The 72,089-nt window shown below is 39.4% G+C and overlaps 2 protein-coding genes across 6 annotated transcripts in view; both read right to left on the bottom strand.

Moving 5' to 3' along the window:
• Positions 1-14,848: 14,848 nt before the first annotated feature.
• Positions 14,849-43,648, bottom strand: Arl5a (ADP ribosylation factor like GTPase 5A). Of its 2 annotated transcripts, none has more exons than XM_008837953.3 (6): positions 43,358-43,648; positions 33,791-33,851; positions 33,185-33,332; positions 31,110-31,193; positions 20,177-20,328; positions 14,849-18,774 (listed from the first exon to the last, which is right to left on the bottom strand). In XM_008837953.3, exons 1-6 carry the CDS (start codon positions 43,401-43,403, stop codon positions 18,726-18,728), a joined length of 540 nt encoding a protein of 179 aa, XP_008836175.1. In that variant the 5' UTR covers positions 43,404-43,648; the 3' UTR covers positions 14,849-18,725. The 2 variants fall into 2 exon arrangements, with proteins under 2 accessions (XP_008836175.1, XP_017654831.1); XM_017799342.2 differs by lacking the exon at positions 43,358-43,648 and adding an exon at positions 41,739-42,543.
• A 9,457-nt stretch (positions 43,649-53,105) lies between these two features.
• The window catches only part of Cacnb4 (calcium voltage-gated channel auxiliary subunit beta 4), a 283,798-nt gene continuing 264,814 nt past the window's right edge, over positions 53,106-72,089 (bottom strand). For all 4 annotated transcript variants that reach the window (XM_008837948.3, XM_008837949.3, XM_008837950.1 and 1 more), the window contains 4 exons: positions 70,233-70,384; positions 67,995-68,090; positions 57,038-57,223; positions 53,106-54,206 (listed from right to left, as the gene is read on the bottom strand). In XM_008837948.3, the coding sequence (XP_008836170.1) occupies positions 53,946-54,206; positions 57,038-57,223; positions 67,995-68,090; positions 70,233-70,384 (695 nt within the window). In that variant the 3' untranslated portion in view covers positions 53,106-53,945. The remainder of the gene's footprint in view (positions 54,207-57,037; positions 57,224-67,994; positions 68,091-70,232; positions 70,385-72,089) is intronic.

The following is a 72,089-nucleotide window of genomic DNA, read 5'->3' as shown; positions in this document are numbered from 1 at the left end:
AGAGAGGCTACAGTGTAGAGATAGAAACACTTCAGCAGACACACAGGCTGAGCTCCTAACCAAGAGCAAAGAAATTACTAAGGCACCCTATGAAGTCTTTACTAAATCTATACATAGTTATGAGGCAATTCTAGACACACTGTACTTTTACCACTTTATAATAACTGCATGTTGAGCAACACTTACACTGGCCAGACTCTGCAATCTCATATTCACTGACAGCTCTGGAGGATGTCATGCTGGCTGTGTTGATTTGAAGCAGAAAAGAATAGAACCATAGTCCTCAGAGGGTTGCTGTCTGTGGCAACCTGCTGAAGTGAATAAGAATCCTGCTGGGCACGGTGGTACATACCTGTAATCCCTGCATTTCAGAGGTAGAGGCAGGGGGATTTTATCCTTGCATCAAACTGGCTTACATTATGATTTTCAGGCCATCTTGGGCTACATAGCCAGAGCCTGTGAAAAGAAGGAAGGAGGGAGGGAAGGAAGGAAGAAGGAAGGAAGGAGGAAGGAAGGAAGGAATGAAAAGAAAGAAAAAGAATCTTGCAATACAGTGAGAAGGGTATACTGAATGGTCTGTCCAGTGTGTCTGTCAAACTCAGTGTTCAAGGATATAGCAAAGGCTGCCATGTACAACAAGGAGGAAAGTCATTCTAGGTGGAGAGAACAGCCTCACATAGAAGTCTAATCCATTGAGAGTTTTATTCTTCTTCATACAGTACTTCTGCGTCGTTTATTGAAGGGACTGCCTCCCCAGTGCTTGCTTGAAGCTTGGTTGAAGATCAGTTAGTCGTGGACAATGTGGGTTTCTGGCTAAGCTCAGTTCTGTTTCTCTGTCTGTGTAATCTGCATTTCCACCAATACCAAGCTGTCCTCGACTGCTCGGTAGCACATTTGGAATCAGGTAGCAGAATGCCTCCTCTTTTGTTCTTTTTGCTTAATATTGGTTTGTCTATCTTGATGTGAGTTTTACTAACTTTGGTATAAAAGTCATTCGTACCATTAAAAAGTCCATGTGATGGTTGGTCAGTAGGAAAAGTTCCATTACTCATAAATGATGGTCCACTTTCTAACATCTCATTTTATGATGCTGTAACTACCAAGGGCCTGTTGAGCTGGCAACAACTTTCCACTGGCATCACTGACATGCACCTGTCTGGACAGAGGAGCTAATTGAGTGGCGTTTCTGGATAACTTTGAGCTGATTTTTGGATCACTTCATAATTAACAACCTAACTTATTTCCCACCATCCTGACATGTCATTTCTCTGTTATTATTTTGTGTCCCGTCACCATTCTTCCAGTCAGCAAGCTCAAAACTGTTTTCAGTATCTGTTTAGCACAATAGGTCTCCCCAGACCTGTCCTGGAGCAATGTTTTAGATGACCAACATGATAGTTAGTGTTGATTGTCAACCTGACAGTTTCTGCAGTTACCTAGGAGACAAACCTCCAGAGACACCTGTGAGGGAGTATGTTGAGTAGATTAGTTGAAGTGGGAAGACCCACACGAAAAGTGGACAGCACCGTTCCCTGGGTTTGTGTCCTAGACTGCACAAAAAGGAGAACATTGGCTGAGCACTAACATTCATCACTTTCTGCTTCTGTGATGTGGGAATTATAGCCACTTCCCCATGTCTCCCCAACTGTGTTTTGCTCTTTAAAATAACCTTCTGAATGGAGATACTTGTACTCAAGAATCCTTCGAAAAGCAGTAAAACGCCAGGCAATAAGCTAAACAGGTAATCTCTTAATAAATGCAGTAATTGGCAAGAATTCTGTCAAAATCATTCAAACTTCAAGCTAACCCTGCAGCATGCAAATAGCATTGTGCCAGTGAATTCATGTTTATTAGTCATTCCAGTCTCTAAACTGAGAGGACATCTCATTCACCTACAAATTAAAATGTAACCTTTTCTGTATTTCTCTCATTCCTATTAATATTTCTTTTCTTTCTTTTCTTTTTTAAAAGACAAGATCTTGTGTAGCCCAAGCTGGTCTTAAACTCATTATGTAGCCAAGGATGACCTTAAACTTCTAATCCCCTTGCCTCTACTTCACAAGTGCTGGGATTATAGGTGTATACCACTGTGCCTATTTTATGCAGTGCTGGGTTGGAGCCCAGGGCTTCCTGAATGCCAGGCAAGCACTCTACTAACTGAGCCCTAACCAGATTCTTTTAAAAGCAGCAAAATATTGCTTTCTAATTTCAGTATAACATGTTCAATATGGAATAGTCAGTATATACAAAAGTACAGCTTCAGAAAAATAACCATAATGCTGCTGCTTACAATAAATTCTAATAGTGTTGTTCTTCTTTTCTGATTTTTGAGACAGGGTCTCCCTGTGGCCCTAGCTGGCCTCTATCTCACAGAGATCCCCTGTTTTTGCCTCATAAGTTTCTGGGACTAAAGGCATGCACCACCACGCCCAACTTTATCTCAAAAATTCTGAACAGAGGCATACTGACACAACTAAAACAACATTTTTCTGAGAATTTAAATGATACATTTAGTAAAAACACTTAAAAGCAATGACGCACGACAAATTTAATATTATTTAAATTTCATAAAGCAAGTAACAAAAAGTACAAAGAAAGAAAAAATTGTACAAGCAATGAAAACGAGTAAAATTTATGATGCTCTAACTCAAATAGTAACGAAAGAAATCTAATACAACAGGAGGTATCGTTTTTCACCCCAAATCGGCTAAGATTTAAAACAATGAAACAAAGATGTAACCCTGTCACTTACTGGCTTATCACACACAACTTTCTTGGAAGATATATCAGTGAAATAGGAATTTCAGTCTCACTCGGGAAAACATACAATTCATGCTGTTAAAATCAGTGAACTTCCTCTCCACATCCCGATCACATTCCCCTTCATTTGTGGGAAGCAGTGAGGGTGGACAGTGCGTCCCCTGCAGTGACTTCAACTTCTTTGGCACAATCCCCACTGGCTTATTGAATTTCTCACTGTACTATATGTGTTGTCAAGTGTGAAACAATAATGTATAGATTATGAAAAATGGAAGGTTGCGGATCATTTTACATGAATAATGTCCACTAGGGCTAATGAAACTGATATGTTTTTAACTATTTTTTGGTAAATGAAAATTACAATGGCAAACTGTCTCATCATTTACTAGCTTTGTGCAATATTATAAAGACAGAAGCAAAACACTAGTTCACCGTCCTTGGCTTTAAGGATGGCTCTCCTACCATTACATCAAATGGACATAGTGCACAGTGTACTGTAATAATATGTAATGGTACTCAAATATACTCAATTAACATTCTAAAGTATTAAACTCCCTTGAAACTGGAGTTACAAACAGTTGTTAGCTGCCATGTGGGTGCTGGAAATCAAACCTGGGTCCTCTGCAATAGCAGCCAGTGCTCTTAGCTGCTGAGCCATCTCTCCAGGCTTACACTTCGTTCTTAGTCATTGCCCTCTCACACGCTTCCCCACAGCCCCTGCCCCTCTCTTGCTGGTCCCTTCCTCCTCACAAATAGTCCTCCTTTCTGCTTTCAGGTCACATGGATCCCATTACTCTTTTTTCCTCTCTAAAGATCCTTTTCTCATTTCTACTTTCTATTTTGTGGAGAGAGAGAGAGAGAGAGAGAGAGAGAGAGAGAGAGAGAGAGAGATCTAGTCTGCATATAAGGAAGAACATGAAGTATTTGTCTTTCTGAATCAGGTTTAGTTTAACATAATGATCTCCAGCTGGATCCATTTTCCTGAAAGTGTCATGACTTCACTTTTGTCTGTGTATATGTGCAGATATATGTGCATATGCGTGTGTGTGTATACACCACATCTTTATCCAGTTATCTGTTAGACATTTAAGTTGGTTCCATTCATTAGCTATTGTGAACAGTGTAATAATAGACATGGGTAAGCAAATGTCTCTGTGCTATGTTGACTCAGAGGCCTTCAGGTTTACACCCAGAAATAACTGGATCGTGTGGTAGTACTATTTTCAGTTGTTTGAGGAACATTCACATTGACTTCCCTACTGGCTTTACCAGTATGGCTATTCCACAGGCATCATCCACACTTGTTTTAAGACAGAGTCTCTCACTGGCCCAGAATTCATCAAATAGGCTAGGCTGGCTGGCCAGTAAGTCCCAGGGATCCACCTCTCTGTGCCTCCCCAGCATTGGGATTATAAGCAGGAACCATCATGCCTGGCCATCATTTTTTACATGGCTGCTGAAGATCAAACTCAGGTCCTCATGCTCATAAGGCAAACACTTTAACTAGCTGAACCATCTCTCAAGACCTGGTATTTTTTTTCTTTTTGATATATTTTTATTTTATGTGTATGAGTGTTTTGCCTGAATGTATGTAAGTGTAACCAAGCATACAATGCCCCCAGAGATCAGAATCCTGGTCCCCTGCAAGAGCAGTCAGGGCTCTTCACCACTGAGTCATATGTTCCTTCTAGAATTTTTTGAGGAAGGGATACTGAAAGTTGCTAATGGCCTTTTCTGTGTGTATTGTGATGATCACATGATTTCTATTTTTAAGTCTAATTATGAATTGTATTACATTTATTTATTCGTGTATGTTCAAACAACCTTGGTTGAAACCAGCTTGGTTGTGAGGGCAGCTATATGCCAACACAAAATCAACTTGGTGTATACTTTTTATTTTTCATGTGTATGAACGTTTTGCTTGCATGTAGTTAAGTGTGCCCATGTCGTGCAATGCCCGTGGAGGCCAGAAAGCAGTGTCTGATCCTCTGGACCTGGAGTTATGGACAGTTGTAAGCAGCTATGTGGGTACTAGAAATGGAACCTGGATCTTCTGCAAGAGTAGCCAGTGCTCTTACTGCTGAGCCATCTCTCCAGCCCAGTGTACACAGTATATGATGTTCTTAATGTGTTCTTAAACATGGCTTGCAAGAATTTTTTAAATTTTTTTTTAGTCTTTTTGAGACAGGGTCTACGTAGACCAAACTGGTCTTGATCTCACAGATCTGCCTGTCTCTACCTCCTGAATGCTGGGACAAAAGGAATGCATTATCATGCCCAGCATCTTCTAGAATTTGAGACTTTTTGCATCTTTGTTTAGCAGAGAAACAGGCTTATAGGTTTCTCTTTTTTGTTGTGTGGTAATACTCAGTTTTAATGCCAGGATAATACGAGGCTTCATAAAACAAGTTTGTAGTGTTCCTTCCCTCTCTAGTTTGGGCTTCCTTAAAGGCTTGGCAGGATTTGGCAGTGAATCTTTTTGGTTTGGGGCTTTCCTTTATAGACAATTTAATAATTGCCTCAATCTTGTAAGTTGTTCTAGATATGTTCATAGACCTCTTGTAATTTGGTAGGTCATACATGTATAGGACTTTACTGATGTCTAGATTTTCCAGTGTTTTGGAGTCTAAGTTTTCCAAGCTGCTTCCTTCTTCCCTTTTACTTTCTCTTTTTCCTCCTCCCCCTTTTAGATAAGGTCTCTAGCCCAGGCTGAATTCAAATTCCCTTTGAATCTGAGGATGCTCTTGAAAGCTTGAACTGCTGATCCTCCTGCCTATTCCTTCTGAACGTTGGGATCACATACATGTGCTATCAAGCCCAGCTTATGTGGTGCTGGGGATCAATCCTACTGCTTTATGCACAGTAGGCAATAACTCTACCAGCTAAGCTACATCCCCAGTCCAGATTGTCCAGATTTTTCTTTTGGTTACTTTGGTTAGGGGTTGATCAAAATTCTTTATCTTTTGTTTGATTCTATATATCGTTCTCTTTGTCTCATAGTGTGTATGCCCTCCACCTTATGTTTCAAGACAAGGTCTCTCACTCAATGTGGAACTAAGTTTCAGTTAAACTGGCTGATCTACCTGTCTCTGCTCCCTCAATGCTGGAGTTACAGGTGCTTGCAGCCACACCCAGCTTTAACGTGGGTGTTGGGGATCTGAACTCTGGTCCTCGTGCTTGTGCAGCAAGCACTTTGCCCACGGAGTCATCTAGTATAGACTCCATATCTTAAAATATCTCAGCTCCAGTCTCCATTTCTTAATGTTCTGCCCTGATCTTTGTTTTTTGCCACCTTCTACTTTTGAGCTTAGCTTATTCTTGTTTTACTAAGGCCCTAAGTTGCATCATTAGGTTATTTGCATCTATTTCCTTAAAAAGAAACAAAAAAAAAACCTGTTTTTCGAATTGCTTTAGTTTTGTCCCAAAGGTTCTGGTAAGTTGTGCTTTCATTTCCATTAAACCCTAGGAACTTAAAAATTTCCTCAATTTCATAAATGACCCACTTGCCATTCATGAATATACTGTTCAGTGTCCAAGTATTTGTGTAGTTTCTATAGTTTTCCTTGCTATGTTTCTAGTTTTATTCCACTGTGATCTGACAAAATAGAGACATTTTTGTGTTATCTGTTAAGACCTGCTTTGTGACCTAGAATTTGTTTTACAGAAGGTTCTATGGCCTGCAGAGAAGAGGATGTACTTCTCCTTTTGAATGTACTATGCAGATATTGAATGTAACTCTATAGCTATGTTAGGTCCATTTGACCTATGCTATAGTTTAACACTGAAGTTTTGTTGATTTTAGTTTGGGTGACTTATCTAAAGATGTGAGGTACTGAAGACACTATTATTTTATAAAATCAACCAGACTTTTTATGCCCACAGGTGTTCATGAAATAGGAGCACTAATATTTGATGTATGTATGTATACATACACTTGCAACTGTTCTTCTTTTTGGTAAAAATTTTATTATTTTTATTTTATGTGTATCCATGTATTGCCTGCATGTAGGTAAGTGCACCCGTGTTGTGCAATGCCCATGGAAGACAGAAGAGGCTGTCAGATCCCCTGGAACTTGGAACTGTAGTTACAGACAGCTGCCATGTGGGTGCTGGGATTCAAACCCAGGTCTTCTGCAAGAACAGTCAGTATTCTTAACTGCTGAGCCATCTCTCCAGCCCATTCTATCTTCTTAAAGAATGTTTCCTTTAATATGTAATCTTCCTTATCTCTTCTCATTTTTGACATTTTTTACAGATATCAGAATCGCTGGACTCACTTGTGATTGGCTTCTATTTACTAGATACATTTATTTCCATTCCTTAACTCTCAATTTGTGGGTTTCTTTGCCAGTTTGGTGTGTTTCTTGGAGACATGGGACAACTGGACCTAATTTTTTACTCTTGTTAGCCAATCTGCATCTTTTTTGGTGAGTTGAGACCATTAACATCTGAAGTCATTACTGAAGGAAATTTCCCAATTCCTGTGATTTTTTGTTAGTCTGATTGACTGACTGGATTACTGTTTGTTCTTTCTACTCTACTGTATTAGGGGTTTACAAATTTGCATTGAAATTGATTAACTCTTTAAATCTCCTTTGTTCATTTATTCCTTTTGTGAATTTATTCATTCCTATGCTCTTGTGATTGCAAGTTTTCTTCTTCTATGTGTAGTATTCGAGTATCTTTTGCAATGTTGCTTGGTGGTCATTAACTGCCTTAATTTGTGGTTGTCTGGAAAGTCCTTATTTCTCTGTCAGTTTAGAAAGATAACCTGCTATGGGCCAGCAAAGTGGCTCAATGCATAGAGGCACTTGCTGCCAACCCTGACAACTGGAGTTCTATCTCTGGGACCCACATGGTGGAGAGAATTGACTCATGCAAGTTGTTCTCTGACCTCCACACCCATGTGTGAGTCCATACACATACATAAACACAAAGCAGTCTTTTAAAAGGATCACTTTGCTGGATATAGAAATATTGGTTAGCAGTTACTTTCAGAACTTTAAATATATAACTTCATGTTTTTCTAGTTTTTAGGGTTGCTGAGTGTGGTGATTTGAATGAAAATGTTCCCCAGAGGCTCCAAGTATTTGAACATTTTGTCCCCAGATGATGGTGCTGTTTTGGATGTTTTAGGTGTGGCTATCCAGGAGGAAGCACATCACTGGGGGTGGGCTTGGAGAGTTCTTAAGCCTTGCCAGATCTCCAGTTGCTTCTTGTTTCCTGTGCCTGCAGGAAGATATAGCACCTAGCTTCCCCTCCTCCTCCAGCTATCTCTGTGGCCATGCCTCCCTGCCATGATGGACTGTAATTCCCTCGGAACAAGTAAGCACAAATAAACTCTTCCACTTATAAGTTGCTTGGGTCAGTGTTTCTATCACACCAACAGAAAAGTGACTAATACAGCAATTGGTACCAGAGAGTGTGCTGTTGGCTGTGAAGAACCTGATCATGTGGGGTTTTGAAGAAATGTGCAAGACTTTGGAAGGTTGGGCTAGAAAAGTGGTTGACTGCTGTAAGTGGAGCTTAACAGGCCATTCTAGTAGGTACCTGGAAGAAAGTAGTGCTGAGAACAATGTAATTTCAGAGGGAAAAAAGGACTTAAGCAGCACTTGGGACATTTTGGCAGAGTCTGGATGGAGTCTGCCCAGGACCAAAAAGCTTGCCAGAGGCTAAGTTGAAAAGTAATGGACTAATTTCTTTGGTGGAAGAAATTTCAAGACAGTCTAATGTAGAAACGGTAGCATGGCTATTAATGGTGAATATCATGCAGATCTACAGTGAAAGAGCAAATGGGGCAGAAAGAAATACATTTTGGATTGAAAAAGAGCACTTGAAAGAGAAATGTTGGAGCCCTGGCAAGTGATGGAGAGGATCCCATTGATAAGGAGAGTAAAGTGATTAAGAAGATTAAAATGATTAAGGAGGGGCCTAGAGATTCAGACTTAAATAATGGAGAGAGTGCCTCCTGGGCAAGACCACACCCAGTTAAGCCTCCAACTTGTGAAAGGAAAATGCTGCAGGGACCACTGAATAGAAAAGCTTCTAAAATGGATAAAGCGGGCTGGAGTCCACCAAAAACTTGCAGTCAAACTTAGCAGTGTTGTTCACCTGGTGCTGGCTTTAGAGGCATGAAAGATGCAAGAGTGAAGGGGTCACCAGTTCTTCCTCCATGGTTTCGGAGAGCTGCAGAGGCCAGGCAGCATGCAGCAGGGGTTTCCCTGCATAGAGAAGGCCCTGATAGGCCGTTGCGTGAAGCTGTGAAGGTGAAGCCTGGCTGGTAATGGAGATCCCAAGAAGACGTCCATGATGCCAGAGCTGTGAGGGATCTGCCAAGAAGACCTGGGTACAGGGACTGGTACCAGCTCAAGAGAGAGATGTGTGATGTGTGTTGCATGCAGCAAAGGTAGAGAGGCTGAGCTGCCTAAGTCCTTTGGAAGTGAAGTCCCAGAAGTTGAACATGGAGCTACTGGATTTGGTGTTTGCCCTGCTGGTTTTCAGTCTGGTTTTGGTCCGGTATTTCCTTACTATGCTTCTATTTCTCCCTTTTGGAATGGTAATGTATATTCAGTTCCACTGTATGTTGGGAGTATGTAATTTGTCCTTTGATTTTTATAGAGGCTTACAGTTAAGACATTGAGTCTCAGAAGAGACTTTGAACTGTTGAATTCTGAATAGAATTGAGACTCATAATGACTATGGGGACTTTTAAAGTTGGGCTAAATGCAGTTTGCATTTTATATGGTCATGAGCCTATGGGGGCCAGGGGGTGGAATGAGGTGGTTTAAATGAAAATGTCCCCCATAGGCGCCAAGTATTTGGACATTTTTGTCCCCAGATGATGGCACTGTTTTGGGAGGTTTTAGGTGTGGCTATCCTGGAGGAAACAAGTCACTGGGGGTGGGCTTAGAGAGTTAAGCCTTGCCAGATCTCCAGTTGCTTCTTGTTTCCTGTGCCTACTGGAAGATGTAGAGCCTAGCTACCACTCCTCCTCCAGCTACCTCCCTGCCATGATGGACTATAATTCCCTTGGAACAGTAAGCACAAATAAACTCTTCCTTTTATAAGTTGCTTGGGTCAGTGTTTCTATACAGCAGCCGAAGTAACTAAAACGCTGAGAAACTTGTTTATTCTGCTGTGCTTGTCTTTATAGATGAGCTGGCATTTTTTTTCCTTACAGATTTTAATAGTGTTTTTTCCTTTGCACTTTTGACAACTTGACTATAATATGCCATGGGGTTATTTTCTGGTCATGTCTATTTTGAGTTCTAAATACCTCCTGAATTTTGATGTGCATACAGTGGGAAAGTTTCTGCTATAACATCATTAAAGTTTTTTGTTTTTGAAGACAGGGTCTCACTTGTAGCACTGGCTGGCCTGGAACTCTACTACATAGATCAGGCTGGCCTTGAACTCACAGAGATCCACTGCCTCTACCTCCTGAGTGCTACATGCCCAGCTGCTATGACTTCATTGAATAGGTTGCCTATGCCTTTAGTTTGTATCTCAGCTTCCTCTATCCTGTGGATTCTTAGACTTGGTCTCTTGATTGTATCTCAGGGTTCTTGGGATGTTGTGGTCATCCTTATTTCCTCCTTATTGATGTTTAAATCAGAATTTCACCAACTTTGTCCTCCAACCCTGGTGTTTTCTTCTGGTTAATCACATCTATTGACGGTGCTTTCCACTGTACTTTTCATTTTGGTTTTCTGTGCTTTTCATTTCCAAAATTTTTAACCACCTCTCAATTTCCTTTCTGAATTTTTCTTTCATCTTGCTGACTTTTCCCTCTCTGTTGCTGATTTTCTTCTTCAGGTTCTGGCTCAATTCCTCTGCTTCTTTGAATCCTCTTTGAGGTCATGGATCATTTTTACTAGTACACTTCTGAAATCTTGATCAAGTATTTGGCCTATTTTAGTATCTTTGAGTTTAGTAGTTGCACTCATTTGGAGGATTAACAATACCTTCGTTTTACTTCTTTATGTCTGTGATGTAACTTGCACATTTATAGGTCTGTGTATCTCTTCTGGCTTTGTTTGGGGATCCTCTTATTGAGTAGCCAATTCTTTTTAAAATTATTTTATTATTTTTATTTTTTGTGTATGAGTGTATTACCTGCATGTATGTACGTGTACCCATGTCATACAGTGCCTGAGGAGGTCAGAACAGGGTGTTGGATGGCCCGAAACTGGAGTTACATATAGTTGTTAGCTGCCACGTGGGTGCTGGGATTTGAACCTGAGTCTTTTGCAAGAGCAGCCGCTGCTCTTGACTGCTGAGCCATCTCTTCACCCCTGAGAGTAGCCAATTCTTAAGGGCTCAATTTAAAATTAAAACCTGGTAATAAATTACCAACGACCATAAAACAAAATAGAAAATGAATGCATTAAAATTAAAAACTATTTAAAAGTATGGAAATGAATGGTAAATGAATGGGCCAAAGGAAGGGGACAGGAAAGGGGGAAAAGAGGAAAAGCTAAATAGGTGAAAGAAACAGAAGTGGGGAACAATGTGGAGGAGCAAAAAGCAAGAGGTTAGAAAAGACGGAAAAAGTTTCCCAATGAAAAAGTTAAAAAACAAAATTAAGACAAATATGTGAAGACTAAAAAATAAAAAGTATTTTTTAAAATGTTATGAAACTTGCTAAAAATGAAAAATGAGAAAAGGGGGAGCACAAGTGGCAAGACAAGAAAAAAAGATGATGTGCTGTGCAGCTTCCTCCTTGGCCCTCAAAAATCAAAGATTGCTGGCTATGTGCACTGAGGGGAGAGGTCACTGAACCTGTGTTCATCTTTCTGTTCTTTAGGCAGTTGCTGAATCTGTACTGGACAAGTATCCAATACCTGCCACTGCAGCCATCACTTTGTAGCTTCCCTTCTGAGTACCAGGGGCTTCAGCTGGGCAGTGTCGGTGCCAGAGACTCTCCAGATTGCACCCCACAGATGGCTACTATTCTAGCAGGGTGTATCCCAACTGTGTTGGGAGTGTGAGAAGCAATCACAGCACAGAGATCCATGTAGACCAAGACCCAAGTATTAATCCCCATACTAGAGAGATGCAGCTGAGGGTGTCAAGTAGGTAAGTGGAGCTTCTGAGTTTTCAGACTCTGAACTTAGGCTCAAGACTAGCCAACTCTGGGGCTAGTCTCATTTGATGAAATCTGCTTCTAGCTAGCAAGGATGGGTTACTTTCCACACGTACTTTTCCTTGTCTGAGCTGACCTTCCCACTGAGTGTACTCTGGGGCTGTCAGCATCTGGCCCTCCCACCCACCAACTCTCCTTCTAGGGTTCACTTATCCTGGGGCTGTAGCACATTAAATTCAGGCTCCCTGGCTTGTTCCTGTTTCCTGTTCTCAACACCCCTAGGTAGTTCGGTTTCAAACAACAGGATCTCCCAGATGGTGCCTGGCTTCTGTCTCCAACTTACAGAGTTACAGAATGGGATTCATGTACACCTCTGACCCAATCACTGATGAATCACTGTCTCATCAAACTTCACACCTGGTTTTGAGGACCAAGGGCTGTGGGCTTGTTTTGAAAACAGGACCCCCCCCCACTCTCTTTTTACAGGGCATGCCTGGCTTACCTCTTGGAGGAGTCTTTGACCTCTCTCTCCAAACTGCCCAGCTAGACTGCATTCTCTTATTTTCTTCACATCCCTTCTCACCTTTTTTCTCTGCACTTTTAAAGCATTCTACCACTACCTTTGTGTCTGCTGTTCTTCCTTTTTAAAAAAATATTTTACTATTTTTATTTTACATGTATGAGTGTATTGCCTGCATGTATGTGAGCGCACCTGTGTTGTACAATGCTGCGGAGGTCAGAAGAGGGCTTCTGATTCTCCTGGAACTGGAGTTAAGGATAGTTTATAGCCGCCATGTGGGTGCTGTGAATCGGACCTGGGTCCTTTGGAAGAGCAGTCAGTGCTCTTAACTGCTGAGCCATCTCTCCAGCCCGGTTCTTCCTTTTTTAAAAATAATTTTATTATTTTTATGTGTATGCGTGTATTGCCTGCATGTATGTGAGCGCACCTGTGTTGTACAATGCTGACGGAGGTCAGAAAGGGCTGTCTGATTCTCCTGGAACTGGAGTTAAGGATAGTTTATAGCTGCCATGTGGGTGCTGGGATTCAAAGCTGGGTCTTCTACAAGAACAACCAGTGTTCTTAACTGCTGAGCCATCTCTCCAGCCCTGTTCTTCCTCTTTTGAATAGTCTACCTTACAACAGAAATGTAGTAAAATTCCATCAAATATTTTTGTTTAAAGTAGAATTTAAACAGAGGAATACCCAGTGCATACAGTATGTACACAAATGATACAGCCCGAGTTGTAAATGGCACTCAAAATCACCAACCATGGGCCAGGCACAGAGGCGCATGCTTTTAATCCCAGCACTCAAAAGGCAAGAGGATCTCTGTAAGATCAAGGTTTACATAGTAAGTTCCAAGCCAGTTGGGGCTATAAGGAGATCCTGTGTCAAAAACAACAAAACAACAACAAAGCCACTAAGTACAACAGTTAAGAGGCTACTCTTACATAGCAACAAACTCTTGCTAAGGTTTCCAAACACACCTCAAAATTTCCTGTCAAATTGTTTTTAAGAAACAGAAGTTTTCTAGTCTCCACATTAACTAATGCCAGGATCATGAAAGTATTTTTATCAGAAAAAAGGAAGAAAAATATCCACACATGGGGTGGTTGAGTGGTGTGAAGATGGGGAAGGGGAGGGGTTGTCAGTGTGTAGGAGGAGTCTGAGTAAGGTGTGTTCTCATGGAAGTGGGTGGGCCACTAAGGCCCTCCACAAGTTAAACTTGTGTTAGCATCATCTTGATATTAGTTTAAAAAAAAATCTATTTTGGAGTTTTTATACTTGATAAGTTTGTAAGTTTGTAATCCGTCTCTCTTCAGGTGAGTCTTTGCTAGCTGCTGAAAACAGGCATCAACAGAACTGAAAAATACTCCTGTCTTCAGGCAGTAACATTGTAGCAGTCTGAGAAATCAGGAGAACCAAGGCAGATGGGATTCTTAGTGAAAGACAATCCTCTGAGCATCAAGCTCAGGTCTTCTTGCAGCCCTGAGGCCAAGTCAGTCCAGTCATTCAGTCCCTGGACAGACAGGGCTACATCTCCCTTCAGCAATGAAGAAGTTTTGGAAAGCACATCTTCAGCCATCATCAGCCCTTAAGATTAATGGATTTAAGTCTCAGAATAGGAAGGAAATGGAGTCAAGGCAGAAACAGAAAAATCAAGGGGACATGGTTAGTAAAGGGAGCCTCTTCACCCTAGAGTCTGTCTGAAGCCTCTTACAGTTAATTTCAGCACAACAAAACTCACCGTAAAGATTGTCTATAGAGATAAGATGCCTTTTTAAAGATATTTCACACAAGAATAGTGAAACAGTAACAAACTAACCCTAATGCCTAAGCATATATTCATTCCTTTGCCAGCAGTAAACAGGTAACCTTTTTCCTGAGAAGCTTGCAAATAAGACTGCAAACATGCTTTTCCTGACCTAAGATTCCTTCGGCCTATGCTCTTTTCTTACCAGCCTGAAGAAGTTCAGTCCAACCTCCTCAGAAATCACCCTATGATCTTGAGAATTTACCACATCAGAATCATTCTGAAGACTTTAGAGCCCACCACATTTCATACATGGCTTCTGTTACGACACTTAGAGAGTTATCCTAGCTTCTGAGACACTCACGTAAATGCCGCTACTTGCTGTCCTTTTCCTTTTTAAAAAACCTCTCTTTGTCTTACCCTTGCTTAAATCTATGTTAGGCCCCCCTGCCCTTTTTTTGGTCTTTTGTGAAATAGGGTCTACTGTAGCCCCAACTGGCCTGGCACTCGCTATGTAGATTAGGCTGGCCTTGAACCCATAGATCTGCCTGCCTCTGTCTCCCAAGTGCTGGGATTAAAGGCGCACCATCACACCCAGCTTAAAACCCCTGTTAATCATCTCTAATTTATTCATGTTACCTTATATTGTAAGGGTTAGGGTATCTTTATCTTTCTATTAGAATAAAACAGAAATTATGACTTAGAATCCTTCAGGCTTGTGTCACCAGTAAGATAAGCACCATAGAAATACCATAGAAAACACATATCATTTATTACATGGACTTAAAAATCAACACAAATCAATTTCAGGCACTTCTTGAGTACACACAATGAGAAATTTCTACCAAAGAACAGTGTATTTAGCAAGCAATACCATAAAGACTTACACTTTCATTTTTAGAATACCCAAGGGCTAGATAATTTAAAATACGAAATATTGCATAATTAACCCAATTGTATCCTGTTACATTTCTTCCCAATTCAAACCATTTTAGAGTTAAACACAAGCACTTTTTAAGCATCCAAAGTACTAAATTCTTCTTTCTTTTCCTCCTCCACTATCATGGTCTTAAAAGAAACTATGCTTCCAGGAATCATGGCATAGATGTTTTATTTTAAGTGGCATTTTGAAACTTTGTTTTCTATAATCTATGCTTCTACACAGACAACCCATGATGGTTGATTACTGATTTCTATCTGTCTTTGTTTCTTTCTCTGATGGAGTTTTTGCTATGTACTCCTGGCTGGCTAAAACTATGTAGCACAGATTGACCTTGATCTCACAGCAACTCTCCTGGCCTTAGTCCCTCAGTGCTGGATCACAGGTCTGCACCACCACACCTGGTTTATTTTGATGTCTTTTAAAGGCTGTTATAGCAGGTTTATTTTGTAATGCTAGGTTTATAATTGCTAATTCCTTTAGATACTTGATGCTGATTTATTTAAATAAACACAAAGAAAAAGTAGAATGTGGGAAATACGTAATCCTGTCTCAACCCAGCCTTAAAAATGAAAATGAAACCAGGAGACCACTAGGTAATCAGAAGACCCTCAAGTTCACAGATAATCTAGAATGTGCGGTTAGATTATCCCTTATTAACAAAGTAGAATAGACTATATATTCTCAAAAATGTCTGCAGAGAAAACTAGACAGTTGTCTACAATTTTTCTATTTACATTAATATTACAGGTTTTGAGGTTGTCTGCTGTATGTGATTGCTGTGGGCACAGCAAGAAATGTAAAGTGCCTGTTGGAAAGGGACAGCATAGTCCCATTTCCAGGCATCTTAATACTATACACTCAGACAAAAGGAAGAGAACCTCCCAGGGACTTCCTGCCTTCCTCCCGCTCCTGCCCTCATCTCTGACTTACTGGAACTACCTCCTAGGCACTTCTTAAAGGCCAGAGAACAGAAACTCTTCTTCCTTCTACTTCATGCCATGCATATCTAAAATTATGTTTACCACCTGCACTAAAAATGCCAAGCAGCAGTGCTAAAGCACTTCGTTATTCTTAAGGCAAAATGTTGTAAGAAAATGAACTCATTCCCCACTTTTCCCAACTACTAGCCTGTCTACTGTGATGGTCAAGGTGTGCTAGGAACATAAAGGAAACTAAACTTTTCAAGGAACCTCAATATAATGGGAAAGATATACTTTATATATAAATGCTATTATGACAAAAATCAAACATATTTAGATGGTTTAGCTTATGGTCATTTTAACCAAGATATCAAGAGACGTATTATTTTCAAAATTAGTATCAAAACAGGACATAATCTACCCACATACACGGAGGTATAAATCTTTGTTCTTTCCAAAGTTAAGCAAAATGATCCTAAATGAGATGTTTGTTTACACCCAGAAGTACCATTTTAACAATTTAAAAGCATTGTTCTTGGCTTAATTCCATCTACATGATGTGCACTGCCAGCATGGCTGTTCATGAGGTTCTCCATCTTACTGGAATAGTGTTAAAACAGCTTTGATACTTTCATACAATCATTCTTGCCCAGTCAAAATTTTATGTACAAGTATTCAGGTATCATATTATTTTTTGATACTAGCCTAGAAAGGTACAAAACCAAAAGACTCTTATTTTTTAAGTGTGGTAAAATTTCATGTATTCTCACTCATGTCCTTTCAATAACTGACTACACTAAGCCAACTTACATGCTTTAAATAACCAATTAAGAATAAATTTTAGTCAATACCTTGACAACACTGGAATGTGCTGGTTGGTATGTGCTGAATGGATACAACAGTAATCCAAGGGACCATGCACATTACTAATCAACTTAAAATAAAAAGTCAAAAGTTGTCGATCTGGGGGGCTACTTTACAGAATACATCTTTGACAAAAATACAAAATGGATGTGAGTTTTTAAGGGAATTTTTAATATACAAGAAGAATTTCTCATTGTGATGAAGAAGTACGAGAACACGTGAACAAAGCCTAGCAGTGCAAAGCTCAGGACCTAGGACTGACTCTGTAAAAGCATGTGGACAAATACCAAATATTACATTTGGAATCTCTTAACATAAACACAAAACACAAAGCAGTCCATGTTAACAATGATCTCCTGTGCCTGACCTACATTTACATATTGTGTTTCACATTTTGCTGACAGATTTTTTTTCAAGTTTTACTGATGCTTATAATATGCACTATTATTTCTTACCAACATCTTTATGAAATTTAAAAGGTTGATATTAAAAGTAGTTATTTCTTTCTTTGAATATTCTAAAACTCGCCAGTTTAGATTAACCTTTAAATTTTCAGGCCACAAAAGGTATATAAATATTCCCCAAGAATATGTTTTTATACAAGATAAACTTGTTTATAATTCTGACAGAAATATCTTCAACTTACAGATGTTAAAATAAAGCCCAAGCAAATATAAAAACTGTTTAGGGTCAAAATATTTCTTAGTATAAATGATATGTCAATTTTTCAGCCAAATTTTTTAAAGCTTTCAGAACATCTGTATTTTAAACTGTTAAACAATGCATTTATGAGGTGGAAGAAGACACAGGGAAACCTACAGAAACAAAGAAAAAAAAAGAAAAAAAATTCTGCAAGTTAAGGGTTTATCAATGTTCCTTGGAAAATACACCTTACTTAACTCTCAAATTTGCTTTAACCAGCATATAATTTAATACCTAAAAAGGCTGCAGCTAAATTATTTAATAATATTTATAGAATGTCACCTCTTTGGGTAGATATATTTCACACCATAATTTTCAATTAAGAATCACCTGATAGTTTTAATCACAATTTATGATCAAATAAAGAGTAATTAGTTGGCCTAAGAATCAACAAAAAGAATAATCTAATGATTGTGCACTGTGCAAGTCTATTGATAGTAACACTAAGCCACGAGCCTGACAGACATTCTCAGCTGCATTCCATGTTTCCAAGTGTGTTACTGAAGGACAAAAACAGGTCTACCACATGAAGTTTTTCCTACTTCATTTAACAGCAACTCAGTGATTTGGGACAGGGGTTGGCTTGTTAGCACAATACAGAGACTATAAGGGAAAAGTACAAAATGACAACACCAATGTTGGTCTTAAGGACATTAGGGAAATAACTAAGGTTATTAATTTGTGTTATTTGCTTTTCTTTAGAACACAAATCAAAGCCATTAACCTGAACTTGAGGTATATACACAATACATATACAACTTTAAGCAAAATACTTTCCATAATATTACATTTTTAAAAATTGGAAACAATATCTGTGCTGATTTGTATTGTCCTAAATGGAACAAAAAGAAAACATTCACTTTGGGGTGGGGTGGTCATGCTCATAATGAAGCTCTCTATTCAAAATGTCTTCCTCTCCCTTTGTACTTACCACAGGCTATACAATGTCCTGAGAGGATTCATTATGAAAAACTGTCAATCACAGCTTTAATGTACTTTGGAAGGAATTAATGAGAAAGCAAATCGAATGGTGAGACTTCATCTTGGTTTTCAAATAAGTGGTCTTAATTTTTCTTCTTATAGAAAATGCTTAAATCAGTTTATTATAAATATATCTAAACCATTCATTTTTGCAGCTTTCAGGTAAAGTCTAACACTTTGTTTACACAAAGTCTGTGAGCAGAGGTCAGTAGAGATCATCTAATCTTCAGTCGTGACATCATCCATTCAAGTCCTTGACATAATCTATAGACAACAAAAATCATGATTAAACTGTGACTGAAAAGCTATGGGCTACAAACCGAAAGATAGTGTTATTTATTTATTTATTTATTTATTTATTTATTTAGTCTTTTTGAGACAGGGTTTCCCTGTAGCCCCAGCTGGCCTGGAACTCACTATGTACACCAGGCTGGCCTTGAACTCACAGAGATCCACCTGCCTCTGCCTCCCGAGTGCTGGGATTAAAGGTGTACGCCACCACGCCTGGCAAGATAGTGTATTTTTTATTAATCCGAAGAATAAAACCTATAAAAGCAGTAAATTCAATGCAGGAGCTGCTACAAGAAGCCATGGTCTCATATTGCACACACATACTTCAGGTTTAGTCTATCTTCATTGTCTAGAATATTGCAAGCATTTAAAGGAACTCCTATAACAAATGTGCATAGGACATCATGAGGTAACATATTAAAACATGTTTAAAGTATCAATATTTTTTGCTTGTTTTTCTAATTCTAGAAATGTATCCTAAAATCAAAAACCAAGAGAAAGAACAGATTTATGCACAAGTCTGTTCATTAAGCATTTTTAATAGGAAAGAGAATTTAAATGTCTAAGAAAGAGAAAACAATTTGGCATATTTTGGAATATCATATGTAATATTAAAACCTTTCCTTTCAAAAAAAATTTTGACATAAAAATGCTCATGACGTAAGTGAAATAAAAATAACAGGGTGTTTAAATATATAGTTAAAGTTCTTAACACAAAGTACACACATCTATTACAACTGTATATAAAATATTTGAAGGCAATAAAGTATATCATTAATACTAGTCATTACTGACCAGTGAATAACTGAACTAGTCTAAAATACAGAAAGGATTATCATCGTGACAAAAGAAATAAAATATTTAGCAGAGGAAAATGGTTAAGAACCAGCTACACCCTTAGCTCTAAACGACTTTCTAAAAGCATAATTTCCCTTTGAAAACACTAGTGGCCATGGTGACTATTCCCTAATTTTATACATAAATCCTTTATTTCAGCTTCTTTCTGCATAAAGTGTGAATTAAAAATGTTCTATAGTGCTGTTGAGGATTAAGTAAGACACTGTGTAGTGGAAAGTGTTAGAGATAGGATAAGTTTGGCAGACTCATCATCAAAAGCATTTTCTGGCTTTTCCGGCTCTCAATGAGTCTCCCATTTCTCTGAGCTACTACAACTGTATCATCTATGCGCTTACATGTATTAATGCAGGTTTATGTGCATCTAGGTTGTATATCTTAGCATTTATAGAATCACCCCAAAGAAGTCTCTGATTACAGACGTTAACTGTCTTACACCTGTCCCTTGTTGATTTATTGACTGACTGGAAAAGAAAATGTTTAAGTCACATGCACAGCACCTAAGAGGAAGACTTCTTACCCTTCGCCAGTGAGAGCACAGCATGCCTGGATATGCCATTGGTGATCTTTAACAGAAGTTAGTTTCAAAAACTGGGAGATTTCTGCTACAGTCATGCATTCTTTAACATCTTGTTTATTAGCAAAAATCAGCAATCCAGCTTTCCTTAGGTCCTATAAAAGCAAATAAAACTTTAAAGGCCAGTACATTTTTCCAGTTTTTCAATGTAACTGATGATTTTTTCATAATCTTAGTAACCTAGAACATCATTTCTTCTTAAAATATTTTATTTTAATTTAATGTGTATGACTGTATTGCCAGCATGTGTGTTAAATGTACCTGTATCATGCAATGCCCATGGAGGTCAGAAGAGGACATTGGGTCCTCTGGAACTGGAGTTATGGACAGTTGCTAGGCACCATGTGAATGCTGGGAATCAAACCCAGGTCTTCTGTAAGAGCAGCCAGTGCTCTTAACTGCTGAGCCATATCTCCAGCCCCTAGAATATCATTTCTTAAAGAATGTTTTATTCTCACAGCTTCCCCGTCCACCAGCCTAGAATTTCTTAACCATTCTATACAACAGTATCTCACATCTCATAGACTGAGAGAAATCACTGAATATATTTGAAATAAATAAATCCTTGTATAGATTTACACACTTTGTGTGTGTGTGTGTGTGTGTGTGTGTGTGTGTGTATGTGTGTATACAATGTATGTGTGGATGTGCATGGAGGTGAGAGGCCAATGTATTTTTAATCGGTCTCTGCCTTTTTTTTTTTCCTCTGTCAAATATTTACTTGTCTTTTATTCCCATTTCTGTGTTACATTAAAGTAAACAGCAGAATCTCCTTAAACAAATACCAGAAGGCTTATATAGGTCCCAGGTTTTTAAGTTGTTTACACCTCCATTTTTGTCATTACAGATTAGGAAAGCAGGTAATACAATCATTATCTCACAAATAAGAAACTAGTAATGATAAAATGAGAAGATCATGAATAGAATTTAAAATAAAAATATCCAGTTAAGTTCATTTAAATCGACTTTTATATGGTAACTCCAGGGAGTCAAACACAGGGCTTGGCCGTTGTTAGGCAAGCACTCTATCACTTAGCTAAGCATTTAGCACTCTTGAATCAGTTTAATATATTGATTTTTTCCAGGGCAACATTCTTTCACCAGGATATTCAAATTCAAAAATGAATTTTACTGAAACCGTTGCTACTAATAAAACAATTACCTATGCCTTGAGGAGGGTTGATAAATACCATCGGAATATAGAAATCTCAGCACTGGGAAGTGCCCCATCACATTTTCACATTTATTCACCAATCAGACACCAGTGACAGCTGCTTACAACATGAAGAAACTTTATCAATTGTAGGTGAGATTGTTCACATCCAAAAATTGATCTTTTCATGTTGAACTTTATATACCAAAATATGTAATCTTTAACATTAACAAAATGAAGTTATCAATGACTATTAAATGATGGAGTCAAGAGAAGAATCTCTTTTTACATTTTATGCTTTATATAACCATAATTTCAAAACAACAGAAATAATGATAAAAAAGAATAAATAAAACGTATCTAGCACCTATGTCAGACTGTAGTTTAATAGATTAAGGACATACATATTCATAACTACCAATAACTATTAATCTAAGCATACATGAATATACTCATTAGTGCAAACATATATGCATATGTAAACTAATACTCCAACAGCTTTATATAGACCATTTTTGTTTGATTTTTAAAAATATATTTATTCCTTACTCCTTAAATTCTCTGCCTTTTTTGAAACAGGGTTTCTCACTGAACCTGGAGCTCACTGATTTGGCTACAATGATTGGCTAGTGTGCCCCAGGAATCTTCATTCCCACCTGCCCAGTGCTGGAATTACAGATGTATGCTGTAATGCTGCATTTGTCTTTTTCACTGAGTACTGGGGATCAAACTCATTCTCCTGGTTACGTGACGAGCACTTGGACAAGTGACTCATCTCCCCAGCCCTGATACTTTAGTGAAACTCTGCTTTATGATCCTAAGTGCTATACTTAACAATTGCTATACGCTTTCAAGTATAAGACTCCACCACACCAAAAAATAAACAAACCTAGATTTTAATGACCATCCTCTAACTGTACCAAAATTTCATTCTTTTTACTTTTTCTGCTTAATTATCTGCTTAATGATACATAAAAATTGTTTATTGCCTTGGCTTCTAACTCTGGAAGAATTTCAAGTGTGTACCACCACGACCATGCAGAACTGAAATACTCTGCTTTAATTAGCAAGCTAGCTACTTCTTTCTGAGAAGTTTGGAGCAGTCTTATTCCCATGTTATTCAAAATCATTTTCCTGTATATATCTCCTTCCCTCTAATCTGAGCAAGCCTTTCACAGCCAGGATTCCACAAGAGAATTAAGTTCCATAGAAAATGATTTCAATGACTACACTGTAAGCCTCCAACAACATATACAGCTAGTATCATCTAAGTAGTAAAAAGAAATTAAATCACTACATAACAATGTAGGGTTTAATTCTCAGTTGAGAACACTATATATATATATATATATATATATTTGTACATAATCACCCTTCAAAATTTCAAATACCAGGACAAGGATACATGAAGGATGCAACTTAATTAGCAAATGAAGCTTTTGTAAAATTCTGCACAACCCTTACCCCCGCAGATGGATACTAGTGAACCTAAAGTTTTGGTGCTGCTTTCTAGTTTCTTCCACTGTGTTGAATGTTATCCTTCTTAGGGATTTTGATGGGCCATTTTGGCATTAATAATATATGTGCTTAAAGCAATAGTCATCAGTAGACACAAACTGATATTCTACATTGTTTTACTCATTAGTTTTGGTGACTCGATTCCAATATGCACATAAGTGTCTTTTTATGCTACTACAGATGATGGAGTTGCCTGAACAGCATGTTAGAAGAGAAAAAGATACTGGTAGATAGCTAACCATTTTGCCTTCACATTTAATTAGTTTTATCCATAGCTCAGTTCAAAGGACTATCTAAAAACAAAAAAGGAAGATATAGATCATAATTTGAACACATATAATAATTATCAAGAATGTAAATATTTTTTGAGCCAGGCATAGGTGGTACACGCCTTTAATACCAGCACTCAGAAGGCAGAGACAGGCAGATCTCTGTAAGATTGAGGCCAGCTGGAGCTACAGGGAGACCCTGTCTCAAAAAAGACCAAAATAAATAAATAAATATTTTTATCTTGTCCTAAATGAAAATGGACTAGTATTGATAGTTGATATGTGGCTGAGTTTAATAAGTATGTGAACTTTCCACAGGATTTAATTTCTAGCCTATCTTTCAGAGGTTTTGATATCTCTTGCTAGCATGTATTGAAGCCTTTTATATAAGCCATGTTTGCTAATGCTGGTATGCTTCAAAACCAAAGCTCTGACATGAATATTTGGCTCAAGTTAGGAAGCATACTATTTTACAATTTATATCCATCACTCTTAGTAATGTAATTTAGAGAAGCCCCTGAACTGAAAACATAAAATGTGTTATTAAAAGGTCTCCAAAGGCTTAGTAAGTAAAGCGCTTGATGTGCCGGCATGAGGACCAGACTTCAGAGTCCCAGAACTCATGTGAAAGTTGGTGGGCATGGTGGGTGGTCCACCTATAATCCCAGCACCCAGGAGGTAGAGACAGGGCTCCTCAAAACAAGATGGATAACCAGACTAGACAAACCAGTGAGTGACCCTGCCTCAACATGTAAGGTGGGAGAACAATCTAAGACGATATTCAACATCAACCTTGGGTCTCCACATATATGTGAACACACACACACACCTGCATGCACACCACACAAACACATGCAATAAAACCCCAGAAATTTCTGAACCCTGTACTTTCTTTGGGGTTCTTAGACAGGGTTTCATATATTCTAGGCTGGTGTCAATAGAGTTCTTGGTTTTATTAAAACAAAAACTAACCAAACAACAACAACAAAAAAACCCTGACAGCACCAAAACCCAGGATTTTACCCATTTTAAATTATCTGGACAAATAGAAAGAGAATCTCTTTTTTTTTTTTTTTTTAATTACTTAAGTTCAAGGCCAAACATATGGTATAATAATAACAGAAAACATTCTGGATTAAAGCTATTTATCAACTTGAATTTTTAAGATATCAAAGTTTAGGGTCAATAATGGTGACCTTTTGTTCATAAGCTATTTTAAATGCTCTCTGCTCTGAAGACTGCAGATATCTGATCTGAAGATCATAAAACACAGATGATACAGATAATCTTAGCTACTTCTGAGGATAAGGCAGGATGATTCTAAATTTAAGGCCAGCCTGGGCAACCTAATGAGACCCTGTTGAAACAAGGAACTTTTTTTTAAAGGTTGGGGTTTAAGCTCAGTAATGGAATGCTTGCCTGTCATGTGTGAGGTCCTGAATTCAATCTCTACTATAATATTTTTTAATCTAAAATGTCTATTCATTTAGTTAAGGAGACAAATAGCCACAAATGAAAGAGACACTGACTTTATCTTCTATAACTAAATACTGTCAAATTGTTTCATGAAGCTTCATTTATGAAGACAATTTTAAGAATTAGAGTCATTAAGAAGAAAATTTTGGATTTTTGTGCTTGGAACTACTTTAGCCATAATTATATTCAATGTTTTATATTTCTTAGAAGTTGAAGCTTTGAGAGGCATTTAAAAACTTTTTGTAGTTTCATATTTTAGGATACATGTAAAGCATCATTATCAACGGCAGTAAGATTTTGTTTCGTAAACAGTATGTATGCAACATCCAACTGACTCCATGGGCCTAGCTTTATTTCCTTTATGCACCTGCAATCTTTCATCCTTCTGGCACTCTCCAGAACCTGCCAACGTGGCTCACTCAAGGTCTGAGCAGCCCGCAAGCTCCCAGCACCAGCCTTTCTCCATCATCCCCCATCAGTCTCCCTTCACTTTACAGCTGGCCTATGTTTTTTTTTCCTCCTTTTTATCTTTCTCTAGAAAAAAGTCTAAATAAGAATACTTGCACCTGTAATAAAAGGCATTAAACTATTTGTTAAGTTCAAATCCTGGCTCTTAAAAAACTGGCAAGTCACGTAAACTTTCTTAACAGATAAGGAAAAATGGCCTGTCTAAGTTAGCTCCCCAGGCAAAAAGACTCAAAGCCTGTGCTCAAACACTGATCCTGCTATATATTGTCCAATTAGTGGAAAATGAAATAGGGAGGCTACCTGGTGAGAAAAAAATAATACAGTCAAGAAACCCCATGCACAACCCTCCACCCCCCACTTTTCTATAAAGTCTGCATAAAACACCACTTTGGAATAAAGTGAATAATGGTAACTGTGTAAGTGAACAATGAATGGTAAGATGTATTCTTTAAACTCCAAGAAGTTTCACATTGCTGCCAGAGTTAGAGCTCAAAATCGGAAAGAATGCATATTGGAAGCTGTGATCATCACAAGGAAAACATGGATCTTTCGTTTACAAAACCACTTTATTAGGTTTCCCAAACTCTTGAGAGTTCCCTTGAAACACCAAAATTCACAAAGCAAATCTCAAAAGAAATCATGTCATTAGTCACACACAACTTTATTATGAAGTATCTCAGTATTCTTATGCCTTACCAAGTTCCACTGAAATAAAAAAATACATACTCTGTTTTGTGACAGTTTCCTCCCAGTTGGAACATTCTGCTCTGGAGGGGAGAAGTAAGGCTCAGGAAGTAAGCAACTCAAGTCAACAAGATACACAAGGCCCCTCTCCAAGCTTATATTAAGCAATAGAGACTTGCAGGAGAAGGGGCTCTCTGACTCCAAGGAGTAGTTTGAAAGTTGCAGAGAGCTCCAGGGATGCAGCTTTCATGAGCAGCCACCTGGGCTAGGATGGACTTTTTGGTGATGGTTTTGTCATCCATGTTCCTATATGTGACCCCTCACCCATACTCCTGTAAGTAAGCCTAATAAATTCACTGGGTGAACTTCGATAGGCTCATTGGTGTCCTATCTTGGCTGAATTAACATTTGTTCACATCATCCCAGAAAAGCCATAACACAATAGGTACCTGAACAGACATATATCAGAACCAAAGATGAGCTTGGAGAAGCAGTTGCATGGTCTTGGTTATGGAAGGCATATAATAGGATGAGCAGTCTTAGGGTAGAACATCTGGTGGGGGAATCCTGACATGGCTGTTCCTCCCCATGTCATGTATGGTGGTGTACCTTCCTGCTACTGTGGCAGCTGCATGGTGTGATGGTTAGCTTTAACTGCCAATTTGACACAACCTAGAATCACCTGGGAAGGCAGTCTCAATGAAGGATTGTCTACATAAGGTTGTCCTGTGGGCATGTGGGCTGGGGTTTGTCTTCATTGATGGATGTGGAAGACCCACTGTGGGCAGCACTCTCTCTATACAGGGCATCCTGAAGTGTGAGGGTGAAATGAAGCTGAGCACGGGCAACGACATGCATTTATTTCCCTCTCTGCTCTTGATTGGGGTGTGATGTGAGCAGCTGTCTCAAGCGCCTGCTGCAGTGATGGACTATAGTCTAGAACTGTGAGCTAAAATAAACCTTCTCTCCCCCTAAGTTGCTTTTTGTCAGGGTACTTTATCACAGCAACAGAAGTGAAGCAAGGACACATGGGTCTTGTGATGGGTAGTAAGATGCTTAAGTAAGGCTGAGCCACAAAGAGGTAGCATGCCCATGGACAGAAAGACAGGGTGGAATGGAATGGTGCACCTCCTTGATGAGTGGGGTACACCATATGAGCATGGGGCCACCCTGAAAATGGTTGGACTAGAGAACATAGCAGTCATGTGGTCACTGTTACAGGTAATAAAGCATGCAAATGAGGCTGAGCTGGCTGGAACTTGCTTGAAGGATGAATTACAATAGGAAAGCAACATGTGAAAGTCTGGATTTTGGAGGACTGAATGGGGAAAAGCCTCCCATCCATGCCACTGTTGCTCTTTTGACGAAACTGATAAGAAGTGATGTGATCTTTTCATGCTACATTAGATTCTGCTGATGTTTCTTTTTTAGTCCCCTCAACCATCCAAGACTTGATTGGGACAGGGGACAGTAGTCTTTCAGAGATCCTGTCTATACTCTGTTACGCTCTGTAAAATGAGTCTATCACACAATGCTTACGCTTATCTTACAGATGTGGAAAAAGAAAAAAAAAACCACACATACACACACACGCACACACACACACAAAAAAACAAAAACAAACAAACAAAAAAACCCCCCAAAACACAGTGAAGACAGCGAGAGTTTAAATGAAGGTACTTTGTGCTGTGGTTTGAATGTGAAATGTCCCCCATGGACTCACATGTCTGAGCACTTGGTACCCAGCTGGTGGCACTGTTTGGGAAGGTGATATAACTTTTAAGAGTACAGCCTCGCTGGAGGATGAGAATTACCAGGGGTAGACCTTGAGACTTTATAACGAAGTTCTACTCCCTGTTGACATTCTGTGCTTCCTGAATTCCTGAATGTGGATGCTATGTGACTAGCCAGCTTTCGGCTCCTGCCATCATGCCTTCCCTGCCTGTGGCCATGACTTCCCCACCATGATGGACCTGTATCCTTCTGGAACTGTAAGCCAAGATAAACCCATCTCTCCCTCAAGTTGCTTTTGCCAAACTATTCTTTTTTTTTTTTTTTGTCTTTTTGAGACAGGGTCTCCCTGTAGCCCCAGCTGTCCTGGAACTCACTATGTAGACCAGGCTGGCCTTGAACTCACAGAGCTCCACCTGCCTCTGCCTCCCAGTGCTGGGATTGAAGGCGTGTGCCACCACGCCCAGCTGCCAAACTATTCTTTATCACAGCCACAGGAAAAGAAACTAAAACACTGTGTGAATTGGAAAGGGCACTCCTGGGAGCCATAAGGATTTGGGGTGAAAATCCCAGTATGAGGGTAGGCTACCTCCCAATAAGTTGTTGTTGGTTGGGCCCTAGGTTTCAGGAATTATAAAGGTTATGGCTATTGTGGGAAAGATCAGGCTGGACACTGGGAAGTATTCAGGAAGCAAGTATTTCATTTAGGCTGCAGCCTGGTCCAGCAGGCTCAAGCCAAAAATCTAGACCCCAAAGGGAAGTAGCACACATCTTTTATACCTTGGGCACTGGGTTACAGTGAGAAGGAAACTTACATATTGACTGGCTATCAGTACAATCTCAAAATTAGGCAAATTATAAATTCAGAAAGAAAACAAATACTAAAAACATCCTGTCTGAAAATCATTGCAGAAGTCTCCATCTGAGAAAAACAGAACTGAGGAATTTTCATCAGGACACAAGGCTAGTGGTTCCAGCTAGCTGTGTTAGTGTTTTAACCATAAACTTGTCAGCTGAAATTTGCCTACAGACACAGAAGGAGAAAGCAAGCATTAAAATTCCTATTTTCCTTAATATTCCATCGGGCTCTATGCTGTGGCCACTGCTATTGGCTGCATGCCAGAACCAGATAAGCCCTTATTGGTGAAGACAATGCATGCTTTGGCTGTAGGATATGGAATTATCAGGCTGGTAATGAACTAGAAGCTCCTTTCCTACTGGCTGGTACCTTGCTAGCTGCCAGGGGAAGAACTGTCATCAATAGTCCTGCTTGGCTATAGATTTTGCATACTATAATACTAACATGCCATGCAGGATGGTCCCACTGGTGCAATAGTAGTATGATTGTTATGGGTACAACCAAATGCCCATTCCACAGGAAGGAAGAAACATCTAGTGCTAAGCCTGAACGGAAACCACTGCTATTGTTTTCTTAAATGGATGTGATGTGGCTAGGTATGGTGGCGCACACCTTTAGTCCCAGCACTCAGGAGGCAGAGGCAGGCAGAGCTCTGTGAGTTCCAGGCCAGCTTGGTCTACAGTGAGTTCCAGGCCAGCTGGTGCTACAGGGGGACCCTGTCTCAAAACAACCAAAGGAAAAAAAAAAAAAAAAAAAAAAAGGATGTGATATGCTTATCAAACTGCCTTTGAAATATTTTTCATAGTCACAGATTATTGCTGCTGTCAGCCTCAAGAGGCCATGGAGGGAAAGTGTTTTGCAACAGTGTCCTGCAGAGACTTACAGCCTACCAAGCTGGCTGTCAGCTATGGCATAGTGACCCAAAACTTAGTGATAGGTGGAGAGAAATAACCAAACATTTCTATCATTCCCTCCAAGGCTCAGGGAACACTGCAGAAGAGGAGGGAGAAAGAATGCAAAAGCCAGAAGAAGTAGAGTGCTGTGCAGCCATTTTCTCCAAATTGAAACATCATTATGGAGGAAGGCTGGTGAAGACTCAAACAAAAGTTACAAGTCTCAGGAAGTTCCTGAAACTTTAAAGGTTCATAAAGTACTATCCCAAGGTCATGTAAGTAGTAAGAACTCGGGGAGAGGAGACTCTCCTGCCTGTCCAGCTGCCTTGTGAGTTGTAATTAAAATATTACATTTTCTATTCCCACCTATAATAAATGGCATTAAAGGCCAGGCGTGGCTCATGCCTTTAATTCTAGCACTTGGGAGGCAGAGGCAGGTGGATCTCTGAGTTCAAGGCCAGCCTAGTCTACATAGTGACTTCTAAGCCAGCTGGGGCTACAGGGAGACTCTGTCTCAAAAAGACCAAAAATAAATAAATAATTTTAAAATGGCATTAAAAATAAACTTATTAGAGTGAATATTATATTCCATAATTTGTATTATTTAAAGATGACTATATTATTCAGTTGTATTTTTAAAATATTTTTTATTTTATGTGTATGAGTGTATTGCTTGCATGTATGTAAGTATACCCATGTCGTGCAATGCCTGTGGAGGTCAGAAAAGGGCACTGGATCTCCTGGAGTTATGGATGGTTGTTAGTTGATGTTATGTGGGTGTTGGGAAATGAAATCAGGTCTTCTGCAAGAACAGTCAGTGCTCTTAACCACTGGGGCATCTCTCTAGCCCCACCCCTTTAAACATATTTTATTTAAAGCTGGGCGTGGTGGCGCACGCCTTTACCCAGCACTCAGGAGGCAGAGGCAGGTGGATCTCTGTGAGTTCAAGGCCAGCCTGGTCTACATAGTGAGTTCCAGGCCAGCTGGGGCTACAGGGAGACCCTGTCTTATTTATTATTTAGTTTTTTGTTGCAGTGCTGGGAATTGAATTCAGACAGACAGACAGACAGACAGACACACACACACAGAGCAGGGCAGTTTGTTAATGAGCTTCATCTACAGCCCTAGTTTAAGTTTTGACTTCTGTGACTAGTAGTATTTTTGAAGAGCTTACATAATAATAAGCTACTGATACAATTTCATTTGGTCAAAGGGACAGTATCAGAGAAACCTAAAAGCAATTACATTTAAATATTAGTCTGAGCTAAGAAAATAATCAAGAACTGCTATGTATGCAGGTGCTTAAAAATATTACTTCTAATGATAATCCTTTGTATGATTAACCTATCCAAAATATAAAATGAAAGCTACTTGCAGAATTCTTTTTACCTAGTGAAAATTCTAAATCAAATTTATCTAGGTTAAATAAAGTAAGCCTACAACTGGCTACACAATCTTTTTCCTAGTTTCTAGACACACTTCAAATCTGGGAAGTATCAAAATCACACAGCAGGCATAACCAACGGGTGAATAATTCTTAAAAAACAACAACAACAACAACAACAACAACAACAACAACCCCCTCCCCCGAGCCATGTGTGGTAGCACATGTCTTTAGTCCCAGCCCTCAAGACAGAGACAGTAGGACATCTGTTCAATGACAGCCTGGTTTACACAGCAAGTTTTAGACCAGCTAGGGCTACACAGTGAGATCCTACGTGCATGCACAAGAGGGGGGCAGGGAACAGAGAGAAGCTGAAATGGCCCCCTTCTCACGAGAAGCTGAGAAGAACAAATGTGACGTCTGATATAAAAGGTGGCTTACCTCGTGAGCTAACATTTTGTAGAGTTCTTCTCTAGTCACAGAAATCCTTTCTCTGTCCGTACTGTCCACAACAACAATTACAAACTAAAATAATTACAAAAAAAATAAATTAGTGGCCACCTAATTTGATATTTGAAAATTCATAAAGTGAATATTTGATTTACATGACACCAATACTAAGACATTAGAATCTACAGTATTTTAAGAACACCAGGGATACATACTATACTTCCTGTAGTCTTGAAAAGAAAACAAAAGAACACAGTGTTAACCCTGTAACCCAACTAGAACACATTTTCAAAATTACTATCTTGACTATTATCCCTGTATCCCTGTATTTTCACTATAAATCAATTAAAAAACATAACAAAACAAAACAAACATGTTATGGTCGTAAGTGTAAGTCGTTTGTGGACAGGTATTACTAATATCCTTTGAAAACATAAAGGCTATATGCGGACAGACTATTACCAATATCATATGAAGATCTAAAAGGAGATGTGTACAGGATTAATGTGGCAGCTAAATCACTTTTAAAAATTACTTTCAAGCCAGGTGTGGTGGTGCACGTCTTTAATTCTAGCACTCAGGAGGCAGAGACAGGCAGATGTGTGAGTTCAAGGCCAGCCTGGTCTACACAGCAAGTTTCAGACCAGCTACATGGGCGGTCCACCACACTGTCCTTCAGCTCCAAGACGAGGACAGGAGCAAATGTAAGGTTAATATATTGAGGATGCCCAAGTTATCTATTATTAAAATGCACCTTTTTTTTTTTTAACAAGATACTAATTTCCAAATACACCAGCATAATTTTCAATCTTTTCTGTTCCTCAGTTTTCATCAACTCTAAGATTTCGTTTGATGGCTTACTGACAGGAGACTTTATTACTATAATGTGCATTCTATTGCAAGGTATTTTAATATACCAAGATGTTGATGTAATTCAATACCTGTAGTGTTTTGTGTGTGTGTGTGTGTGTACTATTACACCTTTATAGCCATACATATCTTTCTTTCTCTAAAAAATATTGCTAAATGCTAATGGAGTGTAGGGGGCCAGGCCACTAGAGACATTTAATAGGTTATTAGTGACTTAATCATCAGCTTATATGTTTATAGACTATTTCTTAAAATTTAGTTTTTTATTTTTATTTTATATGTATGAGTGTTTTGCCTGCATGTATGTAAGTACACTGTGTGCATGCAAGGCCAGAAGATGGCACTGAATCCTCTGGAACTGGAATTATGGACAGTTAGCTGCCATGTGGGTGCTGGGAGCCAAACTCCAGTCCTCTGCAAGAGCAGTCAGTGCTCTTAGCCACTGAACCATCTCTCTAGCTCCATTTAGAAAATTCTTAAGGCTTTATAATCCATACTACAAAAACAATTGGCATAATTTTCTCTTGGAAAGTAACGTGTAAATAAAACCATTTGATTGGGGCTGGAGAGATGGCTTAGTGGTTAAGAAGACTGGCTGTCCTTGCAGAAGACCCAGGTTCAAATCCTAGGACCCACATGGCAGCTAACAACTGTCCGTAACTCCAGTTCCAGGGAATCTGACAGTCTCTTCTGTCTTCCCTGGCATTGCACGACACGGGTGCACTTACATATATGCAAGCAATACACACATACACATAAAATAAAAATAAATTTTAAAAAATTTTAAAAAATACAATTATGTCTCAAATGCTTTATAATCAAGTACATCTGCATTACATAAAAGAAATGCACAGTAAGACTGGCTAAAATTTAAACCACAGCCCTTTCCCTTAGGATTTCTCCCACTTAGCCAAATATAAATCACAAGAAAGAAACAGAGAAATTATGAGATGGAAACCATTATAAAAGAAAATACCTGGGACAAGTTCAAGGCTCACACAATCTGATCAATCAACCACTAATTCAGTGATGGATATACAGATAAGGATCTTGAAATGAGGATGAAAGACTCTACTAAACTTACACTCTATAAATCAAAATAGTGTCATGTTGTAAAGGATTATAACCATTCAAATCTAAATGCTTCTCAAGGACTCAGAATGTTCAAGAAGTTTCAGTATATGAAGAAACATTACCTCTGTGTTAGTATAGTAAGTATTCCAGGAAGAGCGAAGAGATTCTTGGCCACCAATATCCCACATTAGGAAGCGTGTATTATTAATCACTATCTCCTCCACATTACTTCCTATTGTAGGGGATGTATGTACAACTTCATTCATTGAACTGCAGGGGAAAAGTTCATATAATTAGTACGGAAACTGGTTCATTCAAATAATTCTTAAATCAAGGGACAAAACAACAAACCATCCTTTTTATTTTATGCCCAAATATCCTTTTTCCACTAGGTTATACAAAAGAGTTGGCTGAGGACAGAAACAGAACTAACTAGATAATGCTTAAGAATATTACAGATCATTTCAGGAAACTATAGAAACATATACTTTTCCTGTTTCCTAAAAACAAAAGCAGCTCAATGAAAATAATGAGCATGGCTCAATGTCGTCTAAATTTCAAGCTCACCACAGTTAGTTAGTTAAATCTGGCTCCTGGTTTACATCAATCTTCTCACAGAGTAACTTTGCATCCATACAATTTTTCATTACTTTCACTGATCAAATACCAAAGAAGCATAAAAAGTAACTAGAAATACAAAATAAAATCGTAAAATCATTAATACTTACAACTGGTAAAGAATGGTAGTTTTCCCTGCATTATCCAACCCAACAATGATAACTTTGTGCTCTGAAATAAAGAAACCAAAATTGACTTACTATAGACACACACAGAAACATTCCCCTATTTCATTTTTCTTTCTTTCTATAGTATAATTTAGTGCATGGCAGTTTTTAACCTTCTTAGACCTCAAGAGAATACTCCAGCAAGCATCAGAAGTGTGTTCTTGGGTTCCATTGCCCTCCCTTGCCCTCCCTCTACACAGTAGAGATGTCTCACCTTCTAACAGCCTCTTTAGGCAGCCAGAAGCACTATATTCTTTTTAGGCCTATGAATCTACTCTCAGCAAGTGGGCCCAAGTGTAATCACAACAATCTACAAAGGACTTAAGATACTGTCACTGAAGTTCTGTGGAATTTTAGGCATCCATATGTGCAATGAGGATAAAGGGAAAAAATAGTCTTTTCCATTGTTAACTGTAAATGATGTAAGTATATTTAAATCACAGAGCTGTTACAACAATCTAAGGACCTACAACTATGATGGCAGGGACTTCTGTGGCACCATACTTCCTCAGTTTTCTTCCTGAGTCTCTAGTCTTGTTTTTCTTCTTTTCCTTTCTTTTCTCTTTCAAGTGATTCCTCTTCCTTTAAGTACATGCTCCCCAGGATGCCTTCTTGCACCCACTTTCACATACTAGCAAGGCACCTTAGGCTTCATAAAAACAAATCCCAAGGGGCTGGAGAGATGGCTCAGGAGTTAGGAGCACTGACTGCTCTTGCCGAGGACCTGGGTTCAACTGCCAGCACCCACATGGTGGCTAACAACTGTCCATAACTCCAATTCCAGGGGATCCAACACCCTCTTCTGGCCTCCATGGCCATTGCATGACACAGGTATACTTACATACATGCAGGTAATAGTCATACACATAAAAAAAAAATAAATAAAACAAAGTTCCAAAAAGACAACAGTGTGGAGGCAGTTAGTCTTCAAAGATGGTCTCTGGATAGTCATACCCTTGAATATGCTCTTTGTGACTCTGAGCTGACCCGGGACTCACTCTTAACTCACAGAATGCAGAAGGAAAGGTGTGAGACCATGGGTCACCAGGAAACCTTGCGGCAGATGAGCAGACACTCCAACAAATGCAAGCCTGCTGTGCAGTTGAGTGAGTAGACCAGGCTGATGGGGGAGTGTAACAGTGTAGTGAGAGTCTATGTGCTGCTCACTCTTTCAGCGATTCCAGCTGGGGCTAGACACATGCATCAAGAAGCCACCTTGAATATGCAGCTTGGACAAAGCATTAGATACTTCCAGCTGCCATCTGATTACAATAGACGTTCTCAAGGTAGAGCTTTCTAATTGAGGTCAGTGATTGTACAAAACATGAAAAGTAATATTAAACTGCTGTTTTCAGTCACAAAACTAAGGAGTAGTTTTTTGTTGTTGTTGTTTTTTTAATAAAGCAATAAGGAATAGGCCCACTGTAGAAAGGTTCATGGAATTATGCAACTTTGTTTTCTTTGACCCATTTATTTTTTAAATTATCACAATAATTAACACCTACTAGTTACACATATCAATGGGCCTCACTGGAAGACAGTTTCTTTATTATAAAACCCAGGAAATACCACCTATCCTTCAGGATCGTGTAACAATTTAGGGAGCACATAGCAGTACCAGCCTCAAGAGACAAATCTTACTGTGTTCCCAAACTCCTCCTAAATTCTATAATCTATCTAAAAGGATAAATACATCGCCATGCCCCATATCCAAAATCTAATATTCAAACCTGTTTCTAATTCTGTCTTAACTAATTTGCTTAATGGTATTATCATTATTTCTGATGCTCTAGAAATTTGTTGAGTCTTGCCTTGAACTCCAAAATCCCATTATCAAGTTGTATTGATTCCATCTCAAAACTACAGTCTTAACCTGCCTCCTCCCTTGAACTGTTCTCTGTGGCTTATTTTGAAACCTTTCCAAAGTGGTCTATCTCTACATTGTTTCCAAAGTAATTTTTTGCACTATAATGATGGCTATGCCATTCTTACTTCGGTTATGATTCGCCAGTTTTGAAAGGCTGTCCAAGGTCTAAGCCTGGCAAGTGAAGACAGTCACACTCCCAGCTCATCAGCTACCTAAGCATCCATTCAAACTCTGCCCCTCCTGGAAAACACACACATAGCAAGTATTTGACTTCTATTCTGGATTCTCCTTATCCTGAGATAATCCTCCATAATTCTTCCCTTAAAGAACTTCTAATCTTTCTTTTAAGCAAAAAAAATTTTATTATTTTTATGTTACGTGTATGAGTGTACTGCCTGCATGTATGTTAGTATATCTGTGTTGTACAATGGCCGTGAAGGCCAGAACATGGCATCAGATCTTCTGGAACTGTAGTTACAGATGGTTGTTAACCACCATGTGGGTGTTGGGATTCAAACCCGGGTCTTCTGCAAGAACAGTCAGAGCTCTTAACCACTGAGTCATCTCCCTAGCCCCCTTCTAATCTTTTATGGTCTAGTTTTCCATTCTTTTCTACAATTCCTCTAACATAGCACTTAATTATTTATATGTGTATAAATCTTAGCTTAATGAGGTACCCTTCAAATGTACAGAATATATTCTTTGTAATCCTGGTGACTATAATTCTTCCTGGCACAAGGTAGGTACTTAATGTTAATTAATATTCCACTCATTCTATAAACAATAAATGTTGAGGAGTCTACCTTTGAGTAAGGAGATCTTAATAACTGAGTTTTTTCACAAATCGTTATCATTTACCACAGAGGGGAACCCTAAGGCTACTCCTGTTGCTTAAAAAAAAAAAAGAAAGGAAGCCAAGTAATAGAGAAATTTAGCTCAATCCATTTTATTCGGTCACCCATAGGCAGCTGAGAACCACTATAGTCCTCAAGCAACATGACAACCATCCTCATACAGATTTTCAGTCTCATTTAAAGATCTCAGGCCCACAGGCTTTCCTGTTAAGAGATGCCTAGGGCAATGGAACTGAGAACTGATACTGTCTGAAGGTGAAGGGTTAATATGTGCTTGGCATGCTACAGGAAAGTCAAGAGGCATCACCAGGTGACATTCCTCTGGGAATTTAGGGCTCCCAAGTCCACAAACTCAATGCCGCTACTACTCTAGAGTAGACAAACTCAGAGAAAGCAACACCAAAAAGAGTATTATATAAGAATGCCAACTCGTACCACAAAGACATGCTTAAAGCTTCCTGACAAGCGGAGGGCAGTGGCTCATGGCTGTGATCCAGCTACTTGGGAGGCTGACACAGGAAGATCACAAGTTCTAGGTGGGCCTAGATGATACAGTAAGATGCCATCTCAAAACAAAACAAACTCAAACTGGCTGACAAGTACAGTTTCCCTCACCTTGGCCTAAAACCTACACACCAGTTAACAGTTCTCTCCCAGAGATTGTGGACTTCAGTTTTTTTTTTAAGTTACTTTTCTATTTTTTTACATTTTTATAATAAAGCACTAATGACCAATCAATTCTGAGAAAAAGTATATATTATAGCTGAATTGCAGTAAGAATTGTGTGGAGCATAGAATTCCAACCAAAAGAGTTGACCAGGCTGTGCTGACCACAATTGGCACTTTACAGTGGGGCCACACCTCATGGGGCCAGATAACTGAGTCAGAGCTAGGCACCTTTCTTCCAGGGAAGGTTTTAAATTGCACAACTCCGCCTTTCTAAGAATACTTTTTTTCTTGTCAAAAATTTAAACATGTCCCTTTTGATGACATGTTTTCTCTAGTTCTATTAGTATAATCACCTACAAAGATATTAATACAAACAAAAAATTTTCTACTTGAATACTGATTTTAAATTGAGAGTCTTCTGCAACTATCAGCTTAGTTCTAACTTCTAGGAATACATTTTGCAATGCCCCCAGGATCAGTTTCCTAACTTGCATACAGAAATTCAAACAAGCTGGTTTACTTGGTACCCTGACCTTTCCTTTGATAAGGTCTATGTAGCCTCAGCTGGTCTGGAATTTACTATATTAACCAGGCTGGCCTGGAGCTCACAGAGATCTGCCTGCCTTGGTCTCCTGGGTGCTGAGATTAAAGGTGTGTGCCCCCACATCTAGTTTGGACTTTGTATCTAATATTGCTAACATTGTGAAGACTACCTTACTCTTCTACCTAAGTTTACAAATTCAACTAATTTCCATGTCACCATTTTGCTGGTTAGTTTTTGTCAACTTGACACATACTAGAGATACCTGGGAAGAGGGAACCTCAAGTGAGGAATTTCCCCCATCAGATAGGCCTGTGGGCTTGTCTGTGGGGCATTTTCTTGATTGTTGTTTCTTGATGTAATGGTGGGCAGTGCTATACGGAGGCAAGTGGGCTTGGGCTCTATAGGAAATGAAGCTGAGCAAGCCAGGGGAAACATGCCAGTAAGTGGCATTCCTCCAGAGTCTGCTTCAGCTCCTGCCTCCAGGTTCCTGCCTTGAGTTCCTGCCCTGACTTCTTTCAATGACAGATTGTCACTTGGAAGTATAAGATACAATAAACCTTTTCCTCCCCAAGTTGTTTTTGGTCAGTGTTTTATCATGGCAAGAGAAAGCTAACTAGAACAACTATCAAATACATAAATATGCAAACAGAACCCCCCAACTCAATTCCTAAAGTCACCAAGGGAATGTAAGCTGTGCTGGATAGCTTTAGTGTCAACTTGACACACCTGGGTTGAGGGAGCCTCAATTGGGGAATTGCCTCTATTGGACTGGCCTGTGGCCATGTCTGAGGGGCATCTTCAGTATAAGATACAATAAACCCTTTCCTCCCCAAGTAATGTGGGAGGGCCCAGCCTACTGTGGGTGGTGCCACCCATGGGCAGGTGGGCCTGGGTTGCATAAGAAAACAGGCTGAGCAGGGGCCAGGGGAGCAAGCCAGTAAGCAGCATTTCTCCATGGCCTGTTCTCCAGCTCCTGCTTCCAGGTTCCTGCCCTGAGTTCCTACTTTGGGCTCCCTGATGAACTGTGACCTGGGAGATGTAAGCTGAATAAACCCCTTTCCTCCCCAAGTTGGTAGTGGTCAGAGTATTTTGTCACAGCAATGAAGAACAAACTAGGACATAAGCTAATATATAAGGTTTTTTAAAAATGCTTAATTCTTCAAAAAGATAAGGAAAGAAACTCAAATCAAGTGTGTTTAGAACTTAAAAAATCTCCAAGGAACCCCAGGCTCTGCATAGATCTCAGAGATCTCTTTGGAAGTCCATTCTAAGGAAGAATCTGTAATCCAGAGGCTCTTCCCCCACTCACTTGGCCTCCCATCTACAAGCCACTTTCACTTCTAACTTTATTTACAATAAAGCACCACCCACTATTTTAGTAGCTTCCCGAACAAATCTAAGATATGACATATTAGTCATAATGTGAACCATAAAATTAACACATAGATGTATAAATGGCTCAAAGACAGAGGTGGCCACTCAATGGTCACAAACTAGCTTATTCCCAATGATAGGATTTAAATCATCTTCCTATTATGCCCTCTCACCGCTTGGTCTTTCATTACCAAGATGGAAGAGATTCTATATAGCAGAACATAATCTGTAGCCAGCAAGTGCTATGAATTTATAAATGCTACAATATGCTTAGAGACAGACACTCCACAGCACCTACAATATAGCATGCACATTAAGAAATAATGCTACTGAGGATGAATGTTAATAAATCCTGTCATTCCAGTTCTAGGACAGGTGAATCATCACATGTTTACTGCTTCATAGGACTTTTCTCGTAGAGCACTTTTCTCGAGTACTCCTCCATTTTGAGGAAAGCCCAAACATCGGCATGCTGTTAAATTTTGCTGGGATCCTGGGTTATCATCGTTTGGGCTTTCATTTACCAATCAATACTATTTTGCCATAAAAAATGCTTCTTGTTTTTTGTTTTCCTTTCTCCTTTGACACACACAGGCAGCCTACTAGTTCCATTTGTTACCTGTTTCTAAGTTTATATCCCCTCAACTACCACTCCATAAATTTAAGCAAGAAAAAAATAAAAAAAAAATAACTGTCATGTAGAGACCTTCTATCTCTGTGAATCATACAAAGTTAGAAAACACAAATAGCAATCATCACTTGCCCTTATTGATTCTAGGATCCGTAAGTGTCTCAATTCTGCCTATGCCCCAGGATAACTTGAATGTGGCCCAGCATAAAATCATAAACTTAAAATATTATGAGAGTTATTTTTGTCTTTGTGAGTCGATTGTGCAGTTCTTAGTGTGAACTTTGTAGATTACAACACTGTGCTGTAATGTCAAATGGCTCGATAGGCCTACTAGAGCAAAGGATCCATGTGCCATGTCACTACTGCTCTCGGTCAGTGCAGAGCCTGAAATAAAGCATGTGCTTAATAAGTATCTTTCAGTGAACAAAGACATTAGGCCTGGAAGATGATAAGGGCTAGGAAGGAGTTATCTGATCAAGCCATTCTACTAAAACTTCAATTTTCAGAACTAAAAAGCATCATCAATTTAAAAAAAAACTTTGAAAATGAACTTGCTATGTATAGCAACAGTAATGAAACTTTGAGAGAAAAGACTGGCTACTAAGAAGTTGCTGGGAGAAAAAAAGGTTATACATGGCAAAACCAGAGACCCATCAGGAGATGGAAAATACAATAAAATGAAAAAGGGGAAAGGTGCTTGTGGTATAAACAGGGCCTGTCCTAGGAGCAGATGTAGCCAAAAAAAAAAAAAAAAAAAAAAAAAATCCCTCTAGTGCTGTCTACAACAAAGTTCAGCTCTGTGCCAACTTCCCACAGAGAACCAGAAAGGGTTCATCTGGAGCTAGAGACAGCATCCTGACAGGGTACAGCCTACTCCTTGGCTACTCACCTTCCTTACATATTCTTCTGCATGTCTGAACTCCCTTGAAAAAAGAACAAACAACAAAAACAGAAGCAGAGACGACTTCCTCAGCACCAGCACCAGATCTCTGCAGCACAGCTCTGCCATCACTCATTCATAACGTGTGATTCCCTTTCTAAGAACCAAGGAGAAGGTGATGGCCAGGGAACTCCCACAGCCTCTTTTATAGTGCACACCAGCATTAGTCAGTTCCAATCTATTTGATTTGCTATCCTATAAAGGGGTGTGTGTGTGTGTGTGTGTGTGTGTGTGTGTGTGTGTGAGAGAGAGAGAGAGAGAGAGAGAGAATATATGAAACGAGGCCCCTTTCTTTTTTCCAGGGAAATAAGGACTTACAGGACTGTTGAAATATTTTTGAGACAGAGTCTCATGTAGCCTAGGCTGGCTTGAACTGCTGCCCCCCCCCCACCGCCCCAAATTATTTTTATGATATAAATGACAACATCTGGAGTGAAGTTTGTGCTCTACTCAATCTAAGGATAACCTAAAAGTAAGCTCTAGTTTGAGCACTATGCAATTAGCTTTTTCACTGTGCATTAAATTTAAACTTTAACTGGAAAGGTGCTCTGAAGGGGTTTCAAAAGAGCAGAGATCTGGCCCAGTTTCATCCGCACTAACAAATCCTACAATTCCCCCAAAGCATCTTTCCAGGAGTTTCTGTGAAAATGACCGGAATCTCTTGTGAAATAAAAAATCTTAGACATACCTGACTTATATGTCCAATTTAACAAGGAGCCAAAAAGACCAACAAATATCTAGAATTAGACTAAATAGTAACTATTTTGAAGTTACTCTGCTGATAAAACACCATTTAATAAGAGAAATCATTTAATTTCACATCCCCAAAATAAGTTTCAATAGTTCTTGTAAGTCATTTATTTCTCTGAAAAAGAAACCGAGGCTTGAGTTGGTCACACAGCTGTGGTAAAATCACATTTTCACAATCTGACTGGTAATTTTCCAGAATGTAACTTTATTAATTCCTCTGTTAATTTCCAAACACCAAAGTAAGTGTCCAGACAAAACTTACCACAAAATGCTGGTTGTCCAAGCACTACTATAAAAGATCTGTAGTGAGATAATGCACATCCTTGTTACTCCTGGCAATCTGCTGTTGGCAAAGTTCTAATTCATTAACTTACAGAAACAATTTTCATCACTGACTTAAAGTAGATAGCGAAGGCAGTAACAGAGTTCAGTTAATGAGCAAAGCCTTTTTAGACTTCAGAGCAGAAGAAACAGTAGCTTGGCTAAATTCAAAATTATGAAGGCAGAACAAGAATAGACCTTATCTAATAAGCAGCACCGGCTTTACAGCAATGCAACCTTTAGTACTTAAAACCTAGAGATTACATTTTCAAAATCTATAAGCCCCACAAATTCCTAGTCTAGATCCACAGAAGTTCCCAGACACACAGCTGATCAAATGCAGTGATGATTGGAACGGCTTTTCTCCACTTTATAAAATATCACCTTCCACTCCATTTAGGGTCAGTCAGTGATCTAAACTGCTATCTTTAATTAAAAAGGCAAAAAGTAAACCAGGCATGCTGCTGCATGCCTTTAATCCCAGCACTTGGGAGGCAGATGCAGGCGGATCTGAGATCCAGGCCAGCCTGGTATGCAGAGTTCCAGGCCAGGTGAGGCAGGGTAACAACCAAAAGGAAACCCACTGGGAATTACTAGGCTCAGTCTCTACAACAGTTCTATCACGGAGGAGGGGGAAGCAGGTAGTGGCTCTAAAAACAGGCACCACCGTTCATTAAGTTTTAATTGGGAAACGTGGGGATGTGACAACACTGCCAGCTCGCACAAAAAAAAATTAACTGGACAGAAGGAATGACAAATTGCAACTTGGGCTTTAAAAAAAAAAAAAAAAACCCACTACATTCCGTCTCGGTAACTATGTAGTTCTGCGAAATTGTATTCTTTCTCCAATTTTACTCGCTCATTTTGTAATACATTTCCATCAATTCCCTATGCATTCCACGGCAATGCCTGGGTTTAGATGAACTTAAACAGTAACTTCCCAGTTACCTAATGCTAACAAATGTCTAACATAGTATGTTTTGGAAAGCTTTCAGTGAAACGCTTTAATTAGCGCCCCGTCCCACGACCACTCCAATAACTCAAGCAGGAAAGTGACCTTAAGCTTGACCTTTACCACAGATTAAAAACCTGGCAAACCAGCGAAATCTATCACTACTCGGGAGGCGTGAGTCTCCGCGCCCCTCCCCCAAAGTGGGCTGAGCGCGGAACTCAGCCTGGGAAGTCCGCAGCGCCTCGCACCACCCCGGCGCGACCACTTCCCTTTTTCCGTATTCTGCAGCCCGGCTTGCTCAGGGGCGGGGGAGGGCCAGAACCTCCGACCTCCGTCCCAGACCTCAGCGTTTCTCCGCGGCGTCCAAACCCAACTGCTGGCAGGCGAAAGGGTTCAAAGAGCGGCCGGGCCTGCCACCTGGACACCCGGGATGTGGGCCAAGCCGTCTCTCGGGCTCGGGATGCAATCCGAGTAATGGGTGTATGCGGGCCGGACTTCTCGGGCGCTCCGGAAGACAAAGGCGGCGGGCCGGGCTCCCCCCGCAGCCGTGGCCACCCCGCGCCGCCCACGCTCTGGACGCGCCCGTGACCCTGCGGCCGGGCCCTCACCCTGGTGATTGAACAGTCTCCAGATCCTGGTGAAGAGAATTCCCATCCTCGGGCAGCGGACCCGTCCAGCCGCCCGGGCTCAGGCCGAGGGGCAGAAGGACGCGCCGGGGCCTCTGCCGCCGCTCCCGCGCCGTCCAGCCTCCCGCTTCCTGGGAACCGCAGGGAGGCCACAGTCCAGGCGGTCCCGCCGCGCGCCAGGCCCCGCCGCTGCCGCCGCGGCACCCGCCTGCCTCGCGGACATCGCCGCCGCGTTGTCTGCGAGGAACCTCGTCGGCCACCGTCCTCCCCCTGCTCCACTCCCGCGGCCGCGACGACCAAGGGGGCGGGAACAGGGCGGTGCAAGGGGAGTGCGCAGGCGCGGCCGGGGCGGGCCGGGTGGCCTCTGAGGCTCAGGTTGGTGCAGGAGGCTGTCCCGGACTCTACCGTCCTGGGTGCTGCGGGAGTGGCTGGGAGCAGGTGCATCCGGTGGAAGTTTTAGGTTGTCCCTGAACAGCACCCTTAAAGGCCAATGTAAATAGGAAACTATGCCCACCTCCAACCTCACACACTTCCAAAAGTCCTTGACTCGGTGTTCCAAGACCTGCCGTTGGGGTAAGTTTTACATCTCCTTTGAGCCTGTTACCCTATGGCACCCAGTTGAGGTCAGTGTTCTCACTTCACAGTTTGTCTTCTTACTACTGTCTTTGCACCTCAGTGCTCTTTACTCTCCAGTCTCCCTCCACTCTCTGGTCAGTCTTGCCCAGGACAGTTGCAATCAAGTCACTCTATTTAAAAACCTTGAGTGGTCTCAAAAGCCATCCGAGCAGGAGAGTCCAAACACTGTGGTCAGACACTTGTTCACAAATGGCTTTTCCTCTCATTCCAAGAGTCACCTTCCCGTGAAACAGATGGGCAAGTGCACTCTCTTTGTCTTCTTGTCTGCAGTTTGAGCAGCTATGGCTCACACTATGCAGATGTCCCCCCACTGTGGGAGATAGGGTTGAAAACAAATACAAGCGAAGCACTGGGTACCTTGATATGTGTTCTCCGAGTTTTCTGTTTGTTGATTTTGTTTGGTTCATTTTAGCTGAGCAGGTTACATCTCTAGGGTGATCTCTGTCTGAGGTCTTTCTTGATTTAGGTCCCCTGGAGACTGTGGTAGCCCTGACTCTTGTAAGAAGCTGGAGGTGGCTAAGTGAAATGAGGGTTGTTTACTTCTTTCTTCCACGAAAATAAACACAGCAGAAACAGCTTCATCGCTTTTTCTCTTCCTTAACTTTGGCTTAAAAGGGGAAGAAAGAAAGAAAAGAAAAGATGGACTTGGGAAAAAGTGGGACAGGCTCTTCCAGGTGCTCCCTGGTCCACAACAGCAAGTTCCTTTCCAAACCTGACTCCTCCTAACTGCATACTATCTCAATGTGTGAAATGGAAATTTCTTTGGCTTCTTTTGGGGGCATATGTTAAAATACCAAACTTTAGAGGAGACATGCAGAAAAGAAAATCATTACACTATTAAGCATAGTTATGGAGTATTACACCTGAATTTACTTAATAGTCTGTAAGCTGTTTAGAAAAAGTGTTTGCATAACCAATTTACATGAACTCTTTAATATTTCCATTCTTAAATAATGTAGGCAATGCTTTGGCAATTGTTAAGACATTCTGCAAACTCCCACACATCTTTGGTAACTTATTAAATGCATGCCAGACCCATATTCATTTGTGAAGTTAGGGCTTTGTGTTTTACAACTACTATATTAAGGAAGTGGTCTTAGACTATTTTTTAAGTGTCTCTCACAAAAACAGAGGAGGAATGAATTTGCCCAATACAATCTTGACTGACTTTATGGTCATAGATACTTGGAGCTACTATAGATGTAGTTTCGAGTCTTTGACGAGGGATGACAAGCTATTTGTGAAAATGGTCCTTCTGAGACCTTTGAAAGACTATCAATTATAGTCAAGTGCAAAATGTCATCAGACTTCTGCTTCAAGGCCTGAGGGCATAGATAATCTATATTTACCTTTCTGCTATCAACAAGTAGAACACTGGGTGCAACACAAGAAACAGTTGTTTGCAGATACTGGAAAACATATAGTTTTGGACTGTGATCCCTGAGGAAAGAGAAACAAACTGTGCGTTATACTATTGCTAGTCTTTCTGCCTTAATAGAAACAATTTCCAGCCAGCTCTAAAGGGAGTAGAAGGCCAAATAAGAGGACAGTCTCTTACCATAAAGTTACAGCTCTGCTTTCATGGTCAGGGAGACTAGAATTGAGGAAACAGAGTCACTGAGAGAAGGAAGACAGAAAAAACTTGAGAAATTAGACCAGGAGGCCATCGTGTCTTTGCAGATGAATCTGTACCTGTGCAGGATGAAACTGGCTAATAACCATCTCTAGGAGGAAAATATAGCAGCATTGTTACAGAATAATTCCCAGATAATTTCTAGGGTCAGGCGTCATTAATATAAAGGGGCAGGGATCATTTGAGATCCCTTCAGTCAGAGAGAATGCAATCACATGTAGGACATTCAGCCTTAACTTTAGAAAAGAAATTAGCCAAGGAAGATGCCCTGGTTGAGACCAGTCTTTAAAAAGCCTGTGAATAAACTTTGGACAAGTGAGCAACTGCCTGTGGAAACAAGTTTGATATTCTACAAAGGAATACAAGTTGGGCCCATCAATAATGTAAAATTTGCAATATCATCAATACAAATTTATTGGACATGAAAGGAAACAAGGAAATGAGATAGTAGCCGATAGACAGTCCCTTTCCGGAAACAGACCCAAACACAGGGAAGTTAAGCAATTTTCTCAGCTTGTAGTTGGTTATTGCTGATCTAGACTTTGAATCCAGGCAGTGGTTAGAGTCCACTGTTTAACCAGTATGCTGACCTGCGTGCTACATGAAAAAATAATTTTTTCCTTTCCATAGTTTAGTGGAAATGTGCTAATGAAAGGATAAAGTGGTTTCAGGCATATCCATGTAATGTAGTTAATAGTGTGGAACTATTATTTTCCACTTGGGAGTTTCAGACTGCTGACTGAAATACTTTGATAGTAAGGGTGGTCTTATGTAATACTGCTCCAATAACTGAAATATTATTCATATAGTCAACACTGTATTTGCACATTGCTTTGGGTACTTTATTACTTAGCTTAAAAGCATTTAATTATGTATTTTTAAATAAAATATTTCAGAGAGGTTACAGTGAGCTTTGGTTTCCTTGATTGTAATTGGGTCTAATAGTCTATGCTTTGTCTGTTTTTTCAGGCAGGGGTCAGATATATTAAATGTGACAATGTTTTTGGAATAAGTTGGCTATAATAAAGTGATAATGATCAACAAACATCGTGCATATTTCTTTTAAACTTCTTATACAAACAGTGAGAGAAAAGTCAAATATGGACCAATCATGTTATGGATCATAGGCAACTGGCTCTAAGGGAGTGAAACATCAAGCCATAGTCTATATACCAGGCATGAAATTCCGGAGCTGTCATTCTGAAAACTTCTGGCAACTGCTACACGGATTATTTAAAGGTGTCTTGAGCACAGTAAGGTTTATCTAGTATGTCTTTCTATATTCAATCCGATTTCACACATTTGTTGTGATATATTTCACTTTCTATGTGTGTGTACAACTTAAAAGTTCTTACCTAATGCAGTATTACTGTTGTGATCACTTATAGACTCTGGCAGAGTATTCAGGAAGTAGTCACATAATTGAATTTATTTTTTAGAGTAAATGTACAGCTTCTTTTCCTATAAAAGGCATAGAAATATTCTTTTTTAATTTATTATTTTTATTTTGTGTGTATGAGTGTATTGCTTGCATGTATGTGAGTGCACCCGTGTTATGCAATGCTACGGAGGTCAGAAGAGGGCTTCAGATTCCCCTGGAACTGGAGTTAAGGACAGTTTGTAGCCGCCATGTGAGTGCTGGGAATTGAACCTGGGTCCTCTGCAAGACCAGTCAGTGCTCTTAACTGCTCCAGCCCCACAGAAATATTCTTTACGATTTCTGGTGTTCTATGAAATTTCAGAATATAAAGGAGAAGTATAACGCTGGTTTCAGTGTTTTTTCATTTATTATATAAAAGAAAAAATTAATGCAGTTTTGTACACATTTAAATTCCATAAAACAAATCCATAGAAATTAGGATACTGAATGCATGCACTCTGCATTTTCTTTGTTAAATGTCTTTGTTCACAAAAATAACACCACATTTTTTTTTCTTTAAAGCCACTAAAGCAGAGGGAGAACAAAACATGCAGCACTGTATACATTTGCATAGTATATTTACCCAGCATGCCTTGTAGAATGCTACACATATCTATTTAATAAAAATGAAAGGGGGAAATTATTAAAATAAATAAGATGTAAAGAAAGGGAAAAATTATTTGACAAAGGCATTTTTTTCCCCTACCACATCACTGGAGATACAGGAACAGCCTGGGATATCAACAGCCCTCAGAATAGTAGGGAAAATCATTTTATAGCATTTTGCCATAGTTATTTTTAGTATGTCTCATTTATTTTTTATTCCCCCCACCCTTAAAAACAGAGGTAACGATTTTTATGCTTCAAATAGTATCCAGTTCAAAACAAATCAAAGAATCACTACCTAGTTTTTCATGGGGACATTTTAATGATCATTCTAACTTGAGGCTGTGAAAAATATCAAAAATTTCAAACATCCAAAATTTAGAGGAGCTCTGTGAATTCACTTGTTATGACACTTGGTAGTTGTTACTGAAAGAGAAGAAATACAGTAAGATATAGTAAAACAGTGTGAGTCTTATCCCCAAATAAAATTTAATAAGTTATATGTCAGGGAATAAAATAAAATGTTACATCCACATATTGCAAGGCTATGGAGTTGCTGGAAAAAATATGGAGCAGCAGATTTAAAAGATGATAGGTGAAGTAAATCTGAGAAAACAGAACCAAATCTACATACTTTTGAAAAACAGGACTGCCAGATTTAACAGTGGATTTCGTTGTAAGTTTGTGCTATAACAAATGTGCTTCTTTCTCCTCAATCTAGTTTCATATTATTGGCAAAATATATATATATTATAATTTTGTACTGTACAATATACGTTTTTGCTACATTATTTTTCTACTGCTAATGCAGAAGTAACAACATAGATTTATTTTAACAATAAAATGCTTTCATTTTAATAACGTCCCAGAAAATATCGTAAGGCATATGAAAAATAGTATGCAACAATATAGCATTAATGATCCTGCATCCTCAATACATCCTATGCATACAGAAGTCACACTAGTTTCAGGTAAAAGTGTGTGAAAGTGACATGCGAGTAGGTCAGGCAAAGACCCTCATGAATGGAGACACAGCCATTTATTGAGATCTAAGTGTTCCAAACATGACCAAGAACTTGAACAGCTACAGGCCAGCCACTTTCAGTTCTTAGTTCTTATTCTAACTCCTTATAATTTTCAAATGAGGAAGAATCACTGTATTCACCAAACTACTATCAATGCATTAGTAACATTCTCTTTCATCTTTCTGCAAACATTTTCCAAGCATCAAAAGAAAAGTTTCATATGAAACTGTAACTCCCCAAAGCTCAATGCTATTCCCACTTATTTATATGTATTTTATGGCAAGTAGGAGTTGCAGCCCTTAATTAAGATTATCTGATGAGATATTTTCTAATCTCAAAATACACCTTAATTATATGCAGAGTCAGAGATTAAATTATCCACAAGTAGATAAAGACATTGCTATCAGAGGATGTATTTCATAGGAGAAAGGCCCTTCTAACAGAAGAAACCTTTAAAGAGCAATTTCTGAATGCTGTAGCTATCTGCCCATATAAACCAACTTTACTGTTTTAATTAACTTGATTGCTTAACTCAACAAGAAAAAGTTATTCTTAATGTCTAACAGCTCTTATGTTGACTGGTTTGATCATGAGTATCATTTAAAAGAGGAGGACTGTTAGCAGCCACAGACACAGCTGAAGTAAGTAACAGTTAACAGTTATAGTACTGACAATAAAGATAAAGGAACTAATAAAACAGATTTTGTTATGTAATTTTCTATATAGTTTCCAGTCATATGGTCAAGGACGAGTTTCATATGATTAAAAAAAATGCAACATTGTCATGAAAGACAAAGGCAGAAATATAAAGACTAAGGGTTGCATAAGCATTTATTTGAAACATTGATATGAACTGTGTTCCAATTACATGGGAATTCAAGACAATGTATATCCTTACCCAGTAAGTGGCTAAATCATGCCCTTGGTGCCCATAGAAGTCAAGGATCAACAAAATTTGCATTTTCAAACCATTTGCCTTTAAGCATCCAGTCTCTGAACTTTTTTTTTTTTAAGACCTTGAGCTACATGTTCTAACGCTTTACATACAAACAGGATTCCTTTCTGTTAGTTTTGTTCCCTATGATGACTTCTTTGTTAAACGTGCTTCAGGATAAACCATTAATCAATTATAAGAAAACTTTGCTAACATGGAAGAAATGAAAGTATGACAAGAGCATTTGAAAACTGTGAAAACTAAAGGGCAGGCATATTTTCACACTTGTAAGCACTTAGCTTTGTAGCAAGGTTAAGCAGTAACAGAAACTTTATCACTAGTCCTTGACAAGTACTTTTCTCTTTAAAGACAGACTTTTCTCTAGAGAAGAGGTAGTATAAACGTCATTATAGAGGGAAATTTGTATAGTGGTGATTTTTTTTTAGCAAATAACAAAATAAAATTATATAAGAAAATATACTAGCTTGCAAATTAAGGTTGCCTAGAAACATTCTTAGCTGACATCCTGGGTCTCAACATTTTGTGATATGTTCTTTTAAAGAGTTTAAGATTGTGAACCATCTTTTACCACAATTTCCTTCTCTTTCTCCCTTTTACTGCCCCCACTCTCTATTATGAATTTTAAGTGCCCCCCCACAAAAGACAAGTTCAAGTATGCAGGTATGAAAAAAGGTTAACATTCCAAAAATACATTTTTGCAAACAACAATAATAGAATAAATAACAAATTATTTAAAGGGAACAAATAATTGTTTCAATTTGTTTCACATTAAAAAAAATCCATTTCATAAAGGATGAAATGCAATGACTTATAATCACACAATTAAGACTCCTTTTAGGAAAGACCATGAGTCTAAATTGTTAACAATTCCAATCTTCCTCCCAATAAACTGTATAAAGACAAGAGAGAATCATCAGTCATTTATAAACAGGAGTGTTGCTTTAAGTGTTGGTGTAAACAAGGTAACACTGTTGATTATGAGATTGGAGTCACATTATAGCCTTGAGAATTAACACCAGGATCCATAAATTGCATTTCTTTCTTTTCCAGGACCAGATTTCTACATTGTCATATGACTCTACATTATTACATGTATTGAAAAACTACACAATTCTAATGTGGTTTATTCTATAAGGTAAAACAGCCTCAGAATGATATGAACTTGTTCCTCTTGCTTATCATCATTTGCCATTTAAAGTGAGAGGAATTAAAAACAAAATATTAGCCAGGTGCAGTGATGCACGCCTTAAATCCCTGCACTAGGCAGAGGCAGGAGGATCTCTGTGAGATGGAGGCCAGCCTAGGCTACAGAGTGAAGTCCAGGTCACTGGGGCTACAGGGAAACCCTGTCTCAAAAAGACCAAAAGAAAATTTTTTTTGTGGAGTATATATTTTTCAAAGGTGCTTCGTATGCTTGGTAAAAATAAAACTTTAATTAGTATATATCTGGATTTTAGTAACATTTACAAAATCAACTCTGAGACTTTAAAAAGAAAGGAAGAGGCATATCTCCTATTTATTTGGAGAAGATAAACTTATTACAGGACAAAGATGAAAGATATGCCAAATTATAATGAAATAGTAAATATATCCATCAAAAATATACATTATACCCTTTCTGAGATTGTTACTTAAATAGGAATGTAAAGTAAAAACAAAGTAAAACCCTTGATAGCAAGTGGTAGGTGAGTTTTGTGCACAGAGATTAAATGGGCCTCCCTCCTTAGCATGACAGAAGATTTTGAAAAAGAGGTTTGAGAGGCTTGAAAAACAAGTTAGTTTTTAAAAGTTGAAAGAAATGGTAATCTTGTTGACTAGGAAATATATGTAAAGGCTGCTGCAGCTACCTGCCATAAAATGTAAATATCGTAAAGTAGCTAAATGACCAAATTGCTAACACTACTGCAGAAAAAGCTGAACAGCTGTCTAGTCTAAATTTATACACCTTGCTGCACTCTTTGCAATTAAATACTTTAATGCGCACAAACAAGAAACCAGTAAAGCATATAGAAAAATGTTTTGGCTAGTGTTTTCTTTCTCATGCAAATATGTGCTGTACATGTAATAAATATAGTTTTGTTTGCTGGAAAATGCTCTTCAAAGTATTCAGTAATGGCAGATTACATGTTTATTAAAGAGCCTAATGGATACAACTCTTTTAAATGTCTTAACTGAAAGTTGGCTTCACTAGATGACAAAAGAACTTCACAAGCCATATCATATATTAACTTGTAAATTTTACTGAGCCCATATTTTAATTGTATTGAGTGTTTGAGATGACTTACAAAATTACAATCAGCCTCATTATCAGCTAAACAGGCTCATAATGGGTTACATAAACAGTAGACATGAGGGGAGGGTATATGGCAAGGCTGATAGACTTCAACAGATAAATAACTGATCAGTAATATGGAACATACTCTCTGGATCAGGCAAATTAGTGAACTGGCACATACCTTGAAAGCTTAAATCTTGAGAAACTTGGAGAAAAATAAGACAATACAAAATTAATTATTCTTGGCCAGGTGTGGTGGCATACACCTTCAATCCCAGCACTCAGGCAGAGGCAGGTGGATCCCTGTGAGTTCAAGGCCAGCCTGGTCTACACAGTGAGTTCCAGGCCAGCTGGGGCTACAGGGAGACCCTGTCTCAAAAAGACCAAAAAAAATATTAATTATCCTTGTTTTCAAAAGCAGGCTTTATAATATGTACCAGTACAAAAGGATTTTTATACCTAGGTCCAATTGGGGTTTTAGAAAATGCACACATTGTATTTTTGAGAAACAAGTCTTTTGGTAAAGACATTTGTTTCTTATATAAAAGGGTCAGTTTCAATAATTTCTTGGAACATAGTGAATTAAAGTCTTTTTTGATAATATAGGACATGGATCATTGATCCCATAATTAGACTCATGGGAAAAACTAAGTACAAGCAAAACAAGTGTTACAAATAAGATAGCTTGGTCTTCAACTCTTCATAATCCCTTGTATTAAAATTTTATTTTAGTGAACAAATATATTCTGAATCTATAAGCTTTTCTCTGTAAGATTTTAGTTCATTGTTTTAACTTTTTCCAATTATTTATTTTGTGAAGACATAACTCTTAAGTATCTAATTTGAATATGTACATGATAAACCAAAATTGTTAGCATAACTGAAAAAAAAAATGTGGTATAGGGCTGGAACATCCATATATTCAAAGACTGAGTGAAGCAAGGGACAGATACTCAGCCATACCAGCAGGAAATCCTGAGCTGTGTTGCCATGCAGTGGAATGGATGAGCTCCCGTCCTGAGACCATTACCTTCGCATCCAGGAGGATCTGCCCATATCTTGGTTATCTGACTTCAGATCCTCAGATGTGTGTAGTTGTGCCCAGACTGATTACAGAAGAAACAGCTCCTTTTCATCTTATAACCAGCTATGCTTGGGCTTTGCTTTACTATTCTTGTTGCTAAAAAAAAAACTCTTCTTTCCTTTTTCTTTCTTTTTTTTTTTTTGCCAACTTCAAATAAGCTAACAGTACTTATTGAACACAAAGCAAAACACTTTGAATACAACAGCTGTGCCAGGAAAAAATAAAACTATTAAACTCTGAGGAGACTATATAATTTCTGCATTAAGATTTCTGAGGGTTTTATTTTTTGGCACTATCAATACATTTGGTAAGTTGAAAGCCATTCTGGAAACATTAACATATATTAAAATGTTTATACATTCTAACTTTAAGTGTAAATTTAGTTCCAGCAAATAAATACCGTAGCTGGTTTTGGCTTCTTATTGGCATTTTGATTTTATTAGTTTTTTTTTCTAATTTTTCAATTGATTTCAACATGCTCAAGTAGACTTTCCAGTCAATTCACCCAAATTCCAACAGGAATTGGTTTATAAATTGGTTCCAACTGGAACTGGTCATTTGGAATTTCCTACATGGGAAATTATTTTATATGTGCCTTGATAAGTACCCTAAATTACAAATTGATGTGCCTAAAATCTGTGAAGAAAACAAAAGGTACTGTTATGTAAATGTTGCACTTAAAAATATCTCTATGATTGGGCTTCTAATATCCATCTAACCCAAGGGCATAATGTACTTTAATTTTTTTGCCCCTTAGCATTACATGACAGCAGCCCACAGCACATCCTGCACTGTGCTTGCCAAATTAAGATGATTGGTTTAAACCAGCAGTGCTATGGCAAATTGCCAACAAATGAATTTGTGTGTGTGTGTTGTGTGTGTTGTGTGTGTGTGTGTGTGTGTGTGTGTGTGTGTGTGTATGTGGTTTCAGCAGCCTCAAAGCCTATGTCTAGAGTCATGGCTATATCCTCCAGGTGAGCCTCGGTTTCTATGGGGTTTGTAAGTGTCCTGGTATGAGTCAGGGTAATCTTCTTCCACCAGAGGGTAATGATCTCGGCTGTGCTGGGAACTGGAAGACAAGCGGTTCCTACTCTTACGAGCCCTTTCATTGTGATAATTTTCATCAGAGGTCATTAGGCTTCGTCTTTCAATTGGAGAATTCTCTGTGGAGTGGTTGCTGTGCCTCATTCGCTGACTCTAAAAATAGCAGATGATTCACTGGTTAGATAGTGTCAGCTTCATTCATCTAAACGTGAATGTACATAACAAGATTTTAAATATCAAACTTAATAAAGCATTCTGAAGCACAAATGGTCTGCTGGAAATATCTGACCTTATTTCTTTGGGACACAACATACACAGATGCCAGAGTGTTGAAAGTTTATGAATGTAATTACGTAGCACTGAATGACTATGCTTCCTATTAAAGATACAGAACTGAGCCGGGCGTGGTGGCGCACACCTTTAATCCCAGCACTCGGGAGGCAGAGGCAGGTGGATCTCTGTGAGTTCAAGGCCAGCCTTGTCTACATAGTAAGTTCCAGGATAGCTGGGGCTACAGGGAGACCCTGTCTCAAAAAGACCAAAATAACCAAACCAAACCAAAACAAACAAACAAACAAACAAAAAAACAGAACTGAAAGATGACAATTAAATAGGTAGGCCTAATAATTCTCCTTCTATTGCCAGAAAATGAGAATTATTTTACATTGGGAATAGAATTGGAATAAATGTTATTTGATTCCTTCCTTGAACTTACAAAATCTTTCCTCAAGTCATCTTGATCTGGTTGAATGATCCTTAAACTTTAAAAAAAAATCTAATGGGGGCTGGAGAGATGGCTCAGCAGTTAGAAGCACTGGCTGCTCTTGCAGAAGACCTGGTTTTGATTCTCAGCACCCACATGGTGACTAACAGTTATCCATAACTCCAGTTCCAGGGGATCCAATACCCTCTTCTGACCTCTGTGGGCATTGTAGGACACAGGTGTACTAACATAAATGCAGGCAATACACTCATACACATAAAATAAAAATAAATTTTTAAAAAATTTAATGAAATACATGGAGCTGGAGAGATGGCTTGGCGGTTAAGAGCACTGACTGCTCTTGCAGAGGACCCAGGTTCGATTCCCAGCACCCACATGGCGGCTATGGACCATCCTTAACTCCAGTTCCAGGGGACTCCAAGGCCCTCTTCTGACCTCTGTGGCATTGCATGACTCGGGTGCACTCACATACATGCAGGCAATACACTCATACACATGGGGTAAAAATAATAAAATATTTTTAAAAAGTAAAAAAATTAGTGAAGTACTATTTGTACTATCCAGAAAATAATGCATTTTTCTATCTCCTATGTAAATGTGAAGTTCTCAGCTATATTCTTTCCAAAGGAGTATACAGCATTACAGAGCAGCTAATTCGTGTGTACACAGCACTGCGGAGCCAGTTAGTTCAGGAGTGCATCACAGAGCAGCTAGATCAGGCCTTTGTATATCCTGCTTTCTTAAATGAAATATTATGCAAAAAAATCTTCAGATATAAACCAAATTCTCCTAGTATTATTCATTGAAATGAATATCTTAAGGCACTTATTTGATGGCTCCAAATATGATCTCTGACACTTTTTTTCACTTTAGGAGCACATGTCTGTGTCTAGCAGCTTAGGTAGGCCACTAAAGTGAAGGAAGGGAATCCTGATGCAACCATGGGCCAGGTAGATCTTCCAGGAAGCACAACAGCTTCATGCAGAAGGAAGCTCATTCTCTGGATAAGAGATCATGTCATTAACTTCAGCCAGGTGTTCAACAATCAAGTGCCTGTGGTACTGCTGGAAGTAGACCAGAGGACAAAGGGCACCACATTAACTCATTAATCATGCTAGGAGAGCTACTGTAGGTGGATACTTTGAGGGGTAATGTTTCAAGATTGTTGTATTCATAAACAAAGTGAACATTAAACTTTCTCCTATATTAGAAAGGCTACTGATACACTTATCCATTCCTTGTCCCATTATGTACCATTCAGAGCCAACCATAGCCAATGGAAATGCTGCACTCAGACTGGCATACAGGAAGGGAAACAAGGCTAGAAATAATGCTAGTGCACACATAAATGCTGGACGCTACAGTTGTACATTTCCCATATTCAAAAGAAACTCATTTATATGGTAGGTTTTCTGCTTAAAAAGGTGCAATTCTGCAGTAGAGTAATGCAGTTATAATAGCATTTCAGAGAGTGCCATTTAGCTTAGAGTTAACTCTACAAATTATGACTATCATTATAGCCCATTAAAACAAAACCAGTTATGATGCAAGAGGCTTAAATTGACTGCATGTTCCTCAGCTGGGGGTTTGGATACATTCCAGCTGCATGATAAATGGCAAATAATAATTAATGCAGAAGGCAAGACTCATTTTGTATCACAATGCTTCTGGCTCCCAACATCTAGTTCTGAATGCAGCAGCGGAGCAGCAGAAGAGAAACTCCTGACCCTCTGTGCTTATCCCCAGGTTCCCTGCGCTGACTGAGGTAGGCCCCTGGATGTTCCATGAACACTTGAGCTCTATCGTCATTTCTACATCTGCTCACACATTGTGTTGTGCAAGATGGAGGCCAGATCCCAGCAGCCTGTGGGGCAAGAATAGTTAAGGGCAGCCACCCTATCTATCCCAGAATATCTTACTTACTTGTCCACAGTGCCATGTAGCAGTTGTGGGCAATTGCACTGACTAGGTATTAAGTCTACCAGGAATTAATTGACCTAAATAATCTAAAATTTATTACATATAATAAAAATTTATTATAAATTCACAGCAAAGTTTTCCAGCAAAGGTCATTGGGGGTGAGATGGGGGCTTTTTCTACTATAGATCAGGATCAGGTAACAGTGCAGATTTTTTAAAAAAATATAATGTTTTCCCTGGTGCCTCTCCAGATTAAGGACAACCTGAGTCTTCCTTACTCAAGTTCTTTATTGAATCCTAATATAAGGTGAAAGTTGTAAGGGAGGGGGAAGCAATAATACCTGTAACCCAGAGATTGCTGTGGGATATGGTGAGAGCGCCGTGGAGCCCAAGTTCCTCCCCAGCAATGGGGTCATGGGGGTGCTACTGGTTGTGTGGGTGGCACGCCAGTATGCCTCAAGGTACTCTCCCAGATGTTCGCACGCATCTTCAAGCTGATTCTCATCCAATATAACATCAAACATTTCCTACAGATTACAAGAAAATCCATCTTATTTCCACATTAGATTTTAGGCAATGAAACTGAAAACCCCACTTAAGGCAGATAATAGCATTCCTCATGTGTAGTAGCTAATACTAAATCTGGAGGGCTAAATAGGCAGTTTCTAAAGTTAATGCCAAAGAGTTGCAGCTATCCATGTGCAAATGTGGATGGTTAAATAAAAATAAGAGTGATCATTAAAAATTTGGATCTTTCGTTATCTGTCAGAGAGAAAAAGATGAAGCAAACATGACAATTTTCTAAGTAAAATTTAGTAAAACATATGTATTCACATTTTTGTTCATATATTCCTGAATTCTAGCCACTTCAAAAATACAAAAGAAACAAGTTAATGGCGCTGAAAAAGGAATTACAGAAATGTTGTGGACAGTGACCATGCTCTCAGAATAAACATTTTATCCACCGAGGTAACGAATCACATGTATTTACATAATTTTCAAAATGCTTCTGAAAATAATTTTATCTGTCTTATGATAAAACAATAAGGGAAGAAAGCCTGGGGTTGATACTAGAAAACACATTACAGTGACTGTTGCTACCATAAGATTGTTTCTGAGATGGTTAAAATAAACAACAGGAGTATTTAATTGGAGAACTCAGGAATGTTAATAACATGTCCTACCACTGAGCTTCACCCCTCAGCCTACTGTTAAATATTCATCAACTTTTACTGGAAATGTTTGAAGTCCTTTCACAGAACAGGACAAAAAGTGACTTCAGTCCAAACTGACTCATTGGAGGAGATTCAGTCAGGTCAACCCTGTATGGAAAAATGCCCGTCCAAGAACATTTATCAACAGAACTCCCAATGCAAAGTCACATTTTATTCATTTAGACAATATTTACTCAGTATCTCTTTTGTTCTGGTACTGTGGGTACTCAGTGACAGACCTCACCCTGGTCTTGAAAAGCATATCATCTTGTAGGAAAGACGAGTATTAAAGTACCAAAACATTTATGAATCCATGTCACACTGGGACTTGGATTTGGAACAATAATGAGACAGAACAAGTTCACGTTTGGAACTGGTTTAAAGTTCTGGATTAGAAGGAGGCCTAGAAGACTAGTTAAAATTGATATCATGAGAATGGGGAAACTGTAAGTCAAAGAATTCTACCCTTAGATGAAAGAAAATAAAACAGATAAAGAAGATCATACGGTTTACAAGACAGGGAAAATACCTAGTTTCTAGAGTTTTAGTTACCAAAAATCCTTACTGCAAATCTCCTTTTCCACTAAAGTAATCCAAAGAAGTGTCACGTCTCTTGCATTAAATGCCTTTCCCCCTCATTAATGCAAGCCTTCATAGTCACAAGACACAAGGTCTAAGACCCATCTGTCATGGTCTGTTGGAAACAGTGCTGTTGCAGTGCTGACTTGAACAAGAACAAGCACAGCACACACAAAGCTTTCACAGACCTGAAGGCTACCACAACAGGTGGGCAGCACTCACCGAAGGACCCCTCTCAACTCCAACAGGCTCCAGTGTTTCTCACATTCTGTGACTTGGAGCCCATGATTTGGAACCTGCTCACTGTAAAATTTGATTGCATAGTTGTTCTCCTCTGACTCCATGAGCTTGATTATTTCCAACAAAACACTTTCTGTTTTCATAAAGTTCCAAGTTTGAGGAGTCCTTCCTGGACTGGAAGGATCCTAACAATGCCTGCCAAGACTATGGAGTCCAAAGGTGAACAAAACTATAAGAACTTAAAATGCCTAGAACCCATGTTCTCCCATATGCTAAACAAGTGCTCTAACATTGATCTACATCTCACCCCCCAAAAATGAACAGGAAGAACCTAGCTGGAAAAAAAAGATAATCTCTTCAATAAACAGTTGGTGAACTTGGAAATGCATATACAGAAGGATGAAACTGGATCCCTTTTCTATACAACGAAATGTGTACAGAAAAAGTAAGGAGTACTTTTCAACTTGTAAGTACAGGTAAGGAGTTACTAAATAAGGTTCCAGTACCCATATACCTCGGCTGTTCTCAACCTTGGTCAGTAGTTGTGGACAGCACTCATGAGAGAGGTAGAGCTGGTGAAAGTGCTGTTAGACTGTAGGTGCTTAAACCTAAATGGGACATCTCTCTCAACACCACACACACACACACACACACACACACACACACACACACACACGCCAACTCAAAATGAAACAAAGACCTAAATCTTAAACGAAACCACAAAACTACTATATGAAAACCTAGGGGAAATCCTTCAACACACAGATGTAGGCAAATATTTTTTAGAAAAGACTCCAAATGTATAGGCAACAAAAGTCAAAATAGACAAATGAATTCAGTAGGAACTTTTTGCACAGCAAACAATAGGATAAAGAGACAGCCTACAGGTGGGAGAAAATATTTGAAATGGGTTATCAGAGAAGGCACTGACATTCAGAATAGAGAGGGAGCTCAGAAAGATGAACTCACAAAAACCCCAAATCTAATTAGAAACACACTAACTAAACAGACACTTCTTAAAACATACAAATGGCCAATAAACACATGGGAAAAATCTTTATTTCACTAACCATAGGAGAAATGCAAATCAAAGCCATGATGAGCCTGGTGTGGTGGCCCCTGCTTGTAATTCCAGCACAGAAGAGGCTGAGGCAGAAGAATCACTGCAGGTCAAGGTCAGCCTGGTGAGTTCCAGCCAGCTTGGGTTACAGAGTGAGGCCATGTGTACAAACAAAACAAGGGTAGGAGATCTCATGCTACAGTAAAGCATTTGCCTAGCATGTGCTAGGACTAGGTTTGATTCTTGGTACCTCAAACAAAGCAACAGCCCATAATTGAGATACCACGTCACTCCAGTTAGAACAGTTATCATCAAAAAGAAACAAATGAACGCTGGCAAGGATGTGGAGAAGTAAGAGCCTTTATGCACTATTGGTGAGAAGGCACATTAGTGTAGCCCTTATAGGAAAAAACAAAACAAAACAAAAACATGGAGATTCCTGAAAACTGAAAGTAGAACTACCATATGATCCAGCAGTTCTACTACCTGATTTGAGAGGAACATTTATATCTGAAAGATACTTGCACACCCGTGTTTATTGCAGCACTACTCATAACAGCCAAACTATGGAGCCATCCTAGATGCCCTTTAACAAATGAACGGATAAAGAAAATGCAGTACAATTACCTAACAGATTGCTACTCAGCCATTAAAAAGGGAATCTTGTTCCCTGCAGCAATGTGGATAGAACTGGGGCACATTCTGTCAAGTGAAAGAAGCCAGACACAGGAAGACACAGCTCCTCATCACTGCATGGAGACCAGTAAGGCAACCTTGGAGAAGTGCTAAATGGAGCAGAAAACAGGAAAATGGGAAGGATTGGGGGAATGGAAACAAATTCACTGGGAGTTTTAGGAAGAGGGAAGAGTGGTGGGGCAGGGAGGAGGAGAAAGAAGAGTCCCAGGTTGCAGAAGAGTAGATGGATACGCTCAGCACACAGCATCTGTGTGTTTGGTGTCATCAAAATGACCCCCATTCATTTGTGCAATTAATATGAGCTCATGAAAATGTAAATTTAAAAAAGCAAAGAGAGCCAAACCAGACTGGAAGATGCTATTTAAGTGAGGGTTGTATGTACTTGGCTGTGCTGCATGTTACACTGTCACTATGGAAACCATAATTAAGCAAACATTTCATTTCAAGGAATTTTAATAAAGTACTTTCCCTTGCCAATTGGTGGAATTTGTATATATCAGCACATGGCTGCTTGCTTAAGCCTGATCGTTTCTTGCAAACTACGCCTTTTCACTGTTAAACGGCAGCTATATGATAGAGGATGATTTGACACTGTTTTTAGGCTTTCAAAAGCACAGAGAAAGCAAATTCCAGCTTCTGGATGAATACTGGCATATGCACCTTATTTTCAACTGGGAAGAATTTCATTGCCTATATGTCTGTGACAGTTTTTCTTTCTGTTTAGGAAATAGCAGCTGAATAGACCAGAGTGCTAGAAAGTCGGTGGAAGGGAAATTTTTAAAAGTATGCAAGAAATTCAAAGGGACGAATTCAATGGATTATGCAAACTAATTTTGCCAAATTTTAAAATAAAGGTCATGTCTAATCTGCTGCTTCCTGTGCTTTATGGGAGACCCTCTAGTGGAAAGAGATGCCAAGAGCTATTTAATCAGCAAAAGTCCCAGGCAATGAATGATTCGCCTCTCTGATACCACGCCTGTGGTGACAGCCAGAGATAAGACTAACAGAGTAGTTCCCAAGGAGCTGCCATGGCAAACATTCTGTCTAGTCTGGGTCCTTTCTTCAGCTCAGGCATGTGGAAACGGGGCAGCTGCCAAAGAAAACAAACAAGCGGAGGGGTGAAAGTGTCAGAAATTCAAGCACAGAAGAGCCCTTTTCTAGATAATCACTTGCAGGAAAACTAGGAGTAAAACATGCCTGCCACTCATCCAGTGCTCAGAGAAGAACACGGCAGGGAAGAGAGAAAGGAGCGCTGTGAAGGGTTGCAAGGTTTAAAAAAAAAAAAGCCCAAGAACTTCACCACCCACTCTGTTCTCCAATCAGAGCAAGGCATGGCCATCTTCCCCAGGGAAACCACCCCCAGATCTAAGTTCTGTTGGGGACTGAGTGCTACTGCAAGAGGCTGCCTGCACTAAAACCTGTACAATGCTGAGCAAACTCAAATGGTTCAGCTCTCCAGTTTTTTGAAATCACAGTAGTTTTCAGGTCCTTCATGAGGAATGGAGCAAGTTTCATTTCAATTCTTTTGGGAGGAAAAATATGTAGCAAGTGACTGCTAAGTTTTCCTTATTGACTATGAAATACAAACTACTCAGAGATCTTCTCTATAATTTTTTACTCAGGAAGTTGTAACTTACTATTTAATGAAAAGTTTATAAACCTTAGAAATCTAATTGTGTGGTTAGCATTACCTTTTAAAAAGCTGGTTCACTATTGAGTGTTAGCTGGACAGATTATAAGTGTACAAGCTCATGGCTTATGCTTTACTTTCACTTATTTCTTGTGCATGGACATAACCTCATGTGAGGCATTGTCCCTACTTCTAAAAGAAGAAAGGAAGTAATAGGGAGCTGTAACCTCCATTTCTTCCTATTGTACTATAAAGTCCCCTAAGGTGCCACCATTAAAAAAAATAATAACCAGCAAATGCTAGTCAGTAAAGTAAAATGGCTCAATGGCTTAACACTTGATGCTAATTATATAACAATCAGCTAGTGATGGTTTCCTTCATGTCAAAATTGTATTCTTTGTATTATTAAATCTTTTGAGGTCTTGAATACCCAACTCACCGCTCAACTAGTGATTGGAAATTACACTGTAAATTTAAGGGTTTTGTTGTTGTTTAAAGATCTAGGCCATCTTGTGGGATAAAGTAACATTGATCAACATCGACAGATTCTAAAAGGAGCTCCACTTGAAGGAACTAAACAAGAAAGACAATCGGTTCTTGCCAGTAATTGGTGGGGCTGACATGAAGGTAAGAATACAGTGACTTTGATTTCTTGTAGCGCCTCTCCTACTTATGATGTGCATTATGACTCCAAGCATGTTTTCCTCCCCATGTCCTTCCCATGCCCATTCTTATTCTTCAAAGACTGTAGCGACATCTAGCAATGTGATTGTCTGTGGAAAAGACACTCAGGGTTTCTGCTAAGTTCATGTTGACTGGATGTGTTACATCACAGCACTGGTGGGAAGGAACTGTCTCCACCATGCTATACCCAGGTTGGTCACTTGAAATCTCTGAAAAGGGATAATCTGAAACTGGATCCTGTGTGGCCTTGTCTCATTAAGGATACATGCGAATAGATTGCTCTGGTTTCCAAAAATGGGCATCCAGAGTTTCTAGAATAATGAAGCACCAACAGACATTTCAAATAGATGAGTGAATCCATCTGATGCTCATAATTTAAATATTGCTATTGCTTCAAGTGGAGCGGTGGAAAATTCCCCCTCAGAGCTCTTAAGTTTAATAGAATGACTCGGAGTTCCTTCAGCACTGGAAAATAAAGGTGGACAGAAGAGCTATGGTTCTGTAATATTAGAGGTTTGCAAGCCTGCTGGGGAGATGAGCTCCCCTCTTTCAGAAAGAGTGATCAATGTCGTTTTACACACACAAAAAGCCATTATGAAGCTCACAGAGCCACAGGGTCAGCCTTGGTAACACAAGCCAGCTTGTAACTAAGTAGGATTAAAGGATTACATTTCATTTATACTTCAATTGTCTATCTGCTTTTCTCACCATGCATTATGCAATTCTTACCACACTACTGGGGCAAGTTGAACTTGGCCTTCTTAAAATCCACTATTTTCAACTTCTCTGAAAAGGAAAAGGGTACCAATACCTGGAAGAGGCCAAATGAAATCTAAAAATATGGCGTGTAGAGATGTATACCGGCGGAACAAAGACAGTCTGGTCACATGAAATAGAATCTGAGACCGGCTATAGGTTCCAGTCCTAGAGGCCCCTTTTCTGTCTGCATCCCAGTACCCTATTGTCCAAACTCAATTTTTCTGCCCACAGCAGATTGAACAATGGCCACACATTTCTTGGTACTCCCTGTATTGAGATGGAGGGTTATGTTCCCTCTCCTTGGATTTGGTAGCAGAATGCTGTGGAGGAGATATTGGGCTGGTATCTAAGACTAGGTCTTAATAGACTACAATGCCTGTTCATATGACTACAATGTGAGAAGCCTGTATCCCCAAGGAAAAGACCTCATGGAAAGGGCTTGAGACTAAATAGAGAGGGAGAAGAGATGGCAGAGTTCCTTCTTCTACTCACCCCTGCTGAGGGATCTGTCAGCCACCAGCTGAATACTACCTAGTGACCACTGTTTGAAGTTACCATGTTTAGGGTCATTCATTTTACAGTAATAGATAACCAAAAATTGACCTAGAAGATGGGTGGTAACCTCTTCTAGCTGCCTGAATTGAGCCTGCTGCTTGCTTCCACAGAGACTGAGTGGAGCACAGCCTTTCCTACAGTTGCTGCACATTGTGGCTACTCAAAAGCAAACCTCAAAGGTTTTGCAGATGAAACCACTTGACTCATCACACCCAATGCATTGACTCTCTGGCCCTTTACTAATGAAGTTTACTGACCCTCTTCTAGCACCTTAGCCATGAGCCCAGTATTCTCTCTTCTGGAGAACATATAGTAACCAACCTATTGCCATTTGCCGTCTAAAGTATCACTGGATTAGGACACAAAGATATGCTATCTTTGGCCCAGGCATCTGACCTTTGGAAAACCAATTCACCTCTTCTTGGTCTCAGTTCCCTCATTTGTAAAATGAGGAGATTGGCCCAGATCCGTCTTTCCCTTGAAGTGTTCCATGAAACACTAAACTCAAAGGTTTCTCTGTGGAAAAAGACTTGTAGCACTGCCAGAAAGCACGAGATGTACCTACCCTACTGGAGACAGACACAAAGTGCATGTTAGCAAAGATGGAGTTCTGAGCACAGAAACCAGACAGCTCTCTTCCCCTATCACCTGGTATCCTCACATGGAACCCAACTACTCTAGGAAACTGTCAGGTTCCCCTTTGCTCCAACAGTCACTGAATTGAGGACTCACTCTTCTAGCTACAGAGAGTTAATTTTTTTTCAGTATCCTTCTAGATGTCCCTTTGCCCAAAGCGCTGCTTATAACATCACCGCAGTGTGAGGCCTTGCCAGTGAAATTTGCTGACTTTGCAGACTTGAGACACAGGGGCTGCAAATTCTCCTAAAGGAACTAAAATGACACAGTGATCAATCTCTGGGTGACAATTATAATTATGATCTTGAGGTAAAAGGATAAATGCAGACACATTTTAAAATCTCTACTAGCTTCTGTAATCTGAACATTTCTTCATGTGGGCCAAAATAGAATGCATGATTCCTTCTCAGCATGATAAATGCTATTCATGCAATATCAAATGTTTAGAAAAATGTTAAGTACAAGGTAACCTTATTTGTTCTAACTGCTTGTTTAAAATGTCAGATTATCTGACCAGTTATACGAAATAAAGATGTATTTGTCATGCTGATAATGATAGGGCGAGGCTGTAGTCCCAGTACATGTGGCAGGTTGAAATTCTTGACTGAGAACAAGCCCCATGGTATTGCTTGTACGTAAGCAGACACATCTTTCTGTCCCAGCTATTTCAGAGGCAAGAAGCTGTACAGATGCTCCACTGCTCAATGATCAGACCCTGAGTAACCATCCTGGCAGGAGGAAAGACATTCAAAAGAAGGCACCTGTGATCCTCTCTTTGGGTGTCAGACTACTGAAACACAGGCTCCAAGGAACTGGAATCTTCCTGGGAATCTCGCACTGGGGGAAGGGAAAGGTTTTAACCTTGGAGCCCGAGGAAAAACTTGTCTCTCAGGAAGAGAGTTCACACAGCTGACACTTGCAGGTTAGATGGATACAATGATTGTTCAATGATAGGCAGGACCACACCAGGACCTTTTATTTATGCATACCTCTAGCTCTTTATTTAAACCTATACCTCATGTCAGTACCCTTAAGATGGACTTGGAGTATCACTAGATCTCTTTACATGTTCTTATTCCTGATGAATTATTCCCATGGGGTAATTTTCTTTCTCTGCTTTTTATTACTTATCTCTTTAATTGGCAGATTAAGGTTGGGTGATGGAACCTTGCTTGTAAGTGTTGCTAAAGACCAGGCTTTGACCCTAAAAAAAACTCCAGTATATTTTGAGCAGATAAAATATCTCAATTTTAATAGGACATAAGAATTTTCTCTAGTAATCATTTTGAAAAAATTGTTAATAAACTCATGCTCATAAAAAGAAAAGACATTTTCTGCAATAAATCTCCTGCACTTACATTTCCATTTTGGATGACTCCTTCCCAGAATACCAAGCTGACCATCCTTCTAAGATCATCCTTAAAATTAGAAATAATAGCATAGTTCCTGCCTTTTACTACCTGGATAGTAAAGATTATTTTCTTTTAACTGTGAAGCATTACAGGGCCAGGGGTTGGGTAACACATTCTTTTATAGACTCTCAATGTTTTAATCAAACATTCTACTGTGTAAGTGGACTTCCTTAGTAGGTAATGTGACATTAAACTTCTTAACCTAGACTTTTAAGCTCTAAGCTATCCAAATTATCTGTAGGACAAATAAGCAGATGATTGCACATGTGTGTGTGGAGGGTAGGTAAAGTAGGAGAAGAAGAAACTGGCTGTGAAGTCAGTTAGATCTACTTCTTTTTTATTATTATTTTTATTTTATTTGTATGAGTGTATTGCCTCTGTGTGTGTGTGTAAGTACACCCGTGTCATGCAGTGCCCACGGGGGTCCGAAGAGGGTGTCAGATTCTCCAGGAACTGGAGTTACATACAGACAGTTGTTATCTATCATGTGGGTCCTGGGAATTGAACTCAGGTCCTCTGCAAGAGCAGCTCTTAACCACTGAGCCAACTCTCTAGCTCCCTAGATCTACTTCTAATCTGAATTTGCTGTGTCCTCAGGAACTCATTGAACAAGTCTTTTCAGTTGCCTCAACTCTAAAAGGAGGTGTATCTTGTTTATTTTACTAGGTCACTGTGAGGATTACAGATAATCTGTGCAAAGCATCTAGAACACTGTGTATTTCATGTTAAACATCTAATGAAAGGAGACATCCATTTCTACCTGTACGACCTTTCATTAGTCACTCCTTCAACACATATATACCGTGGGCCCGCTATGACAGGGAAATGAGACACACCAGTGAACTGAAGAGGCACATCCTCACAGAATTTAACTGACCAGAAGAGCGCAGCATAGCAGAGTGCACCTAGAAATGACAACAGAAAGTCCTCGGCAGTGTGTCACATGTGCCAGGCACCATGCTAAGAGCCTTACCACATACACACTTCCCGAATCTTTCCATGATCCTGTGCAGCAGGTGCTCTGCCCAAGGTTATACATCTTGTCTGTGTGAATTTGAACCTAACCATCTGGCTCCAGTGTCTGTGCTTTGAACAACCACACTGTGCCACTTCTCCAAGAATTTGAATTAGGTTATATGCTTCCCAGAGCATAAATGTAAAATCTAGTTGCAAAATCTAGTGCATCAACTAGCAAAGAAGACAGTATTTCTTGCAGAGAAACACAGGCACAGAAATCGTAAGTCAATTGAGCAAGAACAGACATGACTGAGCACCACTGCCCCAGTGCCTATGACAGCAGTCACCTCCCCCACCTCCGCCCCCACCCCTGCCCCCATGCTTGCCTTCCAACCCTGAAGGCATTTTCTGGCAATGATACTGGACACTAAGTTGATGTCATGCAGTTTTCCATGCCTCAACCCTGACCCTTTCCTCTGTTATAACCACAGAGGTTCTTTAGGTCAATCAATTTCTAACCTTTAACATCACACTCTTTCATGCCTGCCAGAATGTTCTGGCAAAAAATTTAAAGGAAAGTCAAAGTGGCATGTTTTATTTTTCTCTTTCCTTGAAAATAGCCACATGGCAGGATATGAAGGCTGAGAGTTTGCAAGGTAACCAAGGAAGTGCAAAGGAGAGCAGGTTTCAAACTCTAAGTTCATTCCTCATGACAAAGCAGACACCATCCTATCCTGGAAGCCTGAGCACACCCAGCACAATGGCAGTGGCTTGCTCCATCTTTCTAGAATAAAAGCCACATGCATATATATGAATATACATCCTCCCTCTTCTAACTAGTCCACAATGATTAAGACAAAAACTGATTTTACTTACAGGCGGGCATTGGGCTAGTTTATCGGCTGCCACCAGCTGAACGTTCAAGTGTTTGCTTTGGGACTTTCCTCTAGATTTAATCAGCCGCTGTAAAACCTGATAGAAGATGACATGAACCTGAGGTATTGTCAGTGAGTTAAAAGAAAACCAATAAACCAGGATCTTTTTTCACAACCTGCTTAGCCCTGAGGATTTATAAGGAGGAACTACAACATGAGAAATTATATACTTATAAACTCTGTGGTGACACCATCCTCCTATGCATACATGCCTATACTGGATTTGCCCTGGTCAGCCTGTCCTAGCTCCCTGTGAGGTCTTGGTGGGATCCCGAGCTCCCACTTAGATTCATAAGTGTCTTGCAGATTTCAGAGAGCCCTATCAAAGAACTGATCACCTACAGTGAATCAATATTTTTAGTTTTTATTTATTTTTCATTATTATGTGTATGAGTGTTTTGTCTACATGTATGTGTATACACCATATGTTCTATTTGCAATTCCCATGGAGGTCAGAAGAGAAAACTGCATCTCCTGGACCTGGAGTTAAGACTGATTGTGACCTGCCACGTGGGTTCTAGGAACTGAATCCACAGGACCTCTGTAAGAGCAGCCAGTGCTCTTAACTGTTAAACCATCTTTCCAGCCCCTTGAGTCAATATTTTGATATTATTTGGTTCAGTAATATTTTGGTTCATTACATTAGATAAATATTAAAGTTATTTATGTATGTGATTCTTTTTGTCTCCAATATTTAATGAGACATTTGGTTTAATTTTATTATTAATCACACTATTTCAGGATTGGAAATCTAGGTAAAACATTTGTGTTGGTACACTGCTACACATGAGGCAGGGACATATATACACACACATATATATAATACATATATTATTTATATATGCATGCCTTTGGTCATTGCTGTAACTGCATTTGGCCATATACTCTCTCAGCTTCCATTTTTTCAGGTTGAAACAAGGTCCTCTTCCCTCAAACAGTGCTAGTCTATACCACTCCATAACACCTCAGCACGTGGTGCCATGCAAGCCCCTGCTCCTGCACTTCAGGACACCACAGTGATAGAGCAGTGGGTGGGGCTGACCTCCTCCTCACAGCAAAGGAGGCTTGAGTCCCCAGAGCTAGGGTCAAGGGTACCTCCAGTGATCAAGGCAGTGTCAGTATGTTTTACTAATCCCTTCAGATTAACTGCCTGTGGTCAGGATTCCCAGAGTCACTGCACAGGAGCAGTGACTGTGGAGATGGCAAGGCTGAGGACTGAGAAAGGCTGGAGAACATAGAGCTTCTTTAAGCTTTCCTCCAATTATGGAAGGAGACCACCATTTTGGTGGGGAGCTGGATTTGCACTTAGGCCAATAAAGCACATTCTAGTAGGCACTGAAAAAGAACTGGCTGTTAAGTTAATGCCTCTCCTGGGTATTTATTTCATATTTACTTTTCAGACTACCATCACTTTTTTAAAGAAAATGAAAGTGGGGGCAGCAAGGTGGCTCAATGGGTAAAGGTAACTGCCACTGAGCCTAATGACCCAAGTTCAATCCCCAGAACCACTTGATGGAAGGAGAGATGTGTGCTACAGCAGATACACATTTATCTACATATAGACCTTAAATAAATACATGTAAAAATGAGAGACCATCTAAATCAAGAGAGCAATTTCAGGGCTCCCTCACCTCTATTCTTCATTTCCCCAATAGCATAAAGATACCAGGCAAGCTGTGCTTAACCATGGAATTTATATTCCTCAAAGATCCCAGCCTACACACAAATGTCAAGGTCTGCAACATTTCCATAAGAGATGTTTGCCCAGTGACGTTTCATCTTACACAAGATACATACAGATACATACTTTTTGAATTATGTACTCCTCTTTCAACTGGGCAGAGAATATAGATGATTCAAAGATCAATATTAGCGAGGAAGTTTGCCAAGATGGAATATAACAGTCTGTGAAAACCCAGAGTCTACTTTTGCTTTTCCTCACCTTAATTTCATATTCTACATGTGAACACCTGGTCCGGGAATCACAGTGGCCAGTCAGCTTCTTGAAGGGATTTATTATTCTTTTTTGCTACTGAAAATTCCCAGAATTTGCACACTTTTAAAATATACTTATTAACAGAATCTTAAGACATTTCCCCCCATAAACAAACAAAGACAGAGCAAAGAATATATCAAAAGAAATGTGTCTAAGTCCCATAGGCAGAAATGAGGTGATTACCTTTGGAGATGAGACTTTTACATGAACGATGATTGGAGCTAAGGAAGTCTTTATAAGTTGTGCTGGGTGATTGATGGTGTCGGCATCAAGAACAACCAGCTGCAAAGATCTTGCTAACTCAAAAATTCTTTCAATTTCACTTTGTACTTCCGCTAAAAGAAGAAATAATAAATGACAGGTACTGGTTAGTCTCAATAATTATGTGCATTAAAAAGAAATAGTATAAACTTTCAGCTATATTTGTTTATAGTATGGAATAAGATGCTTTGAATTTTCATAGTCCTGTCTAATTCAAAGCTTTTTGAAAAAAATTTTATTTATTATTTTATGTGTATGTGTGTATTGCCTGCATGTAGGTTGCATGCCTCATGCAATGCCGGACAGTTGTTAGCTTCCATGTAGGTGCTGGGATTCAAACCCAGGTCTTCTGCAAGAACAGTGTTCTTAACTGCTGTGCTATCTCTCCAGCCCTGCAGTTCAAAGCTTTTTAAAAGTCAGAGTCTCACTATAGATCCCTGGCTGGCCTGGAACTAGCTATGTAGAGCAGGCTGGCCTTGATCTCACAGAGATTCACCTGCCTCTGCCTCCTGAGTGCTGGGATTAAAGGCATGTGCTACCACATCTGGTTGTTAGGATTTTTCTGAAGACAGAGTTGTGCATAAAATAAAACAATTGACAGAAAAACTTGAGCTAACTCCCTTGAGTTGTTCCTTACACTCAACCTAACATTTAGCTATTTATATAGCTTTGGTGATTCTTTTTTGTGGTTTCTTTTGATTTTTTGATTGTTATTTTATACTAAAGAAGCTGGAACCACATTTAGGAAACAGGGAGGAAGCAACATCAGAGAGAAGGAAAATGACATGAAATATTTCTTTCAGCAAGTTATATATTAGCATTTTGTAGATGGCCTTTGGGGGGAAACCCCATAACTCTATTGTTTTAACTGCTAAACACATTTTTGTGCCCTGGATAATTGTTCTGGGTCTCCTCTGACAACCAACATATTATCAAGTCTAGAGCCAGTGGAGTTGTCTAAGGCATAAGTACCATCGTATCACACATACACACAAAACCCAAAGTTAATTATATGAAAATGTTGTATGATCTCTAGGCACAAATCTATTTGACTGAATGACATAGTCAGGTGATCCAAATTTGCATTTAAATTGGTCAAATAAAAACACTAGTTCTTTTCAAATATCTGAAGCAATCCAGCTACTTTTTGTTTTTCAGACAGTCTTGCTATAGAACCCAAGCTTACTATTCCTTCTGCTTTTTTTATTAAAGGAAAACAGGAAAATCCAAATATAATATGTTTTTCTGAAGTAGAGAAAGCCTTTTAAGCTGGGCATGGTGGTACATGCCTGGAATCCCAGTACTAGGGATGCTGAGACAGGAGAATCATGGCTTCAAGGCTACTCCGAACTATACAGAGAGTTCCAGGCCAGCCTAGATTTTGTACTGAGACTATGTCTCAAAAAATAAGAATAGAAGCAAAAAGTCTTTTATATGGTTTATAAATCACCAGAGATAGTAGATTATTCCCAAAATCTGAATTAAATTTTACCAGGGGGAAGGCTTTGTGTAACAACAAATAGAATCACTGATATTTAATGCATGATCTACATTTAAAAGTATGAATATAGGGGCTGGAGAGATGGCTCAGCAGCTAAGAGTACTTAGGGCTCTTCCAGAGAACCTGAGTTTGGTTCCCAGCCCTCATGGTGAGCAGCTCACAACCGCTTGAAACTTCAGATCCAGGAGTTCTGACAACATCCTCTTCTGGCCTCTAAGGGCACCAATACACGTGACATATACACACAGTCACACACACATAATCATAGATAAAAACTT

Source organism: Nannospalax galili, unplaced genomic scaffold (genome assembly GCF_000622305.1).
Source record: "Nannospalax galili isolate Female #2095 unplaced genomic scaffold, S.galili_v1.0 scaffold499, whole genome shotgun sequence".
NCBI lineage: Eukaryota > Metazoa > Chordata > Mammalia > Rodentia > Spalacidae > Nannospalax > Nannospalax galili.
The sequence above is the reverse complement of the archived record's forward strand: the minus strand, read 5'-3'. Positions and strand labels throughout refer to the sequence as shown.

Bases quoted from the DNA above. Each gene is read 5' to 3' on its own strand.
- Arl5a (XM_008837953.3), bottom strand. From the start codon at position 43,403: ATGGGAATTCTCTTCACCAGGATCTGGAGACTGTTCAATCACCAGG. The intron at 33,333-33,790 runs GTAAGTATTAAT...TTTCCCCTGCAG, and splicing joins ACTACCATTCTTTACCAGTT to TTCAATGAATGAAGTTGTAC. The intron at 20,329-31,109 runs GTAAGCCACCTT...TTGCTTTTATAG, and splicing joins ACAAAATGTTAGCTCACGAG to GACCTAAGGAAAGCTGGATT.